We start from the raw sequence: 70,367 nt of genomic DNA on the forward strand, positions 1-70,367 counted from the left end.
AGAGGCATTTAAATCAGACCCAGGAAGAACTTCCAGCAGACAGCACTGGAGCAGGGCATGGGGCGGTGGGGGGGGGGGTTGAGGGCTGGGGAGCGGGGGCGTAGGGAGGTAAGGGGGGAGTATGGACTGTGGGAGATGGAGAATCTCAGTCTCTGCCTCCTTTCTGCAGGACAGATAACTGAGGTAAAGGAGGCTTTAGGGAGGTGCCCTGAGGTTGGGCAGGGATCTCTGAGTCCAACATCCCCAGCTCCCCATAAACACACGTCCTATAGGCAGAGTGGGGAGTGGAGGGAAGGAAGCCTGAGGATGAGGCCCCACGAGGAGGCTTCTCATGACTTTCCACACCCGCGCCAGCTCCCGCTGCCACCACCAGTTCCACTTTATGGCAGGCATATTTCAAAGGCCCAGTTCCATTTGCATTTTTAAAACTCTGCTGATGGCCTGGGAAAATTGCATCTTTTCAGTGTTCTTGGGCACCACACTCCCTACCTCCTCCCCCACTTTGTGGGCCTCTGCCTCTGCATCCTCAGTACCCAGAAATCCCCGGACAAGGCCAGAGCAAGCCCATCCCCTACTGGAGATCATCTGGAGACCCCCAGAGGCAGGGAGGGCTTGGAGGAGGGCGTGGTTAGGGTGGCTACAGCTGTGGCTAGCTAGGTGGCATGAAGCTAGGACCCCCGTCCCGCTAAAAGTAGTTCCCAGGGGATCGGGGGCTGTGTCCCCAGGTGTGGGCTGGGGGTGGCACCGTACTTTGGGGGCTCCCCAGTGGCATTCTCTGTGGATCTGTCAGACTGAGAGCTACAGTCCTAGAGGCTTGGAGAACTTTAAGAAGACTTCTGGAAGCAACAACTCCAGGAACCAACTGGGAAGAGTAAGCCATTCACCCATCAAAGAAAACCCTTTGCTCTCAGCTGGGCTTGGGAACACATTTTGTATCTCCCCTATTGCTCCCTTAAAAACCAATCTTTTCCCTGTTCTCCTTCCTCCCATCCTCTCCCATGGCTCCACATTTTCTGGCTTCCCTCTGGGATGTGGCAAGAGAGACTCAAAGTGTGCACAGTGGTGCTAGGTCTGTTCCTTTGTACTCCTATGTCAGCTATGGCCACTGATCTTGGGGGGAAGCAACACACATACTCCCCACTTCTCAGGAGAGACCTCCTGTGTCTGTCCCCCGCCCCTCAAGCTCAGGGTGACACCCTTTGAGTCAGGAGCTGCTTCCAACCTAAATGTTTTCAAGGCCAGATGAAGCCACTGGGAGTTTCCTAACAGGCTTGGCCAGTCTGGCAATGGCTCCCCTGAGGATCTTGAGCACATGGGGAGTGAGTGCTGGGGCAGGGACACTGGCTCGGGCCATTTGCTTCTGCATAGAGGAGCTCTCAAGGCATCCAGGGTCATAAATACCAATGTGTCTAATTGGCAGCAAGCCAGCAGGTACAGCTCCCAGGAACTGGACACCACAGAGCAGGAATGACAGGTGAGCCACAGGGCAGGAGCTCCACTCAGCACCCTGGAGTTAGAGGTCCCCTCAACTCAGCTTTCCTCTTTTGAAGAGAAGGGCTGGAGAAACCAGCATGGGTTGAGTACCTGTGTGTGAGTGTGGGGCTTAGTGTTTCATTTTAGAATTCTCTCCTGTTCTCATCCTTCCCAGAAGCTGGGAACTTGCTGTAGGCTGAGTGTGTTTCCCCCATCTCTGTACTCCCTGCTCCTCTCCACACACATGCTGAGGATGTATGATAATCTGGCTCACCCCTCACACAACAGTGGTGGTGGCCTCCCTTCTTCCTGGCTTCCATAAGGAAAACCTCTGCATTCTGCAGCTGGCGCCCTATGGCTACCCCACTTTTGAGGCGACCCCTTCAGCTCTCCCCAGGTGACACCGATGTTTATGCCTTCTGAGTCCTGATGGACAGAAATGGGCCAGGCACTGGCCTTTGCTGCCCAGTCCTTTCTCCTTGTGGCCTTCAGGACGGGGGTGTCAGGCAGACCACGTGCTAACGCTGGAGGGATGCCCGGTCCCAGGAGTTGGCATGGTTCTGGGCTCTGGTGCCAGGAAGGTGAATAAAGGAGGGAAGAGGGGATGGCGCCAGGAGCCCGGGTTTGGCAGCTCCCTCCGGAGAAGACCCGGGGATACCCTCGAGTGTCCGGGCGGTTGGTGATCTGCCAAGGCTGTGCGGAAGGGGAGTCAGGAGCGCAGGCCAGAGAGAGACCTGAGGACCTAGGAAACTTGGGGGCGGGGCAGGAGTCACGGCCTGGGCCGTTTGCAGAGGCGTGCACCGACCCCCAGGGGTCGCTACGCCTCTCGCAGCCCCGCCCGCCGGCACTTGGAGCCCGATTGTACCACCGTGCGGCTCCCGCAGGGGGAGAGGCGGCCACCGCGGCGCCTGGCGGCGGACTCCAGAGACAGCAGTAAGCGGCGGACCGCAGGCCCTCACCGGCCACTGACGCAAGGCCAGGCGGCGCGAAGGCCGGAGGCGCCCGTGGTCTGGGGGCAGTGCAGCGCCAGAGCCTGCCCCGGACACCCCCACACCCCGTGGTAGCAGCCGGGACCCAAACAAAGGCGGGCGGCGAATAAAAGGCGGTGGCGGCGCTGAGTGCTTGGGTTGCGCGCTGGGGACCAGGATCAGCACCAGGCTGTGCGCGGTCTGTGCTCTCTGGAGTGGAGCGGGGAACCCCGGCCTCCTGCAGCCCTGAAGAGCTTCTCACTGAGACTTCCGCGAGGGGACAAGTCCTCCCGGCGGGGTGGCCGCAGCCCCCAGCCCCTCCCGTGCACCTTCTTCCAGCGCCCGCGGCTCAGCCAGCTCAGCTTGGCCAGCCGAGGTGAGTGCGACGGCCGCTGGGCGCCATCCGGGTCAGGGCTGGGGGATGCATTGCTCGGAGAAAGGTGCAAGCCCTTCGCGCCGCCCCACCCCGGCCTGCACGGGGCTGTGTGTGAAGTTCTCTAGCTCTCCAGCCAGCCCCGGGTGCAGGCCTTGGCGTCCCCAGGAAAGCCAGCTGGCGGTGGGCAGAGCCCGGAGCTTGCCCCCCGCGGCCGGGCCCCAGCTGCGCACCAACTCGTCCCGGGGCTGGAGCAGCTTCGGTCTGCGCGGGTCAGTTTGACATCCACAGTTGGCGAGATTTCCGGTCTCCGGGGAGGCTTTCGACCTCCAGCCCCCTGCTCGTCCTCGCGGGTGGATGACTGATTCCGTAAAAGTTGAGTGTCAGTCTGGAAGCCGCCTGGGATCCGGATCTCAGCCAGGCTAGAGCAGAGGGAGGAAAAGGTTAATGACCTCCTCTTCATCCACTCCGCACCTTAGCGCACTCGTGCTTTCGACCGGACCTTTCCCGAGTCCTGGAAAGCAATTAACCTGGTTGCAGGTCCTGTCGGGCGCGCGGGAGCTCTGAGGCAGACTGGGCGGGCGGATGAAGCCGAATGCGATAGGGTCCCCGGGCCCTGCGGAGAGGCGAGTGAGGGTGGAGATGGGCTGAGCAGCCGGGCAGTGGTGGTGCTGAGGCTTGGGGTAAGATTCCTCCTGCGAGTAGCGCGGAGTTCCGTGAGCCAACCTTGCCGCTGGGAGAGAACTTTTCCCAACTCCCCGGGGAGATCCGCAACTGGGACTGAAAAGGCGCCTCCAAGGAAGACTTGGAGACTTCCTTTCCGAGGCCCCTGTCCGGCAGCCCCCCTGAGGCTGGACGTAGGTGCCATTCCGTCCACGCCCCAGCTCAGCACCGCGGACAGCGCCGGGAGCCTGCCTTGGAGACGCACAACCCCCGCGCACACGCCCACGGACCCAGGGTCCCCGCGCACACTCACACCGACCTACAGACCACCTGCAAACAATCCCCACACAGATTCACAGTCCACACATGCAAATATATATCCATTCACAGTCCACACACAGAGGGGCGATCCATCCACTCATACGTGGGCAAACTCAGGTCTTCCCACAGACCCTACCATCTGTGCGGCCTCTTCCTCCAGGTCCTGCTGTCTCTGGACATCTTACTAAGCCTGACTCCAGAGCTCCTTTCTGGGTGCTCACAGAGATAACCATTGATTCACAGAGCTACTTAGGCTCCCCACACACCACACACCACACACACACACACACACACACACACACTTTCTTGGTGAGGGAAAGCAATCCCCCCCACCCCCAACCCCCAATGCAGACCTAAGCAGAAAGCCAGGCATCTGCCAAACAGAAGGAGAAGGCTGTGGCCCACTGGAAGCTATGGGCAGAAACCTGGCCTTACAGAATCTGGATTTTAGGCTCAGAGTCCATTTTGCTCAGCTCACCACCCTCAGACCTGCTCCCCTTCCTCAGACCCTACTCCAGACAAATGTGTACCAGGGTACACGCCACTCTTTCTGCATCATTTTTTGCTTGCACTTTCTCTTTGTTTCCCTGTTCTCTGCTCCTCTTCTGTGTACCTCTCTGTTCCCCTCGACCCCACCGTCTTTCTCAGTTCACGCTCCACCAACTTTCCTTAGCCTGGGTCTGACCCCGTCAGTCAGTCTTTGCTCCAGTATGGACACAGCTGATCTTAGAGGGAGCTGACTCTATTCTCCAGGCAGACCCCCCCTCACTACCCTCTCTGTGAAAGTCTGACACTGCCTCCCTCCCTGCCCATGGCCTCAGCAGCTTCCGGCCCCTCCCTGGGAACATGTCTAGGGACGGATGTCCCAGAGCCCCAACAGTCTCTCCAAAGGGCCAGGATTCCTCTGTTCTGGAGGGCCCCCATCCCATGGGGATTTTGAAGGCTCTGGTACCCATGTTCTGGCTTGCCCTTTGATACCTCTTCTGCTATTGCCCTTAATATCCAAAACTGTTGGAAAGGGAAGAGTCCCAGTGTGATGTGGTGGAAAGAGCACTGGAGTGGGAGTAAGGAGACCTGCATTTTGTCTCAGCTTGGCCACAGTCTCCCGGTGTGTCTTTGGTCAAGTTACTTCCCTTCGCTGAGCCTCAGGCTTCCCATCTGTGCAAGAACAGGGCTGGCTGAAGTGAACCTTAAGGGTCCCTATTTAATCCTAATAATAATGGGGAACATTAACTCACTCTTGAGTGTGGGTGGGATTGAAAATCAGGGTTCTAACCTCAGAGGCTATAGTACCTTACCTCCCTGCTCAAGGCACACCCCACTGGTGAATTCATCCTGTCCCCTGAATGAGGGATGTTCAGATGACCTCCTTTATAGGAACAGAGATGTCAAGTAATTTTCCTGAGGTCACATTGCCGAAGCACATTCTCTGTTGAGGCAGACATTGATTCTGCAAGAACCCCTGGTTCTGCTGGTGGATGCTTGGTGAATGAATGAATGAATGAATGAATAGTAGAGTAGGAACTTCAGCTGGGATCTCCTGACCCTCAGAGCCTTAGAATTATGGTTTAACCCCTTTTCTCTAACAGTTTAAGCACACTTATCTTGTCCCTTCCTCTCCCCTTCACTCCTCTGGTCATCCAAAGGCAGACGGAGTTGTCTGAGTTAAGGTCAACTCCGGGCTGGTTGTAAATGACCACAGAGAAGACACTAGCTGAGAACACCATTAGAGGCCTGCCTGGTGGGTAGGGTCTTGGTAATCAGCCCTAAGACCTGGACCAAGTCAGCGGATCATGGGCAGCTGGCCAAGATCGGAGGCCAGGAGGGAAGACAGTCACTGCTGCCGTTTGACTGAGTGGCCACTTCTTACAGCCCCGTGAGCTGAGTTCTGCAAAATCACCTTTACAGATGAGCACAGTGAGATGCTGATAGACGAGGTGGTTTCCCTAAGGGCAGTCTTCCAGGCCACTGTGAGTCATAAAAACAGGCACCCAAAAGTGGTGGTGGTGGTGGTGACAGCCTTGGTTGATAATAACATTATTGGTATTGATCATGATTAGCCTCTTTGGTTTTTTCCTCCCCACTCTGTGGAGTTGTTTCCCCACCTGAACCTCTTCTATTCCTGCCCCCACCCACATATGGAGATCCCGAGGGCTGGACCAGTGAGGCAGGGGTGTCTGATTGTTGGTGGGTCCTAGCTGAGAGAAAGCTTGTCATTTTAAATCCTCTTCCCCCTGCCCACCCACCCCCACCAGAGCATGTCTCCTGCCAGAGGAGCCGGGAGCAGTGTCAGAGTCTGTCAAAATGCCCCTCTGAGCTGGGTTCCAAAGGCAAAGCCCAGGGAAAATAAATACAGAGAGCAGTGTCAGCCCGAAATAGAAACATGCACCAACTCCCAAATATGCATGTTTTCTGAAAGTCGCATTTCATGGGCAGGCGGTGTGCCTCACACTCCAGCTGCTTGACAAAGGCCAGAGGCGTGGATGCTGCCAGGACAGCCCAGGGAAGGTGGCAGAGCCTCCCCAGCGAGCCAGCTCGCTGCCCGGCCACGGGGAGACCAGACGGACTCTTTGCCCCTCACCAGCTGGAAGGCACATGGGTGGGAGGGCTGCGATTCTGTGTGGGCATCAAAGCTCTCTGGAAATGGGTACCGTTCAAGGGTAATGGCCTCAGGTCCTCTGGCTTCCAGGGGGAGAAGCAGGCCGGTAGTAACAGTGCGGATCATGGTGCTGCCATTTGTTGGGTATGTACTAAGCATCTACATATACTGTTCCATCAACCTTATAACCACCTCGTGGAGTAGGGATCATTATTCCCATTTAATATATAGTAAAACCAAGGTTTGAGAAGTGAAGAGGCTTGCCCAAGGCCATACACTGAGGAGAGGCCAAATGGGGGATTTTTATCAAATAAACCGAAAGTCCCCGTTTTGCCCAGTACTCCGCATTGTTTTTGGCATTCATCCATCCATCCATTCATTCATTGAATGAACAGTTTTGTTGAGAAACCATTTACATGATGATTTTCAAAAGAATGTGAATTCCTCTGCTGGCCCCACCAAGGGTGAAGGGTGAAGGGCAGGGCTGTGTCCCGAGTTCAGCTCTGGCCATCTCTCAGGGACCGGAGATGGGTACCTGTGCTTTCTGGGCTAGCGCTGGGAGTGGGGACTTTGCCTCAGTGTCTTGGACTCTGTCCCCAACCACGGGAGCCCAAACCTGTCTGCCTGTGGATGGGCTCAGGTGGGAGACTCCTTTAAAGCTTGAATTGGGAAAAATGATTTAACTCTGTGAGATGTCAGGGCTTTAAGAGGCCTCTGCAGATGGGGAAGTGACTTCAGAGAGGGCGAGCTGCCCAGCATCATGCAGCAACACATTGGTAGCAGAACCTGAATGCCAGGGAGCCAGGCTGGTGTGTGTGTGTGTGGGAAGCATCCAGGGGACCCCAGGGAAGGAGCTGAGCCGATGCAGGCGATCACTGTAATACTTCCTTTCCAAGCACAGGGGTGAAGCGCGGCTGGCTTTCACTGCATGTCACACCAAGTCCTCTCCTCTGCACAGGGCACCCCCACCTCGAGCCTGACCATGCTCACACACCCAGGTCCCCAACCGTGCATGATCATAACAATACAGAATATTTGTCATGTGCCAGACACTGTGCTAAATGCTTTACACGCATTAATTGATGGAATCCCCACAACAACCCAGAGGCAGGTATTTTTACTCCACTTCACAGCTGAAGGGACAGAGGCTAGAGAGGTTGACTCACTCGCCTAAGGTCACACAGCTAACCAAGAGGTAGGTGGAGCCCACAGAGCCCCCCACTGGCAAGTTTTTTCTGTGGGTAGGAAGGGGGAGAATCTGGAACCAAAGCCAAAGGGAAGGAGCTGCTGATGGGCAGCAGCAAGCTATTTATACTATACCTCTAGGTCTTGTCACGCTTGCTGGCATTTGTGCCAGGAAGAATTGTGTCTCTGCCAAAACCTGGAAGGAAGAAGCCTGGCTCAGGGTCCTGGGACCATTCCCTGGGGGACTTTACTGAAGTGTCAGGTCTGGGTATGTTTCTCCCTGAACTCAGGGGGAAACCCACTGGGCAGGCGGAACCCCTAGAGCGTGCCCTTGCTTCTAGCATCCTGTTTCCTTCCTTTGTTCCTCTCTCTGAGGGAACCAGACTGGGAACCTGGGAAATTCAGAAAAAGCCATCACGTGGCAGAGCTAGGGTCTTGCTTTATGCAGTGAACGTGACCCCTGGAAAAGAGGAGGTGGCGGGGACAATGAGAAGGAGTGGCTTGGATTCTGATGCCAGCAGGTGCCATCTAGGACTCTTATAGGGGTGCTCCTTGAACCAGGGAGTGATGTCCTGGGAGACAGTGTCCAGAGGCTTAAACCTCTACCAGAAAAAGTCTTCTCCTTAGTCCCCCATCCCACACATGTCTGCCCAGGCAGCCCTACTGTGTGCCAGACACTGGGCGCAGAAGTGGAAAAGCCTGCCTCTGTCCTTGTAGGGCTCACCAGAGCCTCCCATCCCCAGCCAGCATCTCCTACTTGGAGCAGAAGTGATAGATGAAAACGATGGCTCCTGTAGGTCCCCTGCCAGAAGTAGAAGAGAGACCCAGGGGTCCTCTGGGGCTCAGAGGACATGATCCAATCAAGCAGTCATTCCAGGGTCAGAAGAAAAGCCTCCCACGGGTGGTGCCTGCAGCATGCTTGGGTGACCTTCCCAGCTTGATGTCTTGGTGGGAGATGGGGTGTGGTGGGGAAGGCTCATCCCGGCCCAGCCATCTTCCCAGGCACCCGATGCATATCCTGGCACCTGGACAGTGCCAAACCTTCTCAATAGGGGAGACAGTACTCCTAGCTGGACACCACTCCTATTACGGACGAGAATGTGGGGGATCTTCTTGTCTCTGGGAAAGGCAGCTTAGATGGGGCTGAGTTGGGCAAGGGGTTTGGTGAACTGGTGTTCCTGGAATGTTTGGGGAGGGGCATGTGTCCCTCTCCCCCATTTTGGCCTTTGTACTCTCCGGAGGATTTCGCATCCTCTTGGCTGGGAGGGCTCTGCCAGGTGACGCCTCCGATGATGACGATGATGCTAAGAACAGCCAACAGATTTGGAGTGTTTCTACCTGCCAGGCACTGGCTTAGAGCTTATAGGTGTTACAACTCCATCTTCATAGCAGCCTATGAGGACATCACTATTATTACTCCACTTTGAGGATCAGGAATGTGAAACGCAGAGAGACGAAGCAGCTTGCCGGTGAGCAGTGGGACGTGGGCAGGCTGGACTCAGGTGTTGTAAGAGCAGCCACCATACGATGACCAAAGCTTCGGCCTTTGTAGTAACTTGATTTGGGTCTCTTAAGATTGCAGCCAAAGTGCCTTTGGACCCTTCAGTAATCTGAGCAATTTGTAGGTACGGGGCTGTGTCCTAGTTGACAGGGCGACATGGGTAGACCATTTGCTTCTTGACTGCCAAGCAGCCACACAGATCATGTTTCAGATGTCCAGATGTGTGCAACATCTGGCAGACTGGCAGGCCTTGTCTGGCTTTCCTCCAGATGTTTCCCCCTTTTCATTCCATGTAGACACAGCTGGGACTTGGATCCCTCTGGACATGACCGCATGTATGAAATCCCTGGTTGAAAAGTATTTGCTGGCTTTGAAGCATCATCCTGTGACTTCCCGAAGGCAGGATGTTGGTTTCAGTTCCTCTCTGCCCTCCAGGACTGAGACACATTAGGGTAGGCTAGAGAGAAGTCAGGCTTTGGAACAGTGTCGGTGATCAGAGGAGGAGACCCCGCCTTCCCTTCTTCCAGCAGAGAAGCTGGAGAAGCATTGCGGGAAGTAGGTGCTGCGTGCTCTTTGTAAGGGTTCCTGGCTTCCTGACCCAGTCTTCCAGAGGCTTTGAGCAGATGGTTCCAGAGTAACAGAGCCAGGAGCTTGTGATGGACAGGGATGTGTTAGCCGAGGCATTCATGGGCATGGATGAGCACTAGAACGGGTCTGGGCTGGGAAGCTTGAGAGAGACTTCTGGGGAAAAGGAGTTCAAGTAAAGACGATTTAACAGCAAGTCTTTATCTTATAGAGCGAGCACCAATGAGTGAATGAAGGAAGACAGTGAATGAATGAATTAGGGGATGAGTGAATGAATGAAGTGGGCTGTGCCAGGGCTTTGCCAGGCCCTGGATCTGACAGAGCCTGATGCCAAGTGCTGACAAAGGGAAGGGACCTGTTCTTGTCCCCAGAGTATCCGTCAGCACAGGATCCGGGAGATTGAGCCTGAGTCCTTGAACCTTGTCCTCTCACTTCTACCCCCGCGCCCATTCTGCTGCACCCTCTGGTCACAGGGCCCCTCTGGCTCTGGTCATGGCACGGATTGGAACCAGGTTGCTGCAAAGCTGATAGAGGTGACAGTCCCAGCACCCTGAGAAGTCTGCGATGCTCTTCACCTTCCTAGCTGCTCCCTGGGCCCTAAGCCACCCCATTTTCTCTCTTGTCCTACTTCTGTGTCCTGGCCCTTTGTGGACTCCAGATGACAACTGGGTGGTGTATCTGAAAGCTCCTTGAGTCTAGCCCTCCCATTTGACAAAGGGAAGGAAGACGAGCCTGAGAGCCCAAGCAGATAGGAGACAGAGCCCCATGATTGTGACAGGATTGGGGGAGAGTTCCCACTGACTCCGTTAACACTGCGCCATTGAGCAGGGTGGGGGTGGGGCAGAGAGCGACTGAGATTCTTGAGCCCAGGTGGCTTCACTGGGGTCTCTCCTGGCCTCTGGGGCTGGGAGCTGCTGTTAGTTCCCCGGGAGCCTGAATCTCCCAAGCATTTTATGGGAAAGGCAACAGAGTTGAGGAGGGAGGGTACTTGGAGATCTGCTCTCCATCCCCGGCCCTCTGCTCCGACCCTCAATTCCTGTCTCCGTAGGTAGCCACACCTTCACCCAGTGTGGGCTGAGGCGAAGAGCCAGTGTCAGACTCCCCACCCTGTAAGGGGCCTCTGTGCTGGCCTCATGTATGCAGGGGTACAAGGTACCCCTCCTAGACTGATCCCTCGACCCCCACTATAGGCACCCGAGTTGCCCATCGTCAGGGTAGCCAGGAAGCCCTTCCCCGGAGCCACTGACTTGTGTGGGCACCGGAGCTGCGTTTCCACCCGGACTCCCAAGTTGATGAACTTGCTTGTTAGTCCCCGGACTCCCAAGTTGATGAACTTGCTTGTTAGTCCCCGGACTCCCAAGTTGATGAACTTGCTTGTTAGTCCCCGGACTCCCAAGTTGATGAACTTGCTTGTTAGTCCCCGGACTCCCAAGTTGATGAACTTGCTTGTTAGTCCCCGGACTCCCAAGTTGATGAACTTGCTTGTTAGTCCCCGGACTCCCAAGTTGATGAACTTGCTTGTTAGTCCCCGGACTCCCAAGTTGATGAACTTGCTTGTTAGTCCCTGAGGCTTGCCTCCTCCCTTCCCTGGGGCCAGAGCTGAGCCTAGACGGCGGCCAGAAAACTCTGGGGGCAGACACTGAGAGAGAGACACGAAGAGAGCAAGAAGGAGCTCACAGGTGTGCACACCAGTGGGGACGAGGAGAACCGCGTTTTCAAACGTGTGAGACTCAAATAAAATCGACTATAGTGAGATATATCAGGCTTATCAGAAATCTGCTTCAAATAAATCCCTTTACTTCTTTTAGCCTCCTTTTTCTTGTTTGCAAATTAGAAATGATTCCTAAGACTTGGAAACCCCTGTGAAAATGACCTACAAGCTGTAAGTTGCTGCATAGACACAAGACCCATTCGGTCTCCCCGGGTGGGAGGGGGAGGGGCCGGGAGAGTGGTGGCTCTGGCCTGGGGACACAAGGAGCCTCCAGCATCTCTGTGCTGCGCTTCTCTCATCCGGTGCTGGCCCCCTTGTCCCTCCGCAAGCCCCAAACCTGGCAGCAGGGGCTGGGGGAGCCCTGAGGGTTCAGAGGGGACATTTGCCCTGAGGTTTCACCCTTCCCGTGCCCCTCCCCCCCAGCCCTGGGCAGTCAGGCTGTGTGGTCCAGCCTTCTTAGAGCTCCATCCCAGGCCACTTGTTGTGACCTCTCTGTGGATCTGAGCACTTTGCATTATGTGCTTTGCATTTTGTGGTGAGGGGCTGAGAAGGGTCTTGCCATGTGCCTGGACCCACAGATGTGGTCTGGGTGTGCTGGGGGGAGGGGAGAGATAGAGTCTCCAAAGTCACCCTGGAGCTAAGAACTGACAGGTAGCCACCTGCTGTGTTTCAGCGAAACTGATGGCACCGGGCACACTCCGCTTAGCTGGTGTCACAGCAGGACCCTCCCTGCATGTCCCCAGGGCCCCCCAGTTGTACAACAGCTTCTGAATGGGATGAAAGGGAGCCCTCTCCCTAGCCTTTGTCTCTGTGTCTTACAGCAGAGGCTGAGAATCCAAAGAGGGAGAGTTTGAGAGCATCTCTGCCTGGATGGGGGACTGCTCAGGGGTTGTAAGCAACTTGCTCTCAGTCACACAGCCAGTAGCAGGGGGCATCCCTAATCCCAGCCCCTGGGGCTGCATTTACTGCCCCAGATGGCAATCCTTGCTTCTGCCTCCTTCCTTGTCCCTGAGCTTTGAGCTGCCAGGAGAGCTGGCTGGAACCAGAGATGACAGGGGAATTGTTTTACATATTTGTTAATCAGGTCTCAGAGAGAGAGAGAGAGAGAGAGAGAAGGACCCCAAGCTCATCATCTACAAAGGAATCCAATTTGGCTTTTATGGCCATGGTTATTGGTCGTATTTTGTAGGGATCTTTTTATTACTATATTTTTAAATTCACCTAGCGGTCCAGGGGCTGGGTTGCTGACTGGCTACCGGGCCCAGTGGGTCCTCCGGGCTCACACTGAAGTCCAGACAATGGCCAGGGACAGCGGGGTGGGGAAGAGATGGTGGGAGGGGGACACGTTGCCCAAGGCATATAGTGAGGGTTTTTAGGAACCTTCCGACCCTTCAGGCAAGGGGGCACCCAGGGGCCTGGCTGTATTTTATGGGCTCTGTAAGTGTTACTCATTTTATTAAGCTTTCATTGCCTTTTCTTCAGAGAAGCCAAGGCTTCTTGGCGGGCTCCAGGAGCCAGGACTGATGGGTCTGGGCCGTGAGGCCTGAACTCTTAGGCAGCAAGAGGTGGGGGGGAAAGGGGGGAGGCAGGCAAAAGTGGGTCAGTCTGGGTATAACACCCCCCAGCAGTAGAACACAGAGGCTAAAATGATGGGGCTCTGACATTACCCTGCAGAGGCCCAGACCGCAGCCACCCCCAACCCGTGCACCCTGCCTCCTAGAGACGCGGCTGGATCAGAGATGACATAGATAAGTGAAGTGACCAGCGCTGGGCACATGGCAGTGCTCGGTTCAATCAGAGCTCCCTGCCCAAGCCCCTCGCACAGCTTCTGCCAGACAGTAAGCCCCTTGGCCTTCTATTTCCTTTCACTGCTCGTTGAAGAGCTGGTTGGCAGATCTGGGCAGTCTGTCTGGGTCCCTCTCCCTGGACATAGAATCCTGTTCCTGGCCCAGAGGCTGTCATTTCGTCCTTCTCCACCGCTGGTGGAAGAGGCGCTTGGAGGAGTAAGCCCTGGCCAGAGACCCAGGAGCCCGAGTCCATCCTCAGGACCAGGGGTATGGCAAGTCTGCAGAGAGGCAAGTGTGAGGCCCTGGCCAGGGAAACGTCGATGGTTAGACCACCTCCTTGAAGAAGTCACTGGGGACTGGGGAGGGGACCAGGGTAGCAGGGTCTTTCAAAGGATCCTGGACCACCTGCCGCAGAATCATCCAGGGAGATGGTATGACTACAGGTTCCTGGGCCTCACCCCACCCATCGCCCCCACCCCGTCCCCAGAGAGTCTGATTGACTGGACCTGGTGTCTGCCCTAGAAATCTGCATTTGAATAGGTGCACCCGGTGCCTGACCCATGTTAAAGTCTGAGGGTTAAGGCGGTAGAGAATAAGAGTTGGCTCTGGCCAACTTCCACCCTTGCTCATGGGCAGAGGCCAGATTTGGGGCTCTCCCTATCTCTGAAGCTCATCACGATCGTACTGGCAGCTGTGACTCGGCGAGCAGGGTGTCACCTTTGCCATTGTACAGATGAAGAAACTGAGACCCCAGGCCCCCAGCGGGTGGCAGAGGTTTGAACCCAGGTTTATCCGACTGCAAAGTCCGTGCTTAGTTCCCTACCGCCACCCCCCAGAATCAGGCCCCAGTGCTCTCATACCCCATAATCTTCTTAGTGATGGGGGGATGCGTTTGGTCCCCCTGAGCCCACTAGAGAGAACACAGAACGGGAGAGGGTTGCGGTGCTCTTGTAACCATCAATACTGGATTCCTCTGGTGCTGGCTGGGACATTTCCCCCGGTGATATATTGACCAGAGCAAAGCTTGTTTGCCGGATATATATTGAGCTGTTGGGCTTACGAGTCAGTGCCCAGTTTCCTGACCAGCTGTCAACCCGGGGAGAGCAGCTGTCCTTCATGAGCGCCATCGCAGCAGCCCGCCCTGCTCTGGGAAATGAGAGGCTAGACAGGCTCACCGCAGAGGCCCTGCGACTCCCTCTCCCACTCCTCCTGACTCCCGGTAAATAAGCCCAGATTTTCTTTGCGGGAAGTGGCCATGTGCATCCCTCTAAACTTCCTGCCCTCTGCTGGCACATTTAGTTAATGAGGCTGGTGTTTCTTGGGGGACAGGAGGTCTGAGGGGTGTAGGTGCAGGTGCTTGCTTCAGCGACAGCTGCAAAGCCAGGTTTCTCTCAAGCCTGAGGCAGGGAGGGTAGGGGTGGGGGATTTCGGGGCCTCTTGCTAGAGAAGGGCTCAGACGCATCCTGAGAGCTGCCTAGCTACGCCCCTCTGTCTACGGATTTGGAGGTCATTCCCTGGCTCTTTAACCATTTTCATTTGAGATGCTGGGTAAGACGTGGGGCTTTTGGAGAGAAGACGCTAGGAGACACCTAAGATCTAGCTGCTGAGCTGGGGCTCCCTGCATGACCCCCACTTTGCCTCTAGGGAAATTGTATTAGAAAGAAACAGAACCGATGTGATGTGGATAGATGGATGGATGGATGGATGGATGGATAGATTAGAGATAAGATAGATGGATGGATAGATAAGATGAATAGATTATAGATAAAATAATTGGCTCAGGTAAGTATGGAGACTAAGAGGTCCCACGGTCTGCAATGGGCCACCTGAACACCCAGGAGAGCCAATGGTCTAAATTCCTGCCCGAAACCCAGCAGGCTTGAGACCCAGAAGAGCCGATGTTTTAGGCAGAGTTTGAGGGCTGGAAAAGACCGAAGCCCCAGCCCCAGCAGCCGACAGAAGTGCCCTCTCACTCAGCCTTTTTATTCTCTCCAGGTCTTCCATTGATTGGATGAAGCCCGTGTTAAGGAGGGTCTTTTGCTTTACTCAGTCTCCACAGCCACACATTGGTCCGATGTCTGGGCGTGCGTCCCCTTGCCCAGCCACAGAAAATTAAGCACCAACCCATGCTCCCACCGAAGGGAAGACCAGGTTTCTGAGACTGGTGGGGACTTTCTTTAAGTCATGCCTTGAGCTGTCATGTACCGGAAACAGAACTGATGACACCTGAGTGATCTGGGGTCTTGTGGGGCCGGTGTAGGCTTGCTAAAGAGCTGTAGGTTTCCTCCATGGGTATTGACATCTCAGCTCTCAAGGAACTTAAGGGCTACCTGGAGTGGAAAAAAAGATCATGGGCACCAGAATCTGAAGATCTGAGGTTCAAACTCGAGTTTCACCCCTTATTTGCTGTGTGACCACAAGGAGTCACTTAACCTGTTTACTGGCTGTCCTACGGGGATACTTGTAATGCCTCCCTTGCAGGGCTGATGTGAGTACCAGAGAGAGTGGATAGAGCACCTGCTCTTGGTAGACAAGCAGTGGATTATTAGACTATGATTATCTTCAGGGGTGGCAGTTCCCGCATTGAGCACCTTGGGCTCTTGTCTTCCCCCCGTCTGTGTGATATGGCCCCAGTTTCACCACCTTGTCTCTAATAGTTCTGCTGTCTCCTGGCCTGAGATGGAGTGCCCCAGTCTTGGAGAAAGGCTTGGGATTCAGGATGGCTGGCACAGAGCTGGGGCCTCTGGCGGGGGTGGAAGGGGGTTGCAGATTCTCAAAAGATAGAGCATGAGGACTTAGGACATTACTGCCCAGGAGGGACCTCCCTTCTCTTGTCCTCCCTTCTCTGCCTCAGATGAGCTGAATTCGCAAAAGGACCAGACCCAGAATCAGGAAGCAGAGAAGGACATAATGTCCCCGCTCCAGCATCAGGGGAAAATGGAGCTGTTCAGCACAAACTATCTCATTTTGAACTTGCGCCCAAATTGCTCAGCCGAAAGGAAGGAGAATCAAAGACCCCAAGATGTTTCCAAGGACCAGTGCTGCTGCGTGCACCAGGGAGGCAAAACACCCCGAGACAGGAAGAAAAAGCTGATTAGCTCCTAATTGCCGTTAAATTATATATACATATACGTATTTTAAGTCAAATCTGCATGTCTAATGTGATCTTTTTTATTACATTTTAATAGTCTGGCTGGGATAAGGGAATGAAGAAAGAAGGTTTCTGTCACCCGTTGCGGGGAGGAGGGAAGTTATAATCAGGGTTGCAGGCAGTCTCTGGCGTGGGGTCTCATCCCTGGGAGCCGCTCTACAGGAGAGCAAGGAGGGGGTTGGGGGTGTCTTTGAGGCAACACTGCCTCCCATCAAAGTCCCATTCTATCCAGGTGGGGGAGTCCATCTGGCTTGGGACTTGAAGAATGTGTCTTTCCTTAGACCTTAAAAATAGCTTCCCCATTTGGCTCTTTGGGTGCACATGCCTGGTTGTTCCCGGGGACTGCCAACCCCACCCTAACCCCGAATCTGACGATGGAGCGGACTGAGCTCTCCAAGCCAAGAGTCCCTCTGCCACTGAAATAAGACCTTGGGTAAGTCCCTTCTCTTCACTGGGTCTCAGTTTCTCTAGCTGGAGGATGAAGGAGTTGGACTGGCTGTGCCCTGACGTCCCTTCTGGGGCCAGGGAGCTATGATCTACTCCCTGCTCATTTTCAAGACCTTTCTGTTCATCTCGGGGGAGCAGGAGATTTCTATACTCACTCACTCATCGGGCACTGGCCAGTTCCTTCTGCTGTCTAACCAGGGTCTCTCCTGCTGCAACTCAGTCACCCCCTCCTCATTTTCTCTCCTTGGTGGACTGAACCCTCCTCCCAGGCTGATTATAGTAACTCCTCAAAGAGTTGAAGGCTGTTACCAAAATCTCTTCCATATACACACACACACACACACACACACACACACACATACACACACACACACACATTCTATTTTTAAATAACAGTGATTCCTCACTCTGAAAGTAAGGCTGCACCTGATCACTGCAGAAAAATTGGAAATAGACAAGTATAAAAAAGAAAATAAAAATCACCCATAATCCTCCCAGACTGAGATAACCACTATAAATTTTTTTTAATGCGTCTACATGCGGAATTTTTTTCTGTTATAAAATTAAGGTTATACTTCAAATGTGGCTCTGGGTTGCCCCACACTTGGCCCTTAGAAGTGGGCCATCTTCTTCCTCCCCAGGCCCCAAGGGTCTGCCATTCCTTGCAGGCAGCTGCCCCTCTCGCTCCTCCCAAGAGGAGGGAGAGCTTGTTCTGTGGATGTGTGCCCCCCTTGGCTCATGGGCTCCTGGGAGGCCCAGAGTTTAATTCTGGCCACCTCTGCGAGTGAGCGTGTGTGTGTGTGTGTGAGGGAGAGAGAGAGAGAGAGAGAGAGAGAGTGCGGGAGAGAGAGGACATTAGTTACTGAGCAGAAGCACCCCCCAAGAGCCAACCCTAATGGGAGACCATAAAGGCGCGACAGCAGCCAGCTCATGATGGGCACTGTGGAGCGGTCTTTAGCTCCTTTCCATGGAGCAGCTGGAGCTTCTTGCTAAGCTGATCAATTCCCATCATTTGAGAAAGGAAAATAAGTGTGCAGTTTGCTGTCCGCCCTGTAGAAGGGCCCAGGGAGGTGGTCGCCCACTGAGGCATGGTTGTCAACCCTCCACCTGCCAGCTGGGCCTCCCTGGACTTGAGGGGGTGTCTCTCAGATCTCGCCCCCCCCCCATTGGCCTAGGACTGAGACTTCTCAGCAATTTGTAGGGATGTCACACTTAGCAGGACCTGGATCTTCACCATCCCAGGACCAGATGGGCGAGACAGGGCCCCAAGAAGGGAGGGACAGGCCCAGGGCCACACAGAAAGTTGGTGGCTGAGCCAGGTCTGAAGCCAGTGTGGCCGACCACCAATCTTGTATCATTTCCTACGTGACAGCTTTTCTTTTCAGGGGTGGACTGAGAAGGTGGGCATGGAGGGGGCAGGGGGCGCCATAGACAACTCACTGAGTCTAATTCTTGCTTGTCTGTTTCATCTTCCTCAAGATCCTCTCCCCCTCCCCCCCCCCCCCCGCCCAAGGAAGAAGTCACCACACTCTCAGCCATGTGTTTGTATTGTTGAGTGACTATCCTCTGTGCAGGGGGAGGTCCTATCTAATGTCTAACTCAGATTCTCCAGAGATTTGGTTGCCTTCTTTCATTCAACAGTATCTGCTAAGCACTGATCACTACCCCCCGCCCCCCAACCAAGTACTTTAGGCCATATGGAACCCAACAGGGAACATAACAGCTAAGTCCCTGCTCTCTTGGAGTTCATGTCCACCCAGCTGTGGTGCTCTCACCGGGAGGCAGAATGGCTGTGCCCAATTTTCTGGTCATTTAAATCCAGCAAATGTTGTCTGCAGGGCATGGAGTCACACGTAGGGGACAGGGCTCCGTTTCAATTGTCCCAGTTGCTATGTCAGCAGTCCTCTCCAAGCTTAGGGATGTATGACAACCAATGCATTTTGCTCATGGACTCTGTGGGTCAGGACAGGGGACAGGAGAGGGTGGCTTAGCTCTCCTCTACGGTACCTGGGTCTCTGCTGGGAAGACTTGAAGGCTTGGGTTACTCCTTGACCAGAGGTGTTTTTCCCGTGTGTGCGGTGGTTGATGCTGTTAGCAGGAGCTCTTACTTGTCGTCTCTCCTCCTGGGCTAGTCTGGGCTTCCTCCTAGCATGGCAACTGGGTTCCAAGGACCAAGTGTCCCAAGAGAGCCCGGGGGGAGCTGCCTTTCCCTTTGTCTCAGACGTCTCAGAGCACCACTTCTGCTGTGGTCTCCACCCTCCCACCACACCCCGCCACGCTCCCGGATTCAAGGGGAAGGAATGCAGACACTACTTCCAGACGGGAGAAGTCTCAGTCATACCATGAGAAAACACATGAGATGAGAGAGATTGCTGTGGCCATTTGTGGCAGACGCAAAGGGCCATGTGGGTCTTGCAGGAGTTCACAGCCTTTGGGAAGAAGCAGGGCATAAGAGAAAAGTAGTCTTTTCCCAGGCACTGTGGTCAGCCTGCCATATACATCATTCGAACACCTCTGTGAAGGGTATTGTTAGCCCCGTTTTGCAGATGGGAAACCCGAGGCTCAGGACAGCTACACTGCCTGCCCTAAGTCATACAGCTGAGATCGGCACCCAGGTTTGTCTGCCTCCAAAGCCATAGTTCTTGATATTCTGCCTCTCCCTCCTTGTCCCTAAGTGCTTTTTACCCCCCAGGTGTGGTGACAAGCTTAGGCAGGCAGCTGGGGGCTTCAGATCTGGGAAGGCTTCTTATCAGAGGTGACACTTGAGCAAGACCTTGAAAGATGCCTTAGACTCGGACACCTGGGGAAGGGAGTGGCATTCCTGGTGCAGCAGCAGTGGGTTAGAGGATCCCCCAAATCTCTCAAAGAATGAAGCTGTGGCCCAGAATCCTGGCCTTGGACCATCACCACCACACGTCAATATATTATAAACTGTACATCCCGAAAGCTGGGGACAGGGTGGGTAGACCCCAGAAAAAAGGCAAAAGTGACCCCAGTTCCTCCACCATACGCCATCGGCATCCTCCTTCCAAGGCTGGGAGTGGGGCCAAGGCTCCCACCTGCCCCCACCTCCAAAGGTCGACTTCGTTCTGCCTTTCGGAAGTAGGGAGAGTCTGAGCTGCCTCTGTTTCATACTCAGGAGTTTCTGCTAATACAAATTGGGCCCCGGAGCAGATAGCATCCCCTCAGCAGGCTTGCTTTAGGGCATGGCAAATGGAAAGTTTGATTATCTCATCATAGGACTCTTGCATATTACACGAGCTGTTCCCACCCCTTCTAGGCCTCTCTCCCTTTCAAGTCTTCTGCTTTGCCCTCCTCCTCTGCCACCTACCCTCGCCCCACTCTGTTTCTCTCTCCCCTTGTTTCCTTATTCCCATCTCTGCCTGCCCGCCCCCACCCAATTCCACTCTCCTCTCCGTCTCCTCTTTCCAACTGTCTCTCATCTCTCCCGTTTCCTGTCTCTCTGTCTCTGCTTCCCTCCTTCCCCTCACCCTCTCTTCCTCACTTTCTTTGGGCTGTCGGCAGCCCCCTCTCTTCCTGGACAGACCGTCTAATTGAAATGGAGCACTCTAGAGAATGTTAATAGGAAAGGCAGCATTAATTAGCCAGCTCTGGCATAATTAGCTTCCTCTTCTCAATGCCTGGCGTCTAACTTGATAATGAGTCTCTCTCCGTCCAAACAGAGGACAGGAGGGACAAGGGGGACAGGCCATGCCCGGGGATGCTGGAAGGCCTCCTGCCTTCGGGCCACCCTGCTGGAGTCCTCAGGCTGCCCAGCCTGCCCTCTCCTGCCAGGCCCTCCTGCTGCTTGTGCCCAAGTCTTGGGGAGACAGATGCCTGGCCCCGGCTCATGCCCAAAGGTTTGACGTTGCTGGAGCTGCATGTTAAGTGGTCTGAGTCTGACAAACAGTGGCTGCAGCTGCAGCGTCTCAAAGAGGGGGTGGGGAGCCATGGAGAGTTCTTGAGGAGCGCCGTGACAGGCATCTAGCTCTGGCAGAGCCCCATGGCAATAACTGAGCACATGACGGCCCCCAGAGGGGAACAAAGAAATCCGTTTATGTGACACGTAATGAGTAATATACTGCACAGACTGCAGTGCGCTCCAACCCTTGACCTACCTTGCAACAGTGTGGGGCAGGGATGGCCACCTCTGTTTTACAGACAAGGACTCTGTGATTCGGAGGGATTTTCCCTGCTGCCAAGGTTCAAATGACCAGGACCCAAATTCGGGTCCATCTGATTCCAAAGATCGTGTTCTTTCCCTTTTACCCTGATACTTCTGCAAGGTACTTCAGAGTTGCTGATTAAATAAAAGTGATTCTAATGGAGTAACACTTCACATTGGCCATGAGTCCTGAAATCAGAGCATGAAGCAAAAGCTGGGAAATCATGTGTAGTAAAAGTTCCCTTCGAAGACCCTTACATGGGAAGAGATGTCTCTTCCGTTTGCAACTGGGTTGTGATTCTCCCTTTTCTGTGACCTTGAAAGTCAAGATCTAGATGGGGGAGGTGAGGGACAAATAACTTTTTTTTTTTTTTTTTTTTTTTTTTTTTTTTTTTTGCTTTCTGTGTTGTGTATGAGTGATTGGATTCAGTTGAGTTAAATGCCTGCTTGATTTGTAATTCCATCGTAGTATTCGTGGACAGGGTCAATCCCCAGGGCTGGGCAACTGTAGCCATGGGGTACCATCCTCTCCATCTCTCCAGCTTGCTGACCCTCTCCGTCTCCTGTAGGCTATGGACTCGGAGGATGACCCTTTGCTGCAGGATGTGTGGCCAGAGGAGGAGCAGGAAGAGGAGGAGGAAGCAACAGATGAGGCCTTGAGGAGGGCCCAGAAGGCAGGGCCGCAAGCTGGGGGAGCAGGACAGTGTTGCTGGAGGCGTTGGACCTTGCCTTCCCGGCCCCCGGCCTCGGGCTTCTGGAGTACCCTGGGCTGGGCTTTCACAAACCCGTGCTGTGCGGGGCTGGTGCTCTTCCTGGGCTGCAGCATCCCCATGGCCCTGTCAGCCTTCATGTTCCTCTACTACCCGCCGCTGGACATTGACATCTCCTACAACGCCTTTGAGATCCGCAACCACGAGGCCTCCCAGCGCTTTGACGCCCTCGCGCTGGCGCTCAAGTCCCAGTTTGGGTCCTGGGGGCGCAACCGGCGCGACTTGGCCGACTTCACTTCTGAGACGCTCCAGCGCCTTATCTCAGAGCAGTTGCAGCAGCTGCATCTGGGAAACCTATCCCGGCCGGCCCCCAGGCCCCCACGGGCAGTCTTTGAGGCCCCAAGGCGCCGCCGCCCAGGCCAGTCTCCCGACACTTCTGCGGACCAGAAGCCAGAAGCCAATCGGAGTGGGCGTCTTCGGCGCGAGGCCCCACCCCCGGCGGATCTGGCAGCCAACCAGAGTGAAGGCCCAATGAACCAGAGGCTGGAGAAGAATGGGCAGTGCCAACCCAGTGCCCCGCCCCCTGCTGTGGCTGCGGCCAATCAGAGCCGAGCCCGCCGAGGGGCCTCACGCTGGGACTACTCCCGCTCCTATGTGAGTGCCAACACCCAGACGCATGCGCACTGGCGCATCGAGCTCATTTTCCTGGCCCGCGGCGACGCGGAGCGAAACATTTTCACCAGTGAGCGGCTGGTCACAATCCACGAGATTGAGCGCAAGATCATGGACCACCCGGGCTTCCGGGAGTTCTGCTGGAAGCCCCACGAGGTGCTCAAAGACCTCCCACTAGGGTCCTACTCCTACTGCTCCCCACCCAGCTCGCTCATGACCTATTTCTTCCCCACCGAGAGAGGCGGCAAGATCTACTATGATGGCATGGGCCAGGACTTGGCTGACATCCGGGGTGAGCAGACCTATGTGTGGCTGGGGGGTGGGGTTGGATGGGGAGGGGCGCGTCAGGGACGGGGCCTCTGTGAGGCCGGGGGTTGGGTTTTCCTGGGGTTGAGACAAGGTGCTTTAGAGGCGCGTGGGAAACCGGGCCTTGAACTCACAGCTGAAGGAGGGCAGGGTGGGACTTGGCCGTGGGGCGGAGTCAGGCTGGAGCTGCCTGCTGGGCGTGACCTGAAGGTGACAGGTTGAAGGGCTGGGAGCAGGGTTGGGTGTGAGATGGGATTCCAGGGAGGCAAAGAAGGAGGTCTGGACGCGAACCAGGGTTGAGGGAAATTGGGAGTTAGAGAAAGCATGGGCTGCGGTTGGGCCTATGAGGCTGGTTAGAGGGAAGCCTGGGAGTGGTGGCAGAGGACTGGGCATCTAACCAGGGGAAGAGACTGGGGTTGAAGGGAGACCAAGGTGGGGTTCGTTGCAGGTAATTTGGGGATGAGACTTGAAGAGGGTTAGAGAATGGTCGAGGGGCTTGGGGGCTTAGGTGTGCCTTTTAAGGGACACATGGACAGGGTTCTAGGGAGAGGAAGGGGGACTGCAGTGGGAAGGTGGAGTTCTAGGACTGCAAAGACTGAGCCTTGGTATCAGGCGAAGTTCACATGCAAATAAAATGTGAATTTATTGGGGGCTGCCTGAGCAGGTCTCGGGGGCTGCCGCTCGTGGTTAGTGAGTTCTTTAAACCCTCTCTCTGTCCTGTTAGGGACAGTTGGAGGCAGCCTGAGGGGGAGATGCCTACCTCCTTAGAGAGGAGTCAGATGGTGAGGAGGGCAGGGTGATGTTGATGGAGGGCTGGGGGTGTTGACCCTCTGAGTTCCTTGGGCCCCCGCCCCTGCAGGCTCCCTAGAGCTGGCCATGACTCACCCTGAGTTCTACTGGTATGTGGACGAGGGCCTCTCCGCAGAAAACCTCAAGAGCTCCCTCCTGCGCAGCGAGATCCTGTTTGGAGCACCCCTGCCCAACTACTACTCGGTGGACGATCGCTGGGAGGAGCAGCGGGCCAAGTTTCAGAGCTTTGTGGTCACCTACGTGGCCATGCTGGCCAAGCAGTCTACTAGGTAGGAGGTCCAAATGCACCAGTGTGTATTTGCCCTTGTGTATACCAGGAAAGGGCTGTGTTTGGGCAAGAAACTATCTTCCCTGGCTTCTTTTTCCTAAACCCCAGATCACACATTCTCAACCTTCTCCCTAGGAAGTCTCTCTTCCCGAATCAGGAGCAGAGCCAGGTGCATCCTCGCTGTCACTCTGACAGCTGATAAACCCTTTTCTTGATCAGTGCTCATGGGTACTGAACATCACAGCTTTGGCAGAGGCAGGGAGTCCCGAAGCCCTTGCCCCCCGGAGGTGTGGAATACTGCTTTTCTCCTGAGATGGTGCTAGAGGGCTTTCTGGAAAGACTCTTGACCAGGGAGTATTGGCCTCTCTGCATCTACTACCCAGGGAGATAGTTGGTGAGTCGCTCTTCTTCTCTAGGCCACAGTTTCCCTACTTGTAAAATAGGAATGGTAAGTCCTGATACCCTTCTAGAGGCATTAGGAGGAGATGAGCCAAGAGATGCGAAGGTGCTCTCAGGCAGTGAGTGCTCTGGTTGTCTTTCAGACGTTGGGGTATGTGTCTACGAATACAATGAGAAAGGGAATTAGCTAGTTCATCTGTCAGTCCTGATGGACAACTGGAATGCTTCTCAGTCCTTTGCCCTGACAGGCCAGCCCCATACATAGGAGGAAATATTCTGCCTGAAATACCCTTGTTCCCTCCGTTACCCATCCATTAGTTTGCGCAACTACATTGAGCAATGACTGTGAAAATCAGCTAACATTTATGTGGCACAGAGCAGGCAAAAGCCCCTTCTACACATCTCATTTAATCTTCACACTGACCCAGCAAGGTAGGTGCCATTCTGATTATCTCCGTTTTATAGTTGAGGAAATTGAGGCACAGCACAGTTAAGGAAGTTGTCCAAAATGATAAATGGTGGAATGACATGAAAATCCAGGCTTTCTGGGGCGCCTGGGTGGTTCAGTCAGTTAAGTATCCGACTCTTGATTTCCACTTAGGTCATGATCTCAAGATCCTGAGATGAGCTCCGCACTGGGTGTGGATCCTGCTTAAGATTCTCTTCCTTCTCGGGCGCCTGGGTGGCTCAGTGGGTTAAAGCCTCTGCCTTTGGCTCAGGTCATGATCCCAGGGTCCTGGGATAGAGCCCTGCACTGGGCTTTCTGCTCGCTGGGGAGCCTGCTTCCCTTCCTCTCTCTCTGCCTGCCTCTCTTCCCTACTTGTTCTCTCTCTCTGTCAAATAAATAAATAAAATCTTAAAAAAAAAAAAAAAGATTCTCTGCCTATGCTCTCTCTCAAAAACAAACAAACAAACAAACAAAACAAAACAAAACCCAGACTTTCTAATCTGGACTCCTTACCCTTTGTGCTTGTATGCCAGTCGCTGCACTCGGAACCTTCTCCCAGTCATGTTTCTTTGCCAAGGAACCCCCTGTTCATCCATTAAGATACAGCCTGGGCAGATCAAAAGCCCACTCGGCCCCCTTCCACCATGCCCTTCCTTCTCCCTACAGGAGGCAGGAAAGAGCATACACTGAGGTAGACATATCTGGGGTCACATAACAGCGACTTCGCTTAGCTGTGGTAGTCCCAGTGAGTTCTTGCACCTCTCTGAGCTCCAGTTCCATCATGGCCCTTGACAGTCTGTCGTTTAGTTGTTTAATTCCTTGTTTCTGAAAGGGCAGCCCTCAGATCAGCAGCGTCAGCATCACCCAGGGCTTGTTATAAATGCAGACTCTCCAGGCCTTTCCTTGACCTGCAGGATTCCCAGGAGATTTGTTTGCACATTAAAGTTTAAGGAAGTCTAGTGTCATTACGTTTCAGTAGACTGGGAGTCTGTTGAGACTGGGATTGTTCCTGTCTCACTTCTACAGGTTTAGCCCCTGTGCCAGGAACCCCGTATAGGGATTGTCTTGGGAATGAGTGAGTGGATGGGTGGATGGATGAATAAATGGGAGTGTTCCTGAGAAAGGTGCTTTGCTGGGTTGGGAAGCTGGGAGGGGCTGGCTGAGGAGGATCTTTAGGGTTTCAGATATGGACAGTTCCTTATGGGTAATATGATCAGCTGCTGAGTCAAAACCTCCACCTGCGTAGAAAAGCCTCTCGCCCCCCTTCCTATCCCCTTAGAGCTTCATAGGTTTGGTGACAAGCAGAATCCCTGTAGACTTGGCTTCAGTATCTTCTTGTAGAATAATCAGATCCTTTTATTATTCTATTATTGGTTATCCAAGAGATGGCAACATGTACCTTAACTTATTGCAAAATAGTACACATAATCTCTTTTACTACTTCCTTGATAATACTAGAATCTTAGAACATGTTCACTGCACTTATATCCCTTCAGCCTTTGCATTTTGTTGCATGCATTTTAATTCTATGTACATTTAAGCCCCGTAAGACATTACATTATTACTTTACTGAATCAGTACTCATTTATATTTACTCACATATTTACTTTCCCTGTTGCTTTTCATTACTTTCTACAACTTCATGTTTCCCTCTGGAATTGTTTTGCTTGTATCTGAAGAAGTCTCTTTTTTGTTTGTTTGTTTGTTTGTTTGTTTGTGGTTTTTTTTGTGCAGGTTTGCTGGTGATAAATTGTGTTGTTTGCCTAGAAAACATCTTTAATTTACTTTCATTTCTGAAGCATATCTCTGCTTGTATAGAATTATAAATGGGTAGTTTTCTTTTATTGCTTTAAAGTTGTTGGTCCATTGTGTTCTGATTTCCATCATTTCTGTGGAAAAGTCAGCTGTAAATATTTTCGTTGCCCCTTTGAAACGTATCTTTTTTCTCTGGCTGCATTTAAGATTTCTTTTTGGCTTTGGTTTCAGCAAGAGTAGGAAAACTATGATTTATGTTGGTGTAGTTTTCTTTGTATTTGTTCTGCTTGGGGTGCACAGAACTTCTTTAGTCTGTAGGTTTATAACTGTCATCTGTTTTAAGGGTTTCCTGGGTATTTCCTATTCAAATATTGCTTTTACCTTTTAGGAGTCCTTTTTAGAGTTCTAATTACACAAATGTTAGATCTTTTCACTGAGTTCCATGTATTTTCAGTGCTCTTCCCAAGGTTTTAATTTTTTTTCTATGTTCTGGTATATGTTACTTTCTGTGTTTAATTTCCTTCTGTGTTTTAGATATTCCAGTTCACTGTTATACTCCAGTCTTATGTTATATCTAATCTGCTAATTAATGTCTATTGAGATTTGAAGGTTAATGTTACATTTTTCTGTGGAGAATTTCCATTTGATCCTTTGTTATTGATCTAAATCTTTGGCGAAATTCTTCAGTTTTATTTACTTTGTCTATACTATCCTTTCTCTCCTTAAACATATTAATTATCATTATTTTAAAGTCCTTATCCATTGACTTTTGATATAGGGATAACTTGTGGATTTGTTTCTGTAATCTGTTCTTCACTTGATTTTTGGATGTGGTCCTGTCTATGAGTATGCCTGGTAATTTTTCTAAAAGATTTTATTTATTTAATTGACAGAGAGAGAGCTAGGGAGAGAACGCAAGCTAGGGAGAGGGAGAAGCAGGCTTCCCGATGAGCAGGGAGACCAATGCAGGGCTCAATCCCAGGACCCTGGGATTATGACCTGAGCTGAAAGCAAATGCTTAACGACTGAGCCACCCAATGCCTCGTAATTTTTATTGAGTGATGAACATTGTGTATAAAAAACAAAGAAGTCCAGATGATATTTTTTTCATGCACAGAAAGTTTATCCTTCTCTCCACTAGGCAGAGTTGTAACTGATTACCTTAAGTAGCCAACCATTTCACTGAGTCAAGGCTATTTTGCAGCCCTGCAAAGTCTCAGTCTGCCTCTTGTTTGCTCTTGATTCTCTAGAATTTTCAACTGGGAACCTGGTGTATTCTGCACAACTCTTTCCCTTGACAGGTTACAAACTCTAATATTTGTTTCTCAAAACTACAAAAACAAAAACAAAGCTCCATGTCACCTTTTCAGAGGTTTCTGCTTAGACTTTTAGCCTAATGCTTCCTGCAGCTCCAGTACTCAGTACAAATACTGAGAAAGAAACTGACATTTTGCTCTGCTGGTCTAAAGGTTTCTGCCCAAAACTCTGCTAATTCATCTGACTCCCAGACTTAATTTTTAGCCTTCAGCCTGTGTTCAGAATCAGCAGATGCCTCCAGGATGAAAACAGCCACAGAAGGACAATTTACCTTTCCTAAGTTCTCTTTCCAGAATCTTTCTAGAGTTCCTTTCCTCATTATTCTCATATACTCTCTACTGTCCTCAGATTATTTTTTTATTTTATCTGACTTTTTGTAGTTCTTGGCAAGAATATTTTTTTTCCTTGAGCTATTCCTTTATACCTGAGAGTAAAAATTTGGGCCTGTGTCTTTTTATAGCCAGCAACTAAGATAGGACCTAGAACTTCAAAGGCACTCTATAAATGCTATACAAATGAATGAATTAATTAATTAATAACTAAGGAATTGCTTGATCTTTCAGTGTTCTACTCTAATGAAAGATCCATTAACCTATTTAGTTCAACAAAGTAGATAATCCAAAGATCTTTTCTACTTGGCTTTTAAATGTTCCATTTGGTTTTTTAAACAGCTTTATTGAGATATAATTGACATACAACCCAGCTGCATATGCTTAAAAATTACAGCTTGATTAGTTTTGGTACATGAATACACCATAAAACCTTTACCATAATCAAGATGGTGAACATATCTACCTCCCCCCAAAGTTTGCTCTGTACCCTGGCTAATGACTCCATCCTCCCCATTCTTGTCTGTCCACCCCTATCTCAGGCACCACTTTCCATTTCCTATTACTGTATACTGGTTTTCATTTTCTAGAATTTTATATTCTTGGAATGATACAGTATGCACTCATTTAGTTGACCTCTTTCAGCCTAATTATTTTAAGTTATATCCATGTTGTTATAGGTATCAATAGTTTGTTATTTTTAGATGCTGAGCAGTAACCAGTGTGTGGAGATGCCACATATTTCTATACAGGTATCTAATTGTTCCAACATCGTCTATTGAAAATATCATCCCTTTAACAAAGATTGCCTTTGCACCTAGGACAAAAATCTATTATCCTTATATATGTGGGCTTCTTTATGGTCTCAATGTTCTATTTCATCAATCCATTTCTTTATTTGCATATTTTAAAAATACACACACACACAGGGATATTTCAACTTTAAAAATTTCATTTAAGAAATATACATAGGGATAGTAATGTTTTCTATTTCTTCTTGGATGAGCTGTGGTAGTTTTGAGTCTTTCATGAAATCTGTTCATTTCATTTAAATTGTCAAATTTGTTGGTATAAAGTGGCTCATAATATTCCCTTATTATCTTTTAAATATCTATAGGAACTAGAGATGTCACCTCTTTCATGTGTATCTTCTCTCTTTTTTCATGATTAGTCTGGCTAGAGGTTTATCGATTTTACTATTCTTTTCAAAAAACTAGCTTTAGGGTTCTTTGATTTTTTTTCTATTGGTTTTGTTGTTTTTCATTAACTTTTCTGATCTTCATTATTTCCTTTCATCTGTCTACTTTACATGTAATTTTCTCTTGTTATACTTTTTCAAGTAGAAGCTGAGGTCATTAATTTGAAACCTTTTTTCTTTTCCAATATAGGCATTTATTGCTATAAAATTCCTTTTCAGTATAGTTTTAGCACATCCCATGAATTTTCATATGTTGTGTTTTTATTTTCATTCAATTCAAATAGTTTTTTTAAAAGATTTTATTTATTTGAGTCAGAGAGAAAAAACACAAGCAGGGGGGTGGGGCAGAGGGAGAGGAAAAACTAGAAGCAGACTCCCCACTGAGCAGGGAGCCTGATGCGGTCTTGATCCCAGGACCCTGGGATCATAACCTGAGTCCAAAGGCACTTAACCTACTGAGCCATACAGGTGCACCTCAAAATATTTTCTATTTTCCTTTCTGATCTCTCTCTCTCTCTCTCTTTTTTTTTTTAACACATGGGTTACTTAAAAGTATGTTATTTAGTTTCCAAATATTTGGTGATTTTCCAGATATTTTGTAGTTGATTTTTAATTTAATTCTTTTGTGGTCAGAGAACATACTTTGTATGACTTCGGTCCTTTTAAATTTATTGGGTCTTGTTTTATGGTCCAGATTGTGATCTGTCTTGTTAAATATTCCCTTGTGCCCTTAAGAAGAACACATATTTTGCTATTGTTGGGTGGGGTATTTAATAAATATCAATTAGGTCAAATTGGTTTATTGTGTTATCTGGATGAATTGAACCCTTTATCATTTTGAAATTGTCTTCTTTATCCCTAGTAATACTCTTTGCTCTAAAATTTATTTCATTTGTTATTAACATAACTATTTCCACTTTCTTTTGACTTAACATGGCATATATTTTTCTATCCTTTTGATTTTAACCTGTTTGTGTCTACATTTAAAGTGGGTTTCAGAGGAGCATGCAACTCTTAATCTCAGGGTCATGAGCTAGAGACCCACGTTGGGTGTAGAGATTACTTAAATTAAAAAAATCTTCAAAAAATCATAAAATGCATTTCTTGTAGCAGCTAGGTCTTAATTTTTTAAAGTTAGTGTGACTGTATCTGCCTTTTAATTGGGGTATTTAGACCATTATAGTTAATGCAGTTGTTAATAGGGTAAGACTTAAATCTCTCTTATTTTATTCTACTTATCATATATTCTTTGTTTCCCTTTTCCTCTCTTTTGCCTTCTTTTGGACTAATTCATTATTTTTTATTATTGCATTTTATTTCCTTTGTTAGCCTTTTAGCTATAACTTTTTATTTATTTTGGTGCTTGCGTCAGTGCCTAGAGTATGCAACCTTAGATTATCACAGCATACCTTCAGATGATGTTACACATATTGTATATCGTGTGAGAGCCTTACAGTGGTATACTACCATTTCTTTCCTCCTGGCCTTTATGTTATTTTTGTCATGTGTTTTATTTTCATACATGTTATAAATACCACACTACATTATTATTTTTGCTTAAATGATCAATTATCTTATAAAGAGACTTAAACAAGTAATAGGAAAGTTTTACATGATTTTGCTATTTCCAGTTCATGCCTTTGCTATTTCCAGTTCTTTTCATTCCTTTGTGTAGATCCATGTTTCCATCTGCTATCCTTCCCTTTGTACCTGAAGGACTTCTTTTGACATCTCTTGTAGTCCAGATGTCCTGGACTTTTGTGTATTTGGAAAAAGTCTTCATTTTGCCTTTGCTTTTGAAATATAGTTTTGCTGGGTATAAAATTCTGGGTCAGCTGTTTTCCTGGTAGGTAAAAGGTACTGTTCCATTATCCTCTCATGTGCATGGTTTCTGATGAGAAGTCATCCTTAGTTTTGTTCTTCTGTATGTAATGGGTCTTTCTCCTCAGGTTGCTTTTAAGACTTTCTTTTGATTACTGGTTTTGAGCAATTTTATTATGATGGGCATTGTTGTCATTTCATGGTTTGGGGGGTTTTTTGTGGGTTTTCTTTTCTTTTTTTTTTTTTTTTTTTTTTTTGTACTTGGAGTTAGTTGCTTGAGCTTCTTGAATCAGCAGGCTTATAGTTTCCATCAAGTTTGGGGAAGTTTCACTCTCCTTTGGGTGGATGAGATATATAACTCATTATGCTGCAGGGAGCCCAGCAACTCTCAAGGTGATAAGTGAAGATAAGCACAGGATCCATTTTGATTCTCATCTCTCAGGTATCATCATCCTGTGTTGTCTCATGTCCAGAATCTTGTTTTATATATTTTCTTTCTTTTTTGTTATTGTTGTTGTTGTTAATTTTAAGGGGAGGGTAAATCTAGATTTCATCTTATCACTCCATCATGGCCAGAGGCAGATGTCCCTCCTGTTTGTATTTTAAAATTCAATGTGATCAGCTGGTTATGTTTTTGTTATTATTAAGAATAGCTTGTGTTCTCCACACATGAAATAGCTGTGTGGAAGCTGGTTTGAATTTAGGGTTTTGCAGTGAATGTTGAGGATTGGGAGATGACAAAGGATTCGACAGTGATTGACTATCGTCTGTGTCAAGCAGGGTCTCAACATTGGCCATACATTTGAATCACCTGGGATTAAACCCTGATGACTCAACCCCACCCCAGAAATTCGGGTTTAATTTGTCTAGTGTCCAGCCTGGACATCAGGATTTTTGGAAGTCCCCAGGTGATTCAACATAGAGCCAAAGTAAAGAGCCTCTATGGAGATGGATAGCTCCTCTGCCTCCAAGTGTCAACAGCCATCTGCAACCCACTTCTGTGTTTCCTCTCCACCCCTCCAGCAAAGTCCAGGTTCTATACGGGGGGACGGACCTCTTTGATTATGAGGTGCGCAGGACCTTCAACAATGACATGCTCCTGGCCTTCATCAGCAGCAGCTGCATCGCAGCCCTCGTCTACATTCTCACCTCCTGCTCTGGTAGGCCTCCTCAGAAGGCCCAGCAAGAGCCAGCTCCCCTCCCCCTTCCCCGTGTGCTCCTGTCCCACCAAAGCCTGCCTTCTCCAGAATGCCACGTCTTGAATCCACTGTGTCAGAGCTGGTGGAGCGGGGTGTTCAGAGATCACCTTCCAACCCCAGGCAGGTGGACTGTAGTCCAGACTCAGCTCGGGCCATACCTGAGGGCCCCTGCTCCCAGGACCCTGCATGCTTAACCTTGTACCCTTTGACCATTGTTTCCTTGCTAAAAATTTTGTTTTGGGGGTCTGGAATATCGGGCCCTCCTTTATGGATTATTCCATTGCATGTTTTATAGTCTCAGGTCAGCTGCCCTTTTGTCCCTTAGTTCACCTTAACACTACCTTCCCACATATCCTGGCTGCTTCTTACTGTGTATACAGTAGGTACTCTCTATTGCCCAAGCAAATGGCAGGTTCATCATACCTTCACAAATGGAAAAGATATCCTTTCATTCACATAACAAATACAAATTCAGCACTGACTATGTGTCGGGTGCCCTGAGGCACCAGAGATCCAGTAATGAACATCACAGACACATTTACTAGCCCCATGGAACCTCTAGTCTGTTGGGGTGACAGATGTGAAATATATAATAATTCCCTACCAGCAACTGAGGTCAGTTCTACGAAGGTGAGGGCCTGTGAACCACCCACTCAGATGGCTCCCTCTGCCACTCTGGCCTCCTGCCTGGACCCTTCTCTCTGGGCATGAGAACTGTTCAGGGCATACCCGGGCAGTGGAGGGTACTCTGTGGGGACACAGGGTATGAGGCAGGACCCAGTTGTGTGCCCAAAGGGTGTGTGGTCTGTTTGACCCTCCCACTCTAACCCATGTACCTCTCGCCCTGCCCAGTGTTCCTGTCTTTTTTCGGGATTGCCAGCATTGGCCTCAGCTGCCTGGTGGCACTCTTCCTGTACCATGTGGTCTTCGGCATCCAGTACCTGGGCATCCTCAATGGGGTGGCTGCCTTCGTGATAGTGGGCATCGGTGAGTTGCCTCTGTGGCATGGCAGGAAGGGTGGAAAGGAGGTGAAGATTTGGAATGAGGGCCCTCATCCTGGGGAAGCGTGGAGGGTGGGACTTGGATTCTGGGGCGGGGGGGTTGCCAAGTCAGATGGGCCTTTCCAAACTCCAGGCTGAGAAGTAGGACTATCAGGGAGCCTGACCTCTTGGGGGGCCACTCAGGGTTGGTGCAGGCCCAGCGTGGGTCTGATTCTGGAGAAAGCAACATGATCCTGAGCCTGCCCCTGCTGGCCTGGGGCAACCACCCATAGGTGTGGACGACGTCTTTGTGTTCGTCAACACCTACCGCCAGGCCAGCCACCTGGAGGACCCACAGCTGCGGATGATCCACACCATCCAAACGGCCGGCAAGGCCACGTTCTTCACCTCCCTGACCACGGCTGCTGCCTACGCAGCTAATGTTTTTTCCCAGGTGAGAGATGGCCTTTGTCCCGGGCTCAGCCTCCCCCTTATGCCCATAGACCCTGGGCTCGCTCCTCCCACTCACCCCTTCTCTTGCAGCCACACAGCCTTGGCCTCAAGGCTCCTGCCATGTCCCTAGACTCCGTTCCTGCTCCTGGATGATTGCCAGAAATTAACAAATGGAGAAATTACAAAAATACAAATAGTATTTATTATTAATGCTCATTAATAGTAATCCAACCTCTGCCCTGAAGGGTATGTGACAATTTGCAAAGCTCCTCCACATTTAGTTTTTAAGACATATGAGAAAGGTACAATTACATCCCTTTTTTCCTAATACTGAAACTGAGGCCCAGAGAGGTAACGTGATTTCCTCAAGGTCACACAGCTGGTCAGTGGTGAGCCTGACCAAGTCCACAGACCCCCAGTCCAGAGCTCTTCCCACCCAGCAGCTTTACCCTACATTGTCATCCTTCTCATCAATGTCCCTCTCATTGGCCCCATGCTCCTTCAGGCCCCTGAGTTGGGCTCAGGAGAAGGATCTGAGTTACTGAATTTGGGCCAGGTCCTTGGTGCTGACAGAACCCGAAAAGCAGTGAGCCCACCCGAGCCTTCAAAACATTTAAGGACCTAGGCCAGGTATCCCATTTAGAAACCACTAGATGCTTTGGGAGTATCCAGGTTTCGCTAGAGAACTGTGTCCCGAAAACAGGCAGAGCTGGGTTCTAGGTTCCTTTTGTGACTGGCTGTGTGACCTTAGGACCTCCAGGCCTCACTCACCTCCTCTGTGGATTATTCAGGGACTGAAACAGGCTGGTTGTCCAAGTTTTTCACAAGCAGCAAAGGCTTGCACGCTGCTGGTTAGTTTCCCTCTGACCGCCACATCCCTGTGTGTGTCCCTGGGACACTCCATTGCTCCGCAGCCCCGGGAGCACCTGTGAGCACTCTCTCCCTTTCCCTCACTCACTTGTGGCCTGCTCTAACAGGCTGTCTTCCTCTGAGCCCCAGTCACTCGGGTAACATCCGTTAGCGAGCGCTTACTCCGTGCCAGATGTCACTGTGGGCAGCGAGGCGCAGTGTGGACCTGAGCTTCCCCCAGTCCCTTGCCTTCTGAGGTCCTCCTGGCAGCCTCGGCCTCCTCATTCCCCCCGCCCTGCATTCTGGGAGTGGTCTGGGGTCCAGAGAGCCTTTGGCTGCAGGGATGCTGGCTCCCTGGATGCCGGACCCGAGCAGCCTCACAGCCCACCTGTACCTCTCCATTGCCAGATCCCAGCCGTCCATGACTTTGGCCTGTTCATGTCTCTCATCGTGTCCTGCTGCTGGTTGGCTGTGCTGTTCACCATGCCGGCTGCCCTGGGCATCTGGAGCCTTTACATGGCACCGTTAGAGAGCGCCTGCCAAACCAGGTGAGTGGCCATAGAGCTGGAGGGACCGTGCCCTCCTCCCACTGAATGTCCATAACAGGTCCTCCAGGAACGCCTGCAACTCCCCCCTTCTACAAGCTTTCTGATCCTTTATGGAGCACCTTCTGTGTGCCCAGTTCTCTGCTGGGCACTCCTGCAGGCACGAGGAGGGAGAAGAGGATCCTGCCAGGTAGTTACCATTTGGGAACACTCCTCCATGCCAGGAAGTGGGCCACGTGCTTTTATATAAGACCTTATGCCCCCCAGGACCCTTGGAGCTAGGTTCCCTTGTTTCTCCCTGTTTACCGATGAGAAAGCAAGGGCTGGGGGAGGGTGGGCGACATTCTCAAGGTCGCCCATTCAGTAGGCAGCAGAGGCAAGATTTCAACCCAGTGGTCTGAATGGCCCCCACGCCAGCCTCCATGTTAAATGCTTCTCGCATTCTCGCCTTGGTGGAGTAAAATTTAGACATAGTGCACTGACTATGTCTATCTAAAATTTAGACATAGTGGGATGGGTCAGCCCCCAGTTGCTGCCAGAAGGTGCAGGGCTGGGGTCTTGCAGGCTGAGTGATCTGGGAAGGTAAGAGAGGACAAGAGGGAGGGCTGGAGGCCCCAGGGAGCCGGGCCGGGGTGGCTGGCTGGGCTTGGGTACTAGGGAGGACAGGCGCTCTGGGATTGGGGCAGGCCGCACCAGGGCAGGAGACCCTCTCCCTGGATCATGGCTGCCGTCACCCTTTGTCTCCCTAGAGGAAGTGTGGTGGCACCGGAGGTCTGGGTGGAGGGGGCGGGAGAGGGACCCAGAAAGAGATCAGGCAATGGGCTCCTGGGAGTCCGTGCTGAATGTCCCCCAGGAGACGTCCACAGCAGCATGTTGGGGCTCAGGATGGTAGCTGGGGCCTTGCCCACCTGCCCTGCACACCTGGGGTCCTCGGGGCTCAACCCGTTCCCCCCCACACACACTGTCTCCGCAGCTGCCACCAGAAGTGTGGCCGCAAGAGCTCCCTGCACTTTCCTGGGGACGTTTTCGCCGCCCCGCAGCGGGCTGGGGACAGCCCTGCCCAGGGCCCCATGCCCTACCTGGACGATGACATTCCCTTGCTGAATGTTGAAGAGGAGCCAGGTGAGTGTGGCCTCAACCTGCCCTGCTGACCCCGGCAGGAGCTGAGCCTGCCCCTGTCAGGGAAGTCACTTTTGCCAAGACAGTGTGAGGACAGGCTGGTGCTCACGGTTTCGGGCATCCTCATCAAGCATTTAGGCTTCCCTAGAGAGGATGGGGACCAGGGTGGCCTTTGACCTCTGAGGGGCTGCTGCTCTGTCCTGGCAGTGTCATTGGAGCTAGGAGATGTGGCCCTGGTGTCTGTGCCCACCGAGAGCCTCCAGCCAGCCCCCGACCAGGGCAGCCGTGGCCAGCTTATTGCCCAGCTACAGGAGCTGCTGCACCACTGGGCGCTGTGGTCTGCTGTGAAGAGCCGCTGGGTGATCGTGGGTAAGTGGGGTCTCTGCCTCCTTCCCCTCAGACAGGCAGCTTTTCCCCAGTGCCTAAGGTATGGGGGACAGACTCCCCCAAAAGACGCATTGGCGGTGGGAGTCCAGCACCCCTCCTGCAAATGATCCTGGGTTGGCGTCTCGCATCTCCCCTTCCCGTGTGGAATGGAGCTGGTCCCCCATAATTGTTGCTGATGGAGCACCCGCTGTGTGCCAGTCATCACACCGGGCTGTGGAGCAGATTCTTGGGCTCTGGAGTCAGACCAGCTTGGCCAGGTTGGAATCCTAATTCTACCATATACTGGCTGGGTAACCTGGAGTATGTCAGTCAGTCTGAGCCTCAGTTTCCTCACCTGTTCCTGAGGATAAGAATAGTATCTACTAGGGCAGACGGAGGGCAAACCACGGTGCAAGGAAAGAACTCGGCCCAGGGTGTGGCACGCAGTAAGTGCCCAATAAAGGCTCAGTGCTGTTATTATTCTAATCACGAGGTGCCTCGTTAGCGCAGTAGGTAGCGCGTCAGTCTCATATTATTCTAATCACGGACTGTATTTAGGGCTGTGTATAATTAAGCAGACGTGTGGGCTCTTTAGAAACTGTTAGGTACTCTCTTGCCCAAGAGTGCAACCTTGCAGCTTCTCGTCTGCCTCCCCAAGTGACACAAATAACATCCAGCCCCGAACCCCAGAGGACCAGTCCCTGACCAGCTTCACCCACAAGCTGCCGTGCCACACCTCTGCTAGCTTCCTGGGGACACTGCCCCCCCCCCACTGCTCCCCCATAAAGGGAGCAGCTCTTCCCCAGGGCTGTGAAGGACCCTCCCTAGCCTCCCGGGCCCACCTAGCGTGCCTCCTCTCCTGGCAGGGCTCTTCATCTCTGTCCTCATCCTGTCCCTGGTCTTCGTCAGCCGGCTCCGCCCCGCCAGCCGGGCCCCCCTGCTCTTCCGGCCCGACACCAACATCCAGGTGCTACTGGACCTCAAGTACAACCTGAGTGCCGAGGGCATATCCTGTATCACCTGCTCAGGTGAGAGTTCAGTGGGGTTTTCCCCCCGGCTCCCTGCTCTCTTTGGAGTTCAGGTCTCAAAGACTGTCAGCCTGTGAGATGCAAGGTCCAGGCTCCTATCACTGTGCGACCTCAGCAAATCATTTCACATCTGAGCCTCAGTGTTTCCCCATTTCTTGAAACAGGTATTTACCAAGTGCTGGGGAAACTGTCGTGGGCCAGACAGGCTTCCTGAGCTCTGGGAGTCCATTTGCCTGCTAGGGGCCAGCATTGGAATAGTAGGTAGCTGTGATGGAGGGAGAACGGGGAGCCTGGGGAGCTCAGCATCACAGAGGGCTTCCTGGAGGAGGCAGTGTCTAAGCCGAGGCTCAAAGAAAGGGAAAGACTTAGCCAGGCTGAGAGAGAAGAGAAGAGGTCTTGGCAGAGGGAAGCACCAGCGATGGGCAAGGCCGAGGCCAAGTGTGAGAGAGTCAGTCACAGGAGCTAAGGCAAGGCAGGTGGGCCCGGGCCAGGGACTGGAGGGCTGGCGTCTGCATTTGATTCTAACAGTCAGGCAAACTCCTGGAGGATTTTAGGCAGAGAAGAGCCATGATTCAGTGTCCTGGGCACCGTGTGGATATGGATGGGAGGGTGAGGGTGGCAGCTGGCCGGGAGACCAGGCAGGAGGCTGGTGCCCTCGTCTGACCCCGAGTCAGCGGGCCTGGGGCCAGCATGCTCACGGTGGCCGTGGAGTCAAGAGGTTTCGAGGAGGTGAAATCCATAGAAACAGTGATGAGGTGTGGGCATCAGGAATGAGCAAGGAGGTGAGTTGAAGATGTCGCCTTGCTTTAGAGGTCGTCTGATCCAGGCCCTCATTTCACAGGGGGGAGCCGGAGGTTGGGGTTGGGGCCAGGGGAGGCTGGCGCAAGGTCATACAGCTTTGCCAGGTCCGTTAGAATCAAATGAGAGGATGCTGGGCTTGTCGTTCCAGCTCCTAGGAGAAGATGCACCGACTGCTGTAATTGCCTTCATTTAATTAGGGCGGTGTTCGCATTAACCTGGCCTTCCCCTCGGTAATGGCATTAGCCAAATGCGCGCTAATCGACTGCAGCTCAGAGAGGTGCTTGAAGAGCGCCTCCGTAATTGGAGCCAGCCCCGGCCGCATCCCCAACTCTTCTCCTGCCCATGCGTACGCATCGGACTTCGTGACCACTGCTGCTTGGAGGCCACCTGCTGTCCCCCGGGGCTCAGAGTCAAAAAGCCAGTCCCTGTTTCCTAGCTAGGTGAAACCCACAATGGTGCTGAAGCTCCTAAAATTGTCCAGAGAAGGGCCAGGACGCTGGCCCAAGTCCAGCCCTCAGCCTCTTGGCCCTCTTGGCTCCCTGAACCGCCCTTTGGGAGGCCTGTTGGGTTTGTGGCAGAAAGGGCTTTCAGGGCCACCAAGACAGGATCCAAATGAGGCTCTTCCTGTCACTTCCTCCGCAGGTCACAGAACCTCCCCGAACCTCTCTGCTTTCTCCTCTGTCATATGGGGTTAATGATAGTGACCTCCGAGAATTACTGTGAAGATTGCATCTTTGAGGGTGTAAAATTCTTCTTATGAAACAACAACAAAGGAAACCAGAAAATTCATCCCAGTTGTTGAGGCCAAACAGGACAATCTCCTGTCATCTCAGCTGGTGGATGGCGTTCCATTTCTACCTGTTCCTGCTTGTGGAGCATTTATCAGCTAAATGCGTGAGAGGCAGTGTCCTGTTTGGTCCTGCCGCCCACCCTCTGGAGGTTCAGCATCACCCATTTGACAGAAGAGGGGCGTGAGGCGCGGCGAGGGTGAGGAGGGAAAGTGTCAGTGTCTTTCTCCAGATGGAGCAGACAGGTGCCTTCCTTTTGCCTTAAGATTCCTGCAAATTCAATATTTGGCATTTTTTGTTCAGTTCTATCCAGTTTCTTTCAGACCCCTGTCGCCCGTCCCCCGAGCCGGGGGCCCCGAGGCCCATGTCCCTAGGGTGGCCAGCTCTCTCAGTCTCTGCCTTCCCCTGCTGGGCTCAGCCAGGGAGGCCCGGCTGTCCCTAACGAGCTGCGGGGGTAGGTCTGTTCCAGGAGAAGCCCCACAGCCTGCAGAACAACATCCGGACGTCTCTGGAGAAGAAGAAGCGGGGCTCGGGGGTTTCCTGGGCCGGCCGGCCTGAGGCCACCCCACAGGGTTAGTGGGGAGTGTGGTCTGGCTGGTGAGGGAGGGGGGTGGCTTTGAGAGATCCTGCCTTAGTACTAGGGTGTTCCTGATGAGAACAAGGGTCTGTGCTTTGGGGACACTGAGGTGGGGTTGGGTTGGGAGGTGAACTCGGGCCCTCGCCCACTATCCTACTAGCTCTCCTCAGTCGGAACAGTGGTATCCCCTCCTGACACCACCCCAGCCAGGCCTTTGGCTTCCCATGGACCTGCTGCGTGTGCCAGATCCTTCCTCAGTGTCTGGGGACGGGCAGGAGTGTCCTGAGCCCCAAAGAGTGACTTATCCCTGCCCAGATCCCCATCAGAGCTGGGACACTGGGACCCGTGTGGGAATTAGCTCCCCCATGGGGCACTTCTGTGTGTCCTTGTCACCCCATGGCTGTCTTCACCCATCTGCACTGCCTGCCATTGTCATTCGCAGCTCTGGCCCTGCCCTTCACCCCCGCCCCCATCACAGGCAGCAGGGCAGCTACCCTAGCCCAGACGGCACATCTTCCCACGACTTGTAACGTCGTTGCCAATGTGGCCACCTACTGTGCCGCCCCATCCCGGTGACCACGACCACCTCCCACTTCCTCCGTGCCCACCACCCCATCCCCACGTCCACCACCAGCATCCCCCATCATGGCCATGGGTTTGGTCCAGTGGAGAGGAACAGAGCCCACATTTAGAAAGGAGCCCAAGTCAGGGCTTAGCTCCTCGGGCCACAGAACAGAGAGTGGGCTGCTCCAAGTCCAGGGAAGCCAGGCAAGGTGACTGTCTGCCCCTTCTCCACCCTTCATTTGTCTCCCAGACTCCCCAGGCACCGTGTATGTCTCCAAGGTGAAGAGTAAAGGCCACCCGGCTGTGTACAGGTTCTCCCTCAACGCCAGCCTACCAGCCCCTTGGCAGATCGTGTCCCCTGGGGACGGGGAGGTGCCTTCCTTCCAGGTAAGCCTGGGCTGCAGTGATGTGGACTGCCAGTATGGGGAAGGGGCCCTCAGAACCACACTGGTGGACCCTGGCCACATCGGGAGGGCGAGGCAGGGTCTGTGAGGCAGACGAGGACCCTCTCCCAGCCGGGTCTGTGGTACCTACAGAGTAGTGACGGCACAGGCTTCTAGGTCAGGCAGACCTGGGTTCGAGTCCTGGCGCTGCCATTTATAATCTGTGTGTCTTGGGGCAGATTGCTTAATCTCTTTGAGCCTCAGTCTCCTCATCTGTGAAATGGGGTGCATAAATGACAGCCAGGGTTGGAGGTACATGAGGTAAGGGTAGGTAGTGCTTAGGACACAGGAAGTGCTTGGTAGCTGGTAGCTAGGTGACTATTCTTGGCAGCTGCTCCGGCACCCCAGAACAGGGCCTCTAAGGGCCGCCCCAGTCCTCCAGTTTCTCCCTCTCAGGAATCATCTGTGTTTCTTGGACAAGTTATGCCCTGGGTCAACTCATTTGTTCAGGGTTTCTGTTTCCATCTGAATGGTGCGGTGTCTGCGGCATTTCCTGACTCTGAGACTTTGCATTGCTGTTCCCGCTGCCTCGAAAGCTTTCCTTCCAGCGGAACGCATGGCAGGCCCCTCGTTGAGGCCTCAGCATAAATGTCACCCCCTCAGACAGCCCTGCACTGACCCACTTCTTGGTGTGCCCTCCTCCTCCCCTGCCCATGTATCCCCGGTCTTAGCATCCTGGCACATTCATAGCCCCCAGTAGAACCTAAAGCTGTTGTGCCTGGGGGCTCCCTGGAGGCAGGGGCCAAGCCCATCTTTCTCGCTGCTGACGCTCACTGCCCAGCTCAGGACCCGGGCAGAGTAGGTGCCCCGCTGGGGGGGAGGACCGAGGCTCAGACAGGGAGAGAAGGGCGTGCTCCATCTTCACACTCGAACCCAGGCCTCCTGAGCCTCTGCCCAGGGCTCTGCCCCGCCCCTCTGCGGGTACTGGGACAGGGTCGGGGAGCTGCCCAGGAGGGAGGGAGGGACCGGAGCCTGAGGCTGGGCCCAGGCTGAGGCAACCCCCCGGAGTCACCTGTCTTGTCTCTGTCAATCCACTGCTTAGGTGTATAGAGCGCCTTTGGGTAACTTCACCAAGAAGCTCACCGCTTGTATGTCTACAGTAGGGCTGCTCCAGCCGGCGAGCCCCTCCCGCAAGTGGATGGTGACGACCTTGGCCTGCGACACCAAGCGGGGCTGGAAGTTTGACTTCAGCTTCTACGCGGCCGCCAAGGAACAGCAGCACACGCGGTAACAGCCTCGTGGATAAGCCCCTTTTGGCCAGCAGGACCACCCCCTCCACCGAGAGATGTCAGCAGGCACCTTTAGATGCCTTTAGGCTCCTGTCCACATGCACACGTGTGTTCAACTAGTTCCCAGCCCAGGGCTGGGGAGCGGGGGACGCCTGCGCAGAGGATGGGCCGGGGACCCGCTCCCCTGTCTGCCCCCTGCCCCGCGCTGGCTCCGCCCCTCCCTGCAGTAGCAGGCACGTCTCAGGCCTTTTGCACTTGGGGCTCCCTCTGCCTCAAATGTTCTTTCCTAGCTCCTCAGGTGTGATGACTTTTCTCCGGGATTCAGGTGTCCACTCCAGGGTCCCCTCTTGGGAGAGGCTGTCGCTGACGGGAACTCCCTCCCCGACCAGAAGAACCAAGCGTTTCCCCCTGCTCCCTATCCAGCCCCCAGCACCACCTGGAATCACTCTGACCTGTTTATAACCTGTCTCCTCGGGAGCATCCTTGACCATTTCTGTCGCTGTGTCCCCAGCGTCGGGCCTGGCACCCAGGGGGTTCTCGGTGAACACTGGCCAAATGAGTGGATGTGTGCGCTTTTAACCTCCTCTCCAAGGCACTATTCACTCTCTACATATAATTAATTCAGTAAATATTTAATAAATGCCACCCCCCACACCACTCCTCCCCCCACCCCCGTTCCGCCAGACCGTAAGGAGACAAGAGAAGAGACTGTCATATTTACCTTCTGTATACTTGGGCCCTGCCTAGTGCCTGGCACGTGAAGGTGCCCCAGAGTGCTTAATGGGTGACAGCATTCCGTTCCTGGGGAGGCAGGGGGCTCCGAGTGGCTGGGGGCACCTGTATTCAGACCAGGGCCTCACATTCATGTGTCCACTGAGACTGTATTTCATTGCTCACTGAACAAACGTGGGGCACCGAGTGTGTGCCGGCACCCTGCTGGAGCTGGGGCTTCAGTGGTGAACAAGACAGATGTGGCTCCTGCCCTTAGGCTGGCGAGCGGGAGACAACAGCTAACAAGTCAACCAGTGTCGTTGCTAATGCTGGCACGTGCTCTGCTCTGGAAGGGGGAGCAGTGCTGGGCCTGGACAGCGATAGTGCGGACCCTGCCCTGGGGACACATGGGGCTCTGGTCTCTGACCGAGCCTGACCTTCGGGCTCTGGGCACCCACAGAGGCTGGAAGCCCCTTGGGGCAGAGGGCAGTGGCATGGAGGTGGGGGAAGGTGACCAAGATGGGCTCACTGGGCCCTTCCAGTCCAGGGTACCTGGGCTCAGGGGGTAGGGGTCCCTCTGCCCATCCTCCCCTGAGCCCGGGGCTGGGCTTGCTTTGCATATATACAATAGCAAATGGGATCAGGCTGCCTGGAGGAGCTTAGAACTTTCTAGAAAGAACCTTGAGCTATGTCAGGTCCAGTGGTGAACAAGCTAACCATGGAACACTTGCTTCACACAAAATCTTGAGGCTCAGTAATTGTTCCCATTAAAGCAGGGGGTGCTTGGGAGCAGGGAACTGCCAGGCTGGCCTGGGCCCCTCTGCGAACTCTTGCACCCCCTGGAGGATGGTTTGGAAACTCCTGGTCTCCACCCTCCTGGCCAGGGGTGGGGAGACCCACACAGAGCAGGAGGCTGCTGAGCAGGAGCCCCTGGCAGGGGGGGGACCAGGAGTGACCTCCACATCCCAGCCCCCAACCTGAGACTACATCCTCGTGCTGGGGGGTGGGGACCCGAATCCGTCCCCGCATTCTTCTTGTCCTTGTGCACAGCCACACACGGCTGTGCTGGCCTCACCTCCCAGGCACCTCCTGGCCTTCCCGGCCTCAGCCAGGCTCCTTTGCCTCCGCAGGAAAGTGTACTTTGCTCAGTCCCACAAGCCTCCTTTCCACGGGCGCGTGTGCGCCGCGCCTCCCGGCTGCCTGCTCAGCTCCAGCCCCGACGGCCCGACCAAAGGCTTCTTCTATGTGCCCAGTGAGAAAGGTACATGCCGGGAGGCTTGTGGGGCCTCGGGAGGCTGGGCCCCGCCTTCGCATACAGATGTGACTCCCTCTGCAGTGCCCAAGGCCCGCCTCTCGGCCACCTTCGGCTTCAACCCCTGCGTGAACACGGGCTGCGGGAAGCCAGCCGTGCGGCCGCTGGTGGACACAGGGGCCATGGTCTTCGTGGTCTTTGGCATTATTGGCATCAACCGCACACGGCAGGTGGACAACCACGTCATCGGAGACCCGGTACATGGGCCCACTTTGGGCAGATGTCAAGGGGCCAGACCGCACCAGATGTGCAAACAAACACCAGCCCGGGCGGCCACTGGCCCAGCTCCCCACACATCCTCTTGCTCCTCTGACCGCTCCTGAGGCCCCGACAGGACCACCACGGGCCCTCAGGAGTGGTTTCTCTTGAGGAGCGATCAGGGCGGGGCTCTCAGAATCACCCAGGAATCTGGGTACATTGTGGGCCTGGGCTGGTTGCCCTTCACCGTGAGGGGTTAGAACGGAGCTAAGGGAGATGCAGGTGTGTAAACTGCCCCCCACCCCCCGCCCTGCAGGAGGCCGCTCCCTGTACCCACAGCCCCTGCTCTGTGCCTGACTGCAGGGCCCTCCCCTCTGTGTAGGCTCCTCGCCCTGTAGATGTCTGTGCCCTGCGCTGGGCTCTTGGGCTTTGGAAGGGAGAGAAACTGCTGGAGCCATGGGGTCTGTGTGACACGGATGGGTGCTGAGTGTGTGTGGGAAGGACCGTGGGTGTGACAAGGTCAGAGCTCCTGCCTTGAGAAGTCAGTCTGGCTGGGTAGACAGGATTTCAGACCCGAAGTAGTTCGGGAGCCAGGATAGCCCGGATCTGTGTGCTCTGTCCCGACCGCGAGTCCCCCAGGTGTTCAGAAGAGGGGGGGAGGCGGGGAGGACACAAAGCAGTCGAGGGAGGACGGAGATTTGGCTGTGCGGAGCAGCGAGAGACAGGAGGAAGCCCAGGGTAAGAGCTTGTGAGTCAAAGCAGGGCTGAGCCTAGGGGTCTGTGCTGGGAGCAGAAGGTGCTGGTCGGAGCGGGACAGAGCAGTCTCGGGCAGGGGGCTCAGGCAACCATGCAGAGACTCCAGTCTGATGTCTGCGATGGTGGCCGGGGGCTGGGGAGGTTCTTCCCCTTGGGGTGGGGCTCAGGACCGAGTTCCCAACTCATTGAGCGGCCCGTGCCCACTTGTGTCTCCTTGGGAAAGGGCAGTGTCGTCTATGACAGCAGCTTTGATCTCTTCAAAGAAATTGGGCACCTGTGTCGCCTCTGCAAGGCCATCGCGGGGAACTCGGAGCTGGTGAAGCCAGGCGGGGCCCAGTGTCTGCCCTCAGGTGTGTGGGAGAGCCATTTGCCAGAGGGAGGACACACCGGGGAGGCCGTGCTGCCCCTCCCAGGGCGGGCCGTCACGAGGACCTCCGTGCCTGGCAGGGGTCCGGCAGACACACGTCCTTGCTTGAGTTTGTGTCCCTACTGGGGCGAGGGGCAGGGGGTGAGACTTCTAGAGCCAAATCGTGCCCCGACACGGATTGGTGTGGAGGTACATGAGTGTGCGGGATGTGTGCCGTGTGTGGGGGCACACCTGCCAGAGTGGCTTTTCCCAACCAGGGCTGGGGTGGACGCCACTAACCCGGGCGAGGTCATGCCAGGGCTCTGCTGAAGGAGACCCAAGGTGTCCTTTTCCACCCCAGCGGCAAATGACTGTTGCAGGTCACCTAAGCGCCCACTGCCCCTGGTGACCGACACATGTTAAGGCCAGGGGCTTGGGGGGAGGGCAGGGCCCCTCCTACGTGCCCTCCCAGCAGGTGCACACGTGCCCTGGGTGGGACAGGGCGGGGAGGGGAAGGGGCGTGCTCCCAGGGTCCCCAGCCCCACCGCCTCTCTCCCCCCTTCCTCCCTACAGGCTACAGCACCTCGTCCTTCCTGCAGATGCTGCATCCTGAGTGCAAGGAGCTACCCGAGCCCAACCTGCTCCCGGGGCAGCTGTCTCACGGGGCGGTGGGCGTCAGGGAGGGCCGGGTGCAGTGGATCTCCATGGCCTTCGAGTCGGTGAGCTCCCCGTGGCCTCGCCAGGCCCAGGGCTCTCCTCTCAGCGCCCGGCCCAGATCTGAGAGGCGGCTCTATGGAGGGGGGGGATACTGCAGCCCAGAGAGCTGAAGTGACTCCCCTTGGCTCCCACGGTTATGGGTGTCAACATCAAGTGTGAAGCCAGCCGTCTGACCACAGGGCACTGCCCTTTCTACCATGCAGACTGCTCCCCCCATGCCAGGGCCTGTGTTGCTTTGTCGCCTCTGGGGTGGAGAGCCCTGGCGAAAGTTCAGAACGCTCCCCTCTGCTGCTCTGGGACGCTGGGCGCTAGGCCACAGTCCTGGGTGCTGGGCCGCCTCCAAGAAGCTTGGAAGCCAGGGGACCCGCCATCCGCACCCCTCACTGCCTCCTCCCTCATACTGACACTGCCTGGACTCGGCCCAAGGAGGGAGGCCCACATGCGCACGTGCGCGCGCACATACACACACACACACACACACACACACACACACACACACACACACACAGAAGCACGCCTGACCTGGGCCTCTGCAGGCCCCATGGCCATGGTGCTTGGCTCCAGAGGCTTGCCGAGCCTGCCGCTGCTGCCCGTGTGCTGAGACCTGGGGTCCAGTCCCAGCCCTGATGCTGGAGCGCTCTGTGTCTCCTTGTGCCAATCACGGCTCCCCACCGGCCTCCAAGGCCTCCTCTGAAGCTCAGGGTGGGATGTCCCTCCCCGCTGTCTGGCAGGCCCGGGAAGCAGCAGGGCCGTCACCTAGAGATGCGGGGAATGAAAACCAGGCCTCGTGCTCTGGCCTGGGGCCCTGCTTTCCTTGCCGCCATCTGCCAGTCGCCGCACCCAGCCCCAGAGCCCCTCCCAGTCCTCCTCCACGGGAGCCCCAGGCTCATGTAGACACCACTTCACAGCCCCAGGCAGTTTTAAAAATTGTGGTAAAATATGCATTGTAAAATTGACCATCTTAACCATTTTTGGAAGAATGGTTCAGTAACGCTTAGGATATTTACAACCGTGATGCAGAGTTCCACCATCCGCCTCTGGAATTCTGTCCCGAGAGACACCAGCTCCCTCCCGCCCCTCCCCCAGCCCTTGCACCCACTGTTCTACGAAGTGTCTCTGGGAACCTGGCTTCTCTGCGCCCCCGAGGTAACCGGAATTGACGGCACTGGTCTTTCTGTGTCTGGCTTATCTCATTCAGCGTAACGGTCCCCAAGTTCACCCACGTCTGACCTATGTCAGAATCCTCTGCCTTTCAGAGGCTGAGGCCCTAGACAGTTTGAGAGAGGACAGAACCCCTCTCGGGCTTGGCCATACCACAGAGTGTCGCTTCCAAGCAGACCCCACCAACGCTCAGACACACACATGTGCACGGACACACTGTAACGTGGTGTGCTTGGGGAGAGCAGAAGTGGGTGTGGGAGCAGGCGAAGGTCCAGGAGAAGGCTGAGTGCCTGTCCTCCCGTGGAACAGCTCTGCGGAGCTCGGGGCTAGAGACGGGCAGGATGCTGGGCCGTGACAACAGCTCTGATGGGGAAGCACCGCGGCTTGGCAGAGCCCAGCAGAGGCCTGTCTCAGGGCTTCCAAGAAGGCTTCCTGGAGGAGATAGAGCCCATGAGAGGCTTGAAGGATGTTGGGAGTTGGCGGTGCGGGCAGAAGGAACTGTGTGCACAAGCTGGGGCGTGAGAGCTTGGGGGCTCTGGGAGCTGCCACTGGTTCTGTTAGGAAGGGACGGGGACTTTGGTGGCATCAGAACTTGCTGCCCTTGTAAGGCTCACACATGCACCCAGAGGCTGGTGCGAGATAATCCCGGACTGGGGCACTGTCCGTGTGCAGGTGCCCAAGGGCCGGCTGCACCTGCCACAGGGCGGACCAGCCATTACATGGGAAGTGTGAGTGTACACTGTCCCCTACCCATCTCACTGGCTCATGTGCCCCACAGACCACGTACAAGGGCAAGTCCTCCTTCCAGACATACTCGGACTACCTGCGCTGGGAAAGCTTCCTGCAGCAGCAGCTACAGACCTTCCCCGAGGGCTCAGCCCTGCGCCGAGGATTCCAGACGTGTGAGCACTGGAAACAGATCTTCATGGAGATCATAGGCAAGCGGCAGCCCAGCCCCTCACCCCCTAACTGCCCAGGTCTGAAGCGGCGGCGGATGGTAGCAGGTTACCTGGGGCAGGGAGGGCCGGGTGTGGCCTGTCTGAACTGCGCACTTCTCATCTTCTCCAGCCTGGCCAAGAGCCCCAGGGCAACTGGAATGGCCCAGAGGCCAGGAGCCCCAATCAGAGGCTGGAGTGTGGGTCTCCTGCTCAGGGGCATCTAGCCGCATTCTCCTTAATTTGGTCACCTGAACAGTGACAATGATCACCATTGTGGCAGCTCTCTGGTCCCTTCCTGGGACCACATCCTGTGCCAAGGGCCTGACCGTGTTCTTTAAACCCCAGAGGAGGCCTGTGGGGTGTACTCCTGTCGCTCGGTGTTACAGATGAGGCTCAGGGAGGTCCTGTGGCTTACCCAGAGTGACATGACCAGCTCTGACGGTGGCCATCTCTGGGATCCCAGCAACCTCTGAACCATGGAGGGGCAGTGGGGGGTACTTACAGGTGCCCCCCTTGAAGCCCAGCTGAGGACCCTCTTCTCTTGCCCTCCAGGGGTACAGAGTGCCCTGTACGGCTTGGCCCTGTCCTTGCTCATCTGCGTGGCTGCAGTGGCCGTGTTTACCACCCACGTGCTCCTCCTTTTGCCCGTGCTCCTGAGCATCCTGGGTATGTGCGCCAGGGGGATGGGGGAGGCTAATAGGCAGGCATCAGGCTCTTGGAGCCAGGAGTGGGCAGGAATCCCGAAGGTGGCCTCAGGCCAGCAGGTTCCTCTCCATCCTGAACTGTCACATGTCCTTAATTGAAGGTTTCCCAGCCACCCCTACATCCACTCCAGGCAGAAAGACCCCGTGCGATGGTCGCTCCCAGGACTGTCCCGGACCAGCCTGTGTGCTCCCGGAAGGGACCTGGATGTCGCCAGGCGGTAGCTCCTGGCCCAGTGACCTGTTGCTGCACCTGTCCTTCCCCCAGAACCCCCACTTCTCTCTGACCCTGGCCCTCCTGGTCCCTCCTGTCACCAGAGGTGGGGGCTCCACTCTAGGCTCTGCCACCTCCCCCAGGGACCCTCTGAGTCCACCCAGTGCCCCTCTAGACTGCGTGGGTAAAGCTGGGTCCAAGCCGCCTGCCCACTGTCCCTTGCCCCTGCAGGCATCGTCTGCCTCGTGGTGACCATCATGTACTGGAGCGGCTGGGAGATGGGGGCCGTGGAAGCCATCTCCCTGTCCATCCTCGTCGGCTCGTCCGTGGACTACTGCGTCCATCTGGTGGAGGGCTACTTGCTGGCCGGAGAGAACTTGCCCCCCCACCAGGCTGAGGTGAGCGCCCTGCCGGCCTGACGCCAGGGTGTCCCCCGAGGCCAGCTGGACACCCCGGTGCCCAACTCCCAACCAGCCTGTTCCGCTAATGAGCACAGAGCCTCCCTGCTTCCCTCAGTCCAAGTCTCCTTCTCCAGCCTGGGGAACGGGGTGGCCCGTTCTAGTCGTGACTCTGAAGCCACCCACCACCCCCCCACATGTCTGTGGCTTAGTGAGAACGCGCTCATCTACTCAGCACCAGCTCCGGGTCTTTTCAAGGGCTTTGTTTTCTCCTAATTTGGAGTTGTGGTGGTGTGGAAATGTTCATAAATACCTACATTAAGTCAGTTATGTTTTTAGCTGCTTTGGGTCCAAAGAAAGAAATCCGTTCCCCTCAGGGCCGTTTCTGAGGACCTACTACACACCCCAGCAGCAGCCCGGTTGTCCCAGCAACCGCTAAGCACCTGCCTGTACACCCTCGTCAGGGAACCAGGTCATCTTCCCACCAAGCCCGGGGAGCAGGGGCCGTCCCTGGCCCCGTCTCTGGAAGCAGAGCTGGGGCCGTCCAGAAACAGGCCGGCCCCAAGCAGGGAGGGACCCCCCGGGCGCGTCGGGTCCCCGGCCCCAGCTTTTGCCCTCTCTTTGCACCCAGGACGCCCACTCGCAGCGCCAGTGGCGGACCCTGGAGGCCGTGCGGCACGTGGGAGTAGCCATCGTGTCCAGCGCCCTGACCACGGTCATCGCCACGGTGCCCCTCTTCTTCTGCATCATCGCCCCATTTGCCAAGTTCGGCAAGATCGTCGCGCTCAACACGGGGGTGTCCATCCTCTACACGCTCACGGTCAGCACGGCCCTGCTCGGCATCATGGCACCCGGCTCCTTCACCCGGACCAGGACTTCCTTCCTCAAAGCCCTGGGCGCCGTGCTCCTGGCAGGGGCCCTGGGACTGGCTGCCTGCCTCGTGCTCCTCCGGAGCGGCTATAAGATCCCCCTGCCCGCCGGGGCCTCCCTATAGCCCTGGCACTTGGGTCCTGACCAGCGCACCTTTTGTCCGGCGGGTGTGGAACGAGGTACTTGTTCTGACCCCAGAGGCACGTTATTTCCCGGCTCGGCTCTAACTAGTTCTGTTCCCAGGCCTGGGCTGAGAAAGGCACCCCATCGCTCAGTGTGGGAGTGGACGCCTGCCCGCGTGGCCCGCCCTGCCTTCATGACGGCACCCGGCCAGAGCTGGGTGGGAAGCCGGCCGCCACCCCCCTCGTGCTGGGCGGCCAGCAGCTGTGTCAGGTACCCCCTGACAGCCCAAGAGCCCAGCCCCGCTCCGTGCCGGCTCACCACAGGGACCTCCCCCTTGTACTGCCTCAGTGCTGACGACAGCTCTCCCACGGGGCTGTTACAGGGCCTCCATTCTACAGATGTGAACACTGAGGCTCCAGGAGACAAATTGGTTGACATGTAGAAGGCTCGGTGGCAGAGCCCAACTGCCTCCTGAGCCCTGTGCCTTGGTCGGAGAATTTGCAGGAAGAGCACAGTGGGTTCAAGGGCAGGGGCCTTGCACCCCTCTCCCCCTTCTTCCCCTCCCCCCCAGCTTCGTGGAGGCCAACGCCGGGTGGTCCTGTGGTCCCTCCCAGGCCTTTTGGTCCTGGCCAGAGAGCACAAGAGACTGGCCTGGGTTCTGCATGTCCTACCCCTGGCCCGGCCTCAAGGGGCTCCTTCTCCCCAGGGGTGCTGTGGGGCCCCCAACACAGCCTTCCTCACTGATCCAAGCCCCCACCTCCCCGACTCGACTCTGGGGGTTGGAATTGGGGGAGGCAGTCCCTGGGTCGGGGGCTGGCTGTGCCTGCCACCAGCTCACAGCAGATGGTTCCTATTCAAGTGAAATGGCACTGCGGACGGCCGTCATTAACACGAGCGTCGTAAACCTCACGGGCTGTGCGTTCTTCCCGTTGTAGTAACGAGTGCTCACAGGCTGCGCGGCCAGAGCCCAGCATGGGGGTGGGGGTGGGGGCTGGAGGGAGATGGAGGTGGGTGGAGGGTGCCAGACTCCCCAGGGACCGAGGCCCCACAGTGCTCTGCGGGCCCAGGTTGAGGTTGGGGGCCTCAGTAGCACTGTGGGAATGGGGCTCCGTAGATGAACCTTCTTCTTTTTTTTTTTTTTTTTTTTGAAGATTTCGTTTATTTATTAGACAGAAATCACAGGCAGAGAGGGGGGCCAGGCTTCCTGCTGAGCAGAGAGACCGATGCAGGGCTCGATCCCAGGATGCTGGGATCATGACCTGAGCCAAAGGCAGACGCTTAACCCACTGAGCCATTCAGGTGCCCCAGTGAACCTTCTTTTAAGGAGCTTGTCTGGCTTGTCAGTTGGGGCTCTTTTTTTTTAAGATTTTATTTATTTGAGAGAGAGGAGTGGGGGAAGGGGCAGCGGGAGAAGCAGGCTCCCCACTGTGCAGGGAGCCTGATGCAGACTCGATCCCAGGACCCCAGGATCATGACCTGAGCCAAAGGCAGACACTTAAATGACTAAGCCACCCAGGCACCCCAGCTGGGGCATTTCGGGGCACTTCTGGTGTGCCAGGCACTGTCCTTCCTTGGGGCACATGTTGCCCCGTGAGTGTTAGGAAGCCGGACACAAACAGCTGGAACTGAGCCCTGAGTCCTGAGTGACCTTCGGGTTAGCTCATCTGGTCATCTGGAAATATTATCTGGGGGCTGCATCTACAAGGCAGAGGTGTAACAACGTGTCCCCACCCAGTGCCTGCCTGGGACCAAGTGGGGACTCAGTATTTGGGGAATAGCCGACTTTGGAGCCACCATCTATGGTGAAGCCAGACCCCAAGTAATTCATGGTTCTACTTACTGTGCCAGATGTTCTCAGGATTTGTACCTGTCCGCTGGGGCTGCCAGAACTAAAATGCCACCACTGGGGAGGGTGGGGGGCTGCTTAAACAACAGATTTATTCTCTCCGTTCTGGAAGCTGGACGTCCAAACTCAAGGTGTTGGCTGGGTGGTTCCTCCTGGAGGTTCCGAAGGAGAATCAGTTCCAGGCATTTCTCTTGGTTCCTGCTGGTTGTGGGCAGTTCTTGGAGTTTCTGGGCTTGTGGAAACACGTTACTTTCATCTCTGCCTCCATCTTCACGTGGCCATCTTTTCTCTGTGATGTTCACGTCCCCTTCCCTCTACAAGAACTGGTGGTATCAGGTCAGGGTCTACCTCAGTGGCTCCACTCGATCACCTGCAAAGACCCTGTCTCCTAGTAAGCTCACATTCATGGGTACCAGGGTTAGGACCTCACTGTATCTCTGGGGGGACACATTTCAGCCCTGAACCAGTAGGGGTCAACATGTGTCAGCTCATTTCATGAGCCCTACCGAGCGTATGCTATCATACCCATTTTAGAGATGGGGAAGCCAAGGCTCTCTAAGAGATTGACTTGGCTGGGTCACACAGCTGGTAGCGGTGGAGCCAGATTTTGACCCTAGACAATCTGCCCTAAGGTGTACTCAGCCTTTAAAGGTATACGACCTCGGGGAGAATTGTAGCAAAGCCTGACGATGGGAACCTTCAAGGAAGGTTGGTGGTCAAATCAAGAGGCCTGTTCTTAGAAAAGCTGGGTGGGATGGAAACCCTTGAATGTGTATAATACTTCACCCTTAAGTACTCTCCCATCAACCTTCGGTGAAACCCGAGCCCTCGGAGGCCCAGCAAAGAGCAGAGGATCGGGCAGGTGGAGCTCGGGACCACACAGCCCTGAAGGGGCTTCTCAGGGGTTCAGGCCGGTGATCCCAGGGCTCCTTCCAGTGATTGGTGCTGTGGGAGGAACAGGCAAGCTTGTGGGAGGAGTTCAGGTGGGAAGGGTGACAGGGAGGCAGCTGGCAAGGTGACAAGGCATCCCAGAGGCTCTCGGGACTGTCCTGGCCAATAACCTCTCCAACAACCTAGTTTTCATGGGGATGCAGAGTCGTTTGCATCTCATTTGCACACAGTCCAAATAATGCCCGTTTGTAAAGAATACCCCACTTAGCCCGCTTCCTTTTAAGAAGCTGCTCCACTTCCTTCCCCTTGACCTTTGCTTTCTTCCAGAGTGTTGCGGAGGGTCGTGAGCAGGTAGGCCTTGGTGTCACTGTCACCTCCCCCCAGGTGACTAGGGCTGCCCGGCCCACGTACAACTCTGGTGCCCCTCACAGCTCTCCGCAGAGAGAGCTGCTCCTCTCTCAGATGAGCTCCCGGGGCCCTGAGAGGGGAATGCAGCTTTGGGCAGTACCAGGCTGCTGCCCCACCCCGCCCCCTGAGGGTGACATTCTCAACTTTGGATCTTAATTTCCTCATCAAAACTGACCTGTCCTGGTCCTTCAGGCCCTGCGTCTGTCCAGCTCCTGGGATGTGATGTTCTCCCTCCCAGGGGCTGGGGGAAGGACTTGGGTGACTCTTTGGGGCCACACCCTCGGCTGTCTACTTGCCTACAGATAAATCCCCCTTTCTCTTGTTTGTGAATATTGACACTGAGTCCCAGAAGCACTAACTCCCATGAGAAGAAACTTGACCTTCCTTTGCTACTGATGCACAGCTCACGGTCTTAATGGGCTTTTGCCGAGCGTTAATGAGAAGCCCTTCATTAGCTTAGGCACAGCAGTTAGCCTGGGGTCTGCGAGGAGGTGCAGGCATTCAGCAGGCCAAGGAGGGCCACAGGATACAAGGGGAGCCCAGGGGAGAGAGACCCCTCTCCCCTCCAAAAGTTCCCCAAGCCCCTGCTTCTCTCCCTCCTTCTCTTGGAGGCCAGGAGGTACGAATGAGAGCCAGCTTTTTTGGAGCACCTGCTGTGTCCTGGGTCCTATCCATGCATTTTTGGGAATCCTCGCTGCATTCCTCAGAAGGGAATGTTTCTGTTTCTATCACTGCTAAGGGAAATTGAGGCTCAGAGACACGAAGTAACTGGCCTGAGCTCACACAGCTTGCGAAAGTTAGAGCCAGGCTTCCCATCCAGGGCTGTTGACTCCTGGGTACATGCTCTGTGTCCCCTACAGCCTCCCAGCATGCACCACATTTGACTCCAGGGACAGCTGGCCAGCTTCCAACAGCTGCTTGCCCACCTGTGTGCTGCCCTAAGAGAAGGGAGCACCCGATCTGGAGTTGAGAGTCCAGTGTCCAAGTCTTAGCTCCAGCCCTACCCAGGTGACCTTGAACAAGCCACTGAACATTTATTTAATCTGGGAAATGGGGCAGGGAACAGAATGACACCCAGAGCTCTGATCTGTTCTCTGCTATGCTGGCAGAATTGGAGTCTCCTGAAATCAAGCTGCCCTGTGCCCACCACCGGGGACCGTCCCCTGAGTCTTGTTCTCATTGTTGTTCACATCTCATAAGCAGAAGAATCCGCATTGCAGCTGTGCGTCCATGTGTTCCACAACTTGGTTACTGAGCACCTACTATGTGCCAGGCATCGTTCCAGGCCTCAGTGATACAGGGAATGCAAACACAGACCCAGACCCCGATCTCATTGACCTTACTGTTGAGGTGGGGAAAAGAACTTTCATAGAAGAACCCCTCAAACATAAAAACACAAACCCGAGGGCAGTGAGGGAGAGGAGTGAGGCAGAGGGGCACAAAGCCATGAAGTCGGGGCTGGCAGAGGGGTCCCTGGAGAAGGATGAGGACCACTTTCCTTGCCTCTGGGGCGCTGATCCCACCAGACACAGGCCTTCTGGAGCCAAAAGGACAGCTTACTGCAGGCTGATGTGAAGGCATAAAAGAAGGGATTCATTGGACCTTAGAGGGACTAAGGCCAGAGCCTTCTTGGGGCACCAGACACAAAAGGGACAACACACTGGCCCAGGAGAGAACATCTGGTTCAAAGGGACACACACAACCCACCAGCTGAATCGAAAGAGAGCCGAGCAAAGCACATGGAGTGTCCTGTGCACAGGGCTCTCCGGCCAGTCTCCCTTCCTACAGAGAAAGTTGCTCAGGAAGAACCAAATCTCCTTTGGCTCTTGAGGCCTCTAGAGGAGTTCGGGGTGGTAGTCACACCCATTTCAGCAGGCTAAATACCATTGCCTTTGGCATCCAAGGCCCAGTGGAGTCCTGTGAAATGCTGGCCGCTCTGAACAGATGTACAACAGGAGCCCAGCCTCTGGGGGCCACGGGTCCCTAGGGGTCAGGCTGGCATGGGGCCTGATGTCCTTTCTCGGCTCCGCTCTCTAAGGCTGCCTGGATTTGCCTTAGAGATGAGGTCTGCGTCCTGAGACCAGGAGGGTAGAGTGCGCTCCCAGCCACAGAGAGGCGCTCAGCCCCCCACACCACAGCTCCCACAGAGGAGCTCCAGGGGGGCTTCCTCCAGGTCCCTCACCCTCCTCCCGGCCTTGACGGTTTCCTCCTTGGTTTCCCCACCTTTGATCCGTCTCTCATACAAACCCATTCTTCCCTCTTCTGGTCACTGCACTTTAATCTTTTTTCTTTGAGGCTCTCTCCCTGTCCCAGACCTGTGGTGCAGGTGAAGTTGAGGCCACCCTCCCTCACATACCCTCCCCCAGTTTCCCCCTTACATTACCCCCCAACCAGGTGTGCATGGCATGTAACCCAGGCCTGGCCAATCAGTGCATTCCATCTTCTGGTCACAGTGATAGGTTGAGGGATGGACTGACCCAAGCCAGTTCAATGAATGTCTTCCTGCGGACTTGCTGGAATTATGGCAAAGGTAGACTCTCCTCTGACCAATATTTCTAGGTGTGGGAGGAAAGTCTGGAGCCTACCTAGGAGTTAGGCCAAAACAGAGGAAAGAGACCAAAGGGTAAAAGTCAAATTTCGGATAATATCACTTAAGCCCCTGGATCCACCCCTGCCTGAAGCTAAATGTGCCTAGCTTTCTTTCTTAAGCCAATAAATCCCCTTTTCCTTAAGTCACTTTGAGTAATGTTCTCTTTCACTTTAAATCAAGAGTCGTAACTAAAGAGTCTCCTCCAAAGGCTTCAAGTATTTCTACCATTTACTGGTTTAAGCCCCAACTCTTACACAAGACATTCAAGGTCCATCATGATCTGGCCTCAACCCTGGCATCAGGCTCATCTCCTTCAAGGTCCTCCAGCCATCCAAGACATTCTGCCCCAGACATTTCCCCATCTCCATTCTGGACTATGCACCCATGTCTCCCTCTCTTTTCCCCATTAACGCTTGTCAGACTCTGACCTGTCTCTCAAGCCTCAGTTCAGATGCTACCTTCTCCACGAAGGCTTCCTCTTCTCTCTCCTGGCTCCTTGTTGGAACACCAAGCTCCATGCTATCATGAGTTGTGTCCACATCTACCTTTCTGGCTGACAATAAGCCCTTGAGAAAGGAAAAAGCTGAGCCCACCACCAGGACTGCCCAAGGAAGCTAGACTCTATCCCAAGGAAATGGGAATAAAATGAAGGGTTTCTTTAAGCAGGAGACCATTTGGGGTTTATCCAGTTGATAAAATTCTAAACGTTTGATAACACCCTCTGTTGGCAAGGCTATAGGGAGACAGGTTCTCTTACGCATTGCTGGTAAAAGTGTAAACAGCCATTATGAAGGGTAATTCGGCAATAACTCTCAAAATCACAGCTGCACGATCCTTTTGATTCGGCAAACCCACTTCTGAGAATTTATCCCCAAGATAAACTTACACCGGTCAAATGTAGAAATTAATCACTGAAAACTTGTCTGGTATAGCAAAGGACTGGGGGTTTCTAAATGTCCATCAGCACAGGAACCAATGAAATAAAGTTGTCTCTTCAGACAATAGGATACTCTGTAGCTATAAAGAAAGAACAAGGAAGCTAAGTGCTAGCATGTGAAACATCACCCAGCTGTCAAATAGGGCAACGTTGCAAAACAGTGTGTAAAATGTGCTAGTTTATGTTTTTAAAAAGGGGGGCAGGTGAGAGGATATGTACTCATTTTTGCTTGTGTATGCATCTGAAGGAAGCACGAGAAAAGCTAAAACACTGGTTACCTGTGGGTATGGCGTCGGGGGCTGGTACCAGGCATATGGCAGACAACAACTGAAGGAAGATTTTTTATAAATCTTCTCACATTCTGGAGTCTTTTGACTGCAGGAATGTAGTACCTAGATGATTCTTTTTCTTCTTCTTCTTCTTCTTCTTCTTCTTCTTCGTCTTCTTCTTCTTCTTCTTCTTTCTAAGCAGAGGAGAGATGTGGCTTTCATTTGCTCCTTAGAGAGCTCACTCTGGTTGCAGGGCAGAGGGTGGGCTGGAGGAAGGCAGAGTGAGGCAGGGAGAGCAGTGAGGAAGAAGAGGAGGGGTGTACCTCCCCACTCAGAAAAGACATCAACAAACATTAGCTGAGATTGTCTGAACCCAGGCACTGCTGGGAACTAGTGTGGCCAGCGGCTCCCTCGCTTCCTCCTTCTCTAAGCAGAAACATGGGGTAGTCACCTGCTCTGTAGCCAAAGAGTTTAATCAGAGCCTTGGAAGTGATTGGGAGTGTGGCATTGCCTGGATGCCTCTCCGTCTCCCCCTTGGAGTTGAGCATGCAGAAGGAATGCTTGGGAGGGGCAGCACAGGGTGATAGGGAAAGGCTGGGTCTGGGCTCTGTGGCCGTGTCAGTGTGGAGTCCTAGAACTTCGGGTTTGTGTCCTCATTCTGCCTCCATTAACTGTGTGAATTTGAGCAAGTCATTTGCTCTATCTTAACCTGTTTGCTCATCCATTAAATAGAATAATCCATGGTGCATGGTTGTTGCATTTTGAATGAGGTAATATAATGCCAAGGGCTTGGTCATAGCGATACCTGCTAAACCATCATCACGACCATCAGCATTGTTATAAAATAGATTTCTCCCAACTCAGGGTAGCATTTATGTACTTAGAGATGCAAAGCACTTCAATAAACAGGGACTATTTGCTCCCCAATTAGTCTTTCTCCAACTGTGGGTGGAATGTGTTTTCTTGTCCCATTGATTCTGGGTCTAGCCATATGCCTTTGAATTGTCGATTGGGATGCTGGCAGGAGTGAAGCAAGCAAAGATTTGAAATACGTCTGTCCGAAGGGACTTGCCCTCTGACCTTCTGCTTCTCTAAGGGAAAGACATGCCCCAGGGAGCCCACTAGCTCCAGCAGGCTGAGAGATATGTGGAGTAGACTCGAAAGGTGGAGCAGACTCGACACAAGCTGTAGTCTGGAGCCAAACAAAGCCGGTCCCAGCATAGATCACCTGACTCTCAACTGACACTGGTGGCTGTTATTTTAAGCCACTGAGTTTGGGGAAATTTGTTTTGCAGCATTATTGCAACAGTAGCTGACTGAAGCATTGGTCATCACTTTCAGAATAAAGCTGAAGGTTCTTCAAGTTCTTTTAGGATCTCACTGGCAGTTTCCCCACTTTTATCTCACACTACTGCCTCCACTTTGCACCTCAGATCTCAGCCGAACCAAACTTTCGGTCCTGATGCATGTGGTGCTGTGGCTCACCTCCAGCCTCCACTCAGACTGTTCCTCCTTGCCTGGAACGTTCCTCCCCTACTGCATGCATCTTCATAGCTCCTATCTATCCTTCAGACTCAGCTTCCACCAGGAAGCCCTCATTAGTGCACCAAGGCTGGGCTGGTCATCTTGGGATGTGACCCCATAGCACTTTGGATTGCTTCTGCCCTGTATTTTTAGTGATCTTCTACTTGTCTCTCTCTTCCCACAAGGGCATACTCCGTGAAGACAAAAGGCTGAAAATCCCCAGCTCCTGGCACAGGGCATGCTCGCTGTAAATTTTTATTGACTGAATTAATTTCTTGCCCCTTCAAGCCTCCATCTGCCTACCTGTAAAACGGGAACCATCTCATCGGAACCGGGGCAGAGTGAAGTCCAGGCTGTGGACTTCTCTGCAAGTAAAACATCTTTTACTCTCCAGCAACCCTGCATCCCTCCTTGCCTTCACCTCCTCCCCCACCTCTTGTCAAAAGGACTCAAGGTGAAGGACATGTTTTCTCAGCAGATCAGTGGAGCCTTTGTTCTACACAAGCCTACCTGACAGAGATGCTTCTTGTACTTCTCTGGCCTGTGTGGGGAGAGGAGATGGGCTTCTGACCAGGCTTTCCACGAACAGTCACTACACTCTGCCTGTCAGAGTGCCTTCAGGGCAGATCTGCCTTGCCTTGGTGAGAACAGGTAGAATTCTGCAGGGCAGGCGAGAGAGGGAGGGGTGGAGGGAAGCGGACATATAGCCAAGGCCCTTCCACATGCCTTGAAATCACTTCTTCCCTACCACCCTCCCTGAAAGGAGGATTGTATCCCCATTTTTCAAAGAAAACAGTGAGTCACCTGTCTTCACCCAGTGGTGGGATTCTAACCCAGGCTGTCTGACTCCAAAGTCAGTTTCTCCCGCACGCATCTGCCTCCACACTGAGCAGTGATGTGGTGTGCCTCAGTGGTGCAGGTAGGATCAAAGGGGACAGAGAGCATTGATGACTTTATTACAATAAAAAGAGAGACGCCCTAAAATGTGTACAGCACTATGCAATTCACAAGCCACCGTCTCACCAGTTTCTCCTAACTTTGCCAAGCAGACCTATTACCACCTATTTTACAGAGGAGAAAACTGAGGCTCGGCAAGGTGAAGTGATTTCTCCCAAGGTATCCTAGCAAATAACGAAGCTGAGGTAAGACTCCTCCCACCCTGTACCCTGGATCACTGAATTCCGGAGGTCACACTCAGGGACTCTGGGACCCTTGCCCAGGGGGACTTTGGGACACATCCTTTCCCCATAGTGTGGTAACCAGACCATCACCTATAGCTGTGCAACCTTATGAAAGCCGCATGAGCTCTCTGAGTCTCAATATACCAGTTATCTATTGCTGCCTAATAAGCCATTTCAGAAACTAGTGGCTTAAAACAGCAGCCATTTATTTAGCTCATGATTCTGTAAACTAATTAAATTAAGCTGGGCTTATCTGGGTGGTTTTTTCCAATCCTAAAGTCTCCCTCCTGCATCTGCAGTCAGCTGTAGGTTAGCTGAGTGGTTTTGCTTTGGGGGCTTTGCTGACTGTCAGGCTGGAGGAATGGGGGTCATGGGGCCATACGTCACTCACCAGACTCGTTCACAGGGCAGTGTGTTTCTGGAGAATGAGTGGGAGCACACAAGGCCTCCTATTATGGCTTGAGTTGTGTTCAACCCTCCTGTTATAGGTTGAATCCCAGAAGATAGATTATCAAGCTTTGTTTTAGAAGAAGAGAAGCATGGGTGGATGGGAGAGAAAGGACACATACATTTACAGACCCCAAAATGCAATTTATAAAATGAAAATCTGGTGTGACATTCAACTAAATTAACAATTTATAGATAATTCACTATGCTTAAGCCATTAAGCAAATGCACTTTAAATTGATTTCAAATTAGTGGGCTAATGATTTCCCCCAGGTCCATTCTCTGCCAGCCCCCCAGTGCAGTGTTTTTAATAAGAGGTAGGTGTGCAATAATGGCCTCTTTATTCCATAATTGAAGTCATAATTGAACTTGAGGTCATATCCAAGGGCCCTATTGATCTACATAGAGAGGGAAAGTGCTGACAGTGACCATCTTCAGGCCAGAGGGATGGGGTAGGCCAGAGGAGAATCCTGCAGTCATGGCAGATTTGGAGATCACTTTTTGTATGACCTGCAGATAGACTTGATGGCTGATAAAGAAGTTAAATAACCTTGATACAGGCAAAACTCTTAATCCTAGTCTTGCAGCGACTCCCTAAAGGCATGTCAAGAACCCATGATACCCTCCAAGATTCCCAGGGCCTTAGGGTGAACACTGCATCCTCTCTTGTCCCACCAAGCCTATCTGACCCCGAACTCCCTAAGCCAAAGGGATCCAAGTCGAGGTATACCAAAAACGTGTTCTACTATCCTTCCTCATCCTAAGTTTCAAGTCCTTTAACTCTCAGCTCAGCCAAGAGCTTCTCCAACCTCAACTCAGAAAGGCAGGGTGGAAGTTCTTGGGTTCTTTTGGCATAGCTCTGATTGCTTCCATTTCATAAAGCACAAACCATTACCCACCTCTATTGCTACCTCTAAAGGGGCTATAAGAAACTTTAGCTCCATCTCAAGAGAAAGTTGGAGTCTCATTTTATTTTTCATCAGCTTTTTTGGCTGTTCTGAACCCAGAGATCTTTTTTCCAAAGGGTATGCCAGACCAAAGGAGTGGGAGGAGTAGCAGAGAGGGAAAAGCGAGAAGTCTAGAGGAAAGGAGTGAGAAGAATGACAGAGACCTAGTGTTTAAGAAGGAGAGCATAGAGCAACTGAGAGAGAGAAATTTTACAGAGGAGTAAATGTGTAATGGAATATCTCATGACCCCAAGGTCAGGGAGAATGATCAGGGAGGTGAAGCAGACTGTGAGCACTGGGTCTCCTAATGAATGGATCAATGTTTAGGACAATTTGTAAAATAATCCTTGTGTGCCCTTGAGATTGTTGAGCTGTCTATAATACAGTCTGATTTTGAATCTTAAAATTATCTAAACATTGTATACTAGCAGTAGATACAGTAGATACAGTGCTCCCAAATCTCATAAAATCTACAGAAAAGACAAGAATGGGAAAGAACAAAGGAGGAAGCACTTGCTATTTCCCCTGCTGCCTATCCCCATCCCATTCTTGGAACATAAAACTGCTTGCAGATTTTTAACTGGGCTTTAAGTGTATGGAACTCCCAAGATTCCTTCATTGCACTAGGGGGAGGGGGGTTAATACCATGCTCTTAGCTCTTCTTGACCAGATTCTTCTCTCAGACATGTCATACCTGGGGTGTGGAGGAACAAGGAGAGGTTATTCATTCTAAGCTCTGCATCACTTCATTCGCATTCCATATCAGGGGTCATTCAAGGTGATAACCAAAGACAAGAAAGGTCTGAGAGAAGAATGTCTCTGGTTTCTAGGAAGAGATTAATATGGAATAGTCATTGAATCAATATTGATCAATAAAATGTTCCAGAAAAAAACTAAACCCACATTATTTAAACAGAGTCTTCCCTAGAACATCTTCTCTGTTGATTAAAAGAATGAAGAAAGGCAAAATCAGAAAGTAGAAATCATTTTTTCCCCCAAAACATTACTGTGACTTGATGGAACCATTTTAGAAACATATGTATATACCATGATCAACAATTTCACTCCTGGGCATAAACCCAACATGCATGCTTTGTCCATCATAAGGCGTGCACAAGAATGTTCATAACTTCATTCATAACAGCCTCAAACTTGAAAAAACCCAAATGTCCATCAACATTCAAATGGATCAATAAACTGTGGTTTATTCACACAAAAGAGTATTACACAGAAATAAAAAAGAACGAACTGCTGATATGCAGTGACATGGATTAATCTCAAGACATAATGATGAATGAAAGAAGTCAGACACAGAAGAGTAAATACATTTATGTGAAGTTCAAGAACAAGAAAAACTAATCAATGGTGACAGATGTCAGGAAAAGGATTACCCTAGGCGGGAGGCAGCACAAGGAGAAGGAACCAAAAAATGGATGGTGGTTACACTCACACACACACACACACACACACACACACACACACACAAGCTGTATACTGAAGATCTGTGTGCTTTATACAAGCTACTACTCAAAATGACTAATAAGTATTTTTTAATGGTCACTCCACTCCACTACATAAGCCCATAATTTAAATCATCACCTGTCATTCACTTCTCAAGGACCATGAAATTCAGAAACTTGTGCTTTATTCTCCATCTTGAGGGAAATGGAAACATACTTTCCCACTGTGCAAATGAGGATAATGAGGCATGGGATCTTTGGGCAGAGGCTCTGCTTCAAACCACGCAGTGTAAGGCTGAACTGACAGATGTCATGGTGAGTACAGCTGTGAACCGCGATCTGTGGCACCTCTGTCCTTCCTCATGACATTATTGATGTGGCTGACAATGCCTGAGGCTGGACATGCCCCTTGGAGCTGCCAAATTTCTTATCGTCCCGTAGCCCTGATACCCTCCCTACAACAGAATAGGATGGCTGTCGCAGAAGCTCCTGGATTAACTTCAAGAGATGCCAAATTAGAATTGAATTATATTTCAGCCTTATGATTTCCAACAGTTATCACTGCAGTGACCCAACCTTGGCCGGGCTTGGTGACCGCATGCCACTGGTAGCTCTCAGAGGCTACTTCAGCACCTCTGACAGAGGTGCCCCTGTCCCCGGTGGTGAACACCAGGTGCCCTTGGTTCTATTGTTTCAGCACTGGGGACAGCGACTCATGCATTAACCTGCTGCGGATACACTGGTCTGGCAAAACGTATTTGCAGAGAGCAATCTTCCCACAGTTTGCTATTTACACACAACGCTACTGCTTCCAGTTTTGTATAACAAATTAAATTCTGACAGCATTAAAAATGTATGTGTGATGAGAAGATTGGTTTGGAAAACACCCAACATTTACCTCCCTTCTACCTCCACTTCCTTCCTCCAATGCAGGTGTTTCTCAAGGGACCCATGCTTCAGGGAATGCCCAGGTAAATGGGGTTTCTCATATGTAGAATTGTCAGTGGAATGCATGGGTAGAAGGACAGAGCCCCTGGGACGCAACTTATTTTCCTTCTGAAACCTAGATGCAAGAATACATTCCCCTCTGAGAGATTGAAAAGCAAGGTCATTTAGAATCTTTCCTTTAACATATGTGCACAATCAATTCATTCATTCATTCATTCAATTAATATTTATTGAGACCCTAGTGTGCCAGGCCTTGTGCTAAGTCCTGGATAAATAATGGTGAGCCAAATATATCAATAACAAGGGTAATTTCCATTCATTGTATTTCTATGAAGAAAGTAAGTAGAGGAAACGGGCTATGTGGTGACAGTGAGAACTGTTCTAACTAGGAGAGGAAGTAGGAAGGAAACTGACAACATGGGCTTTGTGGGTCATATAAGACATTTGGATCATAAGCATGGGAGGGATCTGATTTGTGTTTAAAACAACCTACTTTTTTGACTATGTGAAGAATGGACTGGGTAGGTAGGAGAGGAAGCTAGCAGACCAAGTTAGGCTGTTGCAATGGTTCACTGGGAGACAATGGTGTTGATAACCCCTTCTCACCTCCCACCATATGCAATTTAATCTCCAAGATTAAGGATGTACTTCTCTGAGCTATCCATACTCCCTTTCTCCAGTCCCTCTTGTAACCAGTGCCATACACTAGATATTGTGAGATATTATGAGAGAATATGCACAGGATCACATATTATGGTTTATTTGCCATTGAAAGAATGAATAAATGGTGGCTTCAGAGCTCCTTGTCTCATCTAGAAATAGAATCTATTACCTCTTTGATGCCAGTTTTTCTCACTCTTTCAATTCATGAGTTACCACTTGGGGAGGAAGGACATGCAGAGCACTTAATCCACTCCTCATGGTTCATCATCTGAGAAACAGCCTCATCAAGCCAGTGGGAATTGTAGGCTCATGCTGATGGGATGCCAATGGGGGAGACTATACACTATTAATTATGAAGTGAATAAAAACATCAACATATATGATATTTAGAGCATTAATATAACAGGGATATTAATTCCCAGACCAGCTGGAGGACTCAGGGAGACTACAAATGCATAGTGCATAAGCCCATGCTCTACCCAATCTTTCCAGGCATAAGAGCCTTAGGAATTGACATCCAACATGACCACCGGGAAGGGAGCAAACTGAACAATGAGGGGAAAAACTAAAGATTACTTGACTTAGTTAGCATCAGGACCTCTGGCACTTGGTCTCATCTCATTCATGAATGCACTTGAGAATGTCAGGCAGATCCTTTCCCTTCCCTGTGCCTCATTTTTCTCAACTGTAAAGTAGGGGGTTTGTTTGAACCTCATGATTTTCTAGCTCAAAAAGTCTCTGAATCTGTAATGGCCCTAGGACCTTAATTTTCCATGTTCTTTTGAATCTCCTTTTGTCCTCTCCAAATCCCAAAAAAGTATGGAAAGCATGTAATATTATGTCCATTTTTCAGGATGGGAAAACTGAGGACTTGAGGTCACAAGCACTAGTCACAAATTTACCAACTGAATGAGAGAGGGCTTAAATGCTATAACAGCTCACTCAGGTAAATCTTAACTCTTCCAGAAGGAACAGACAGCAGTGCATTCTGCGAGCCTTACTCACCTCATTCCAGACATTCCCTTCCCCTTTTGCCAGGCCCTTCAAGTGCCTGCTGGGCCCTGGCTATCCCGAAACCTTTCTGGTCATACCCAGGAGGAGTACACAGGCACAAAGATGCCTGTGCTCCATGCAGTCTCTGGGTATGCATTGCTACTTCAGTTTCAAGGCCACTGGCAAATTCCATCATGGCCAGGCCCTTCCACTGGGTTCATAATTGAAATAGATCAGCTCATTAGCATGGGGAAAGGGAGGAAGACAATCTGGGCTTTATTCACCCATTCTGATTTAGTAGGTGTTCCCTATGCAGCTCCTGGACCTTGGAGGAATATGTGCCCCGCCCGAGTGTGTCTGTGTTTGTTATGGAAATTACCACGCGCCCATACATATAAATCTGTAAGAGAGCCTCTTGTCATTTCTAATAGTTCCACAGGCTGCACTGAGAGAAGGCTGGGCAGAGCCGAGGCTATCTGAGAGGGGAGGAAACTCCTCTGTGCTAACACCTCTTTGTGTCAACATTAGAGGAAACCGGACCACCCAAAGAGCTCATGTAATAGGTTCCAGTCATGAAGAGTTTGCAGTGTGCCCAGGACTGTGCTCAGGGTTTCCCATGTGTCACCCCATTTAAACTTCCCAAAACCCTATGATCTCCACATTTTAGATGAGACTGGTGAGGTGAGGAGAGATTTAAGTGACTTGCTCAGTGTCACAGGAATGGAAAGCAGCTACCTTTAATTGCCCAACTTCTAGGTTATCTCCATGATTCTTGGATTCTTTGGGGGATAAATTCATGGTGAGAGGAGAGGAAGAAATGGGGGTGATATACTCCATGGGAGATGGAAACTCCCCAGAGCAGTCTCCCACTATTTCTCTCCTGGAAGGTGTTCTGCCTCCTTCTGGAGGAAGTTTCTCCCCCAAAGAATGAGACTTGGGCCCAAAATCTTGGTCCTTACACTACCTTCGTGTTACATTCATCTCTGTCTCCCTTGCTTTATTGTTAAGAATTCTTTCAGTTGTGCCAGAAACATGAAAATCCTGGAGAAGACCTGGATGGGCGCGTGACTCTACCCAGAGGATCAAGCAATGTTGATAGAACTCTGTCTTTCCAACTCTCAGCTCTGCATGTGTCAGCTTAGAATCATTCTACCAGTAGCCAAGAGGGTCACTATAGGTCCAAAATATCATACTCCCGGACTAGAAGAACACCATTATTGACAACCACACTAAGTATATGTAGGTTGTATTTTTCCATTCATGGCTCCCACAATATGTCTCATCCTACATGTTCTCTTAAAGTGTAACATTGACTCTCTTTCCATCTCACGGGCAAGGGTATGTCCTCTCCCCTGAATCTGGGCACTTTGTGGCTACTTTGACCACTAGAATATGGCAAAAGTAACGTTTTCCCCAATTCCAGGTCCAGCCCTTAGAAACTGGCAGCTTCCAGGATACCTGGGCGGCTCAGTCAGTTAGACATCTGCCTTGGGCTCAGGTCATGATCTCAGGGTCCCGGGATCAAGTCCCACATCGGGCTTCCTGCTCAATGGAGAATCTGTTTCCCTCTCTTCCTTTGCCTCTTCCCTGGCTTGTGTGAGCTCTCTCTCTCTCTCTCTCTCTCTCAAATGAATAAATAAAATCTTTTAAAAAAAAAAAGGAAGAAAGAAACTGGCAGCTTTCATTTTTTTTTTTTTAACCTCTTGAGACACTCATCTCTGAAGCTCTGGGCCCCAATTTAAGAAGTTCAAGGCCACCGTGTTGTGAAGAAGCCCAGGGCACTTAGGGAGGTTAAAGCGGACAACCAACACCACTACCAGACATGTGAGTGACATTGCCTCAAGATGATTCCTGCCCCTAGAGTCAGTCCTACTTTGTAAAGCCCCATATATCATATACACAAAGATAAGCCACCCCTGCTGCATGTTTCCCCAATTCCTGACCCACAGAATCCAGAATCATAATAAAATGGTTGTTTTAAGCAACTAAATCTAGGTATATTGGGTTAGGTAGTGAAAGATCACTAGAAGTGTGTGCATGTGTGTGTGTGAGGGGGTGGTGTTGGAGAGGTCGTTTCCCATAGGAATTAGAAGGCAGATGGCTAAGCACATCCGACAAACAAGTACTATAGCTAACACCTGAAGAACTGCCCCCGTGGCCCACCATTTTTAAATGTACCAGCTTTCATTACTGGCCGGAGTGACTGTGTGGAAAAGGCGATGTACAAGTTGGTCTGTTCCAGGTGTTGGGCCTCAGTTATTGCCCAATTAGCCTGGCAGAGTGTCAGAACACTTAGTGGGCTCTCCTGTTTATTCCCTTTTCTTCTACCCAGTGTGTTGGCTGCTCCTCTAAACAAAGTGTCTCGAAGCAGGGTCTCTAAACTGCCCAAGTACAGGGTTTACCACTCACTTCTTTTTCCTTATAAACGATGCCCACCACCCCATTGTACTATGTCAGTGCATCGACCTCGAGGTCCCTGTCCTTTTCACCCACCAAACCCAGGCAAGTCCCTCTCAGAGCCCCTCCAGCCCCTTCCTGAGCCCCTCTCACTCCCCTGCTCCCCTACAGTCTCCTGGATTCTGACTCAGGAACACTCTCTAAATTCTGCTCCTTTTTGTTTGTTTGTTTCTGTGCTTATTCCTTCCCTCCAGGCTCTGCAAAACTGCCCTGTCTCTCAGGTCTTCCTCTCCCTTTCTCTGAATGCTTAGATACTCAAGAAGTCCCCAGTTTCTTCTTCCTCTACTTTCCAGAATCATCTCAAACCACAGGACAAAGTAGAACTGCCTTCCCCCAGGTACACAGCATTCAGTCTAAGACTGTGGTCTCTAAGCCAGCCTGACTCTAACTCCTGGCTCTCCCACCTGCCAGCTGTGTGTTCCCTGGCACCTTAGTCTCACTGTGTCTCATTGTCCCATCTGTGAAAGAGAAATGAAATAGCCCCCACCTAGTGGAGTAGCTGTGAAGATTAAATAAGATAATCCAGGTAAAAACTCTGCACTCTGTTCCTATTAATTGAAATGAGACAAGGTTCTCTCAAACTCCCTGTTTAAATTTGAATTCCAACAGTGTTGGGTTTGATCATGCTTTTTCATGCAGAAGAGACAGTGCTCATCTCCTCCTTTGGTTTTACAAAGACAACTCACAAGTATTTATGCCTTCCAGAAAACAGAAATATCCACTTATATATTATCACCAGGGTAATAAATTATTAAGTAAGACAGTCAATCAGAATTACGGGGGATTCTTTAAGAGTGAGAACTGTTTACTAAGGAGTATTGTAACCATCTCTGAAGTCAGGGTGCCATATAAAACTCTTTTGTTCGAAATAACATTTGCAAGGATGGATTTTTCATGCAGACTAGAATCTGCTTTCCTATAGCTGCAGGGAAAATGGAGACTTTTTTTTTTTTTTTTTTTTTTTTTTTTACCTCTTATCTTGCTGAGATTTCTTTCACCAGCAGTTATAACGACCTACAGCTTCAAGACCCGATATTGGAATTCCATTAGTCAGCACAGAAGGGGAAAAAAGCAGTCCTGAGGAGGTCAAAACTTGCAATGTAAAAGAGAAAAAAGCAGAATAGTGTTGTTAAATGAAATGTGGGCTATTTGATAATTCTTATTCATACATCGTACATAGTAACCCTCAGGAGATGGTAGGTGTTATTTCTTGTCTTTGTTCTTACGACATGTAACCCTACGAAAACCACCACCCAATGATCAGTGGCCCCATGGCGAAGGCACACAGTCCAGCAGACAGAAAGTTATTTAAAATTATTTCCATTCCTCAGATCCGTATCTCAGACCTTTTGAAGAGGACACAGAGTCAGAAAAATGTCCCAGTGTCCTTGTCTCTGTCACCTCTCTCCATACAGTATTTGGCTCCCCTGGTGCCTCCTTCCTGCCAAATCCCCAGCCCTAACTCCTACTCCTGAGCTACAGATTTTCCAGATCTTCCCCCCTATCTTCCCTGATCCTGTATCCCAACAGCCAAAGAGCTGGTCTGATAACATGAGGGCCCTCCCTGGAGTGGGGAGGGGGACCAAAAGGGGTGGAAAGATCTCGGGAGACAACACCAGAACCCCCTTTATCGAGTGGGGTAGGGACAGGCTGGGGACACCCCAGGTTAATCCTTTCTGTCCCAGGTTAATCCTTTCTGTCCTGTCACACCCCCATGAGCACAAGAACTCTCCGTGGCTAATATCCCTCTTCTTCCCAGGAGCATCAGCATTCCCTATTTGACATTTATGATACATCGTTCCAACTCTTATTTACCGGGGATTGTAGCAAAACTCAGAGTTGGGGCTGCTGCCGTGGGAGAAAGTTTTGCTTCTGTCCCCCTAGCTGTTCATAGCAACCAGCCCAGAACAATGGGAAACAACCTGGTGATACTTTTCATCTCAGTCCAGAGCCAGGGTACTGGCCCTATTACCAAATCCCAGTGTAAACTGGAATGACCCCTGGGATCTCACCTGCCTGCCCAGCCTAGCCCAGACCGATGGGATGCGCAATCAAGGCAACACTTTGGAAGACCCCCTTCCCCTTTCCTCAAAGAGAGATTTCCTTTCCGTGCACCAACACACCGACCATTCAGCTTAATTCTTCAGCTTCGGAAATTACCTCTAAAACATTCCCTGAGAGCAATGGTCAGTGGCCCCATGGCGCTAAGGTGTGAGCTTCTCGACCACAGGCACTTTGTCTGACACATAGTAGGTGCTCAGTAAATAGGGATCGAATGAATAAATGAGTGTCCACTAATATAAGAGCATAGATTTAAATTAGATCGTGTTACTCACTGATATCTGGCTGAGAGCAAGTTTTTTTTTTTTTTTTTCAAGTTTTTGAAGGGTCTGGATACTGAGATGATTTGTTCATCCACTTGGCAAATACTAGTTGAACCTACATGCAGTCACTGTGC

The 70,367-nt window shown here is 52.2% G+C and overlaps 1 protein-coding gene across 1 annotated transcript; it reads left to right on the forward strand.

The window, feature by feature from the left end:
- The first annotated feature begins 2,395 nt into the window (after nt 1-2,395).
- DISP3 (dispatched RND transporter family member 3) lies at nt 2,396-57,421 on the forward strand. Its single transcript, XM_059137120.1, has 21 exons — nt 2,396-2,817; nt 21,499-22,603; nt 23,477-23,696; nt 31,986-32,122; nt 33,014-33,148; nt 33,435-33,595; nt 34,852-34,991; nt 35,962-36,110; nt 36,315-36,476; nt 37,340-37,501; nt 39,549-39,662; nt 40,482-40,618; nt 41,717-41,901; nt 43,745-43,875; nt 43,951-44,123; nt 45,104-45,230; nt 45,800-45,945; nt 47,883-48,042; nt 48,595-48,708; nt 49,189-49,355; nt 49,987-57,421. The coding sequence occupies exons 2-21, from the start codon at nt 21,502-21,504 to the stop codon at nt 50,347-50,349; spliced, it is 4,185 nt and encodes a 1,394-aa protein (XP_058993103.1). The 5' UTR covers nt 2,396-2,817; nt 21,499-21,501; the 3' UTR covers nt 50,350-57,421.
- Nucleotides 57,422-70,367: the final 12,946 nt, after the last annotated feature.

The sequence above is a fragment of the Mustela lutreola genome, chromosome 10 (genome assembly GCF_030435805.1).
Source record: "Mustela lutreola isolate mMusLut2 chromosome 10, mMusLut2.pri, whole genome shotgun sequence".
Taxonomy (NCBI): Eukaryota; Metazoa; Chordata; class Mammalia; order Carnivora; family Mustelidae; genus Mustela; species Mustela lutreola.

What these genes read in the sequence shown, in the direction of transcription:
- DISP3 (XM_059137120.1), top strand. Translation starts at nt 21,502, where the DNA reads ATGGACTCGGAGGATGACCCTTTGCTGCAGGATGTGTGGCCAGAGGAG. An exon ending in CAGCTAATGTTTTTTCCCAG is followed by an intron (nt 33,596 to 34,851) that starts GTGAGAGATGGC and finishes CTCCATTGCCAG; the next exon opens with ATCCCAGCCGTCCATGACTT. An exon ending in GCCTGAGGCCACCCCACAGG is followed by an intron (nt 39,663 to 40,481) that starts GTTAGTGGGGAG and finishes TTTGTCTCCCAG; the next exon opens with ACTCCCCAGGCACCGTGTAT.